The sequence below is a fragment of the Rhinolophus sinicus genome, chromosome 16 (assembly GCF_057876585.1).
Source record: "Rhinolophus sinicus isolate RSI-liver-muscle chromosome 16, RSI-T2T, whole genome shotgun sequence".
Classification (NCBI taxonomy): Eukaryota; Metazoa; Chordata; class Mammalia; order Chiroptera; family Rhinolophidae; genus Rhinolophus; species Rhinolophus sinicus.
The window spans coordinates 156,141,037-156,213,125 of NC_142516.1; the positions used below are offsets into that span (position 1 = coordinate 156,141,037).

Sequence of the window (72,089 nt, forward strand, 5' to 3'; positions counted from 1 at the left end):
TATATATATATATATATATATATATATAGTTATATAGTTATATAGTTATATAGTTATATAGTTATATAGTTATAGTTTTATATATATATATATATATATATATATATATATATATATATATATAGTTATATAGTTATAACACACACACGGAGAAGATTAACTTTTAGGCAGGAAAGACCATACGTAATTATTAAATTGAAGGAAATAATTAAAACAATACATTTTAGGAACAGAATCTATTATTTTCTTTCTTTTGTGGCCCCATATTCTAAAAATATTTGAACACTAATATATATTACATAAAATTAAGTCTACTGAAATATGAGGTCTACAGAATCATACATAAGTTACAACAACGTTATTAACACTGATGGGTATTTTTATGTAACATAAGACTTTAGAAAAAGTGGTAGTAGAACAACCAAACAGAAATGAACTGAGGAGTTTATAAAAATAAGCATGACTGGACAATCTACATCATTTTTGAAATCTGAGAATGGTGCCAACCACAATTCATAACTTTTGAGAAATATTTCTAAAATACAGATCCATTCAATCTATAGTTCATTTATTCAAACAATATTTATTGAAATCTTACTACAACCCACTTATATTAATGACAAAGTGGTGGACAAGACTAAAAAGACTGAAAGACAATGCCATGTGGATGAATTGTACATTCTACAGTGGTACCTCGGTTTTCAAACGTCTCCGTTGATGAACATTTCGGTTTATGAACACTGTAAATTTTATGGCTCTATGGTATAATTAGATAGTAAAATTCATGCTAAATTTGTAGTTTTAGGGGGTTGATTTTAAGGGTCTGGAATGGATTAATCCATTTTGCATTACTTTCTATGGGGAAACTGTGCCTCAGTTTTCGAACGTTTCAAACTCGAACAATCTTCCGGTAAGGGTTTTGTTCGAAAATCGAGGTACCACTGTATTGAAAAAAATAATACACACACAAATACATACATATATATATACACATATAAACATACATTCATATATATAAATATATGCATATATGAAATGTTGGATAGTGTCAAGTGATATAAATAAAGATAAAATAAAGTAAGGACAACTGGAGGGGCATTACATTGATAAGACTTGACTAAAGGGAGGGAGCAACCTTTGTGAAGAACTGATGGACAAATTTGCCAGAGACAACGTTGAGTGAAAAAGCCCTGAGATTGGAATATACCTGGCATTATAATGGCCCATAGGGCTCAAGTGAATGAGAGCGAATGGGCTGTAGGAAATAAAGCCAGTGAAACCTCTAAGCCTTAAGAAAGATTTTGGCTTTTAATTTAGGTGCAGAACCACCCTAATTGAAAGAAATCATCAATGTCTAATTCATTTCACTTCACAAACATTAATATAATGTTGTATAAATAATTTTAGGGAATCATGAAAAATCACAGTGATTTCTGTAATTTGGAGTTGTAAGTGTGGAAGAATAGGCTATAGGGAAGACAGGGATATTTCAAAGTGGATAGCATTCATCACTGTGACCCTACCCAAGAGATCCAACACAACCACACCAAGCACAATTTCTGGATGTGGCAGGAGTTTTCTTACCTGAATTCTCATGTCATGGTAGACACTTTTCACCATCAGAGTGCCATTTAGAAGACAACAGAGACTAATGAGCAACTAAAATGTTTCCACCTAGAACTGTTTTGTGTCAGGTTAGAGTCAGCTGAACTTGAGATAGGAAGAAATTAAGGTCACATCAAAGCAAAAGCCTGCAAATAAGGTGATCTATCTTTGATAAAGATTCTGAATAAAGGAGACTGTTTCATTTTGGGGGATCCTTTTCCTAAAGAGAGAAGGGCACACTCTCAAAATTTCAGAGCAAAGGCACTATAAGATCCACGTAACAAAAATAAATCAGGTATTACAAAATTCCAGATGGAGAAAACTATTACTTGATATAGCAAATTTTCATATATATATATATATATATATATATATATATATATATATATATGATATAGATATAGATATACACACACATTAAATTGTAAATATGTTCATGTACTATGTTTAACAACAATTATAAAACAGTAGTCATAATAATACCAAGGCTTATCTACATATTTGTTAAACATTTATCATGTGCTAATTCAACTAGGACCACAGTATAAAACATGGGAGTGTGGTTTTTCCAAAATAATACAAGCAGAAAAAACATCAATGATTTATCATGATTCTTTGTACCTTCCAAAAACATAGATTCCAAAGACTTTGTATCACTTAAATATAAAGACCAGGTATAATGATAGTAGGAGATAATGAGGCCAGGAATTCTTGCAAACTTTGAGTTTTGGGAGCTCTCACCATAGACTCTGGGTATGAAGCCAATTTATAGGGCACAGAGTCAAATAATACACTTTGGTCACACAATTAGAATAATCCACACTTGCTTTGAACATTTGAGTTATGGTGTTAAACAAAATCCACTTTGTTTTAAAAGATTTAGTGTCCAATTACCTCTTGTTTATAATAGAAAAATTAATGACTGTCATGGTGTTGATGACTTATTTGTGAATGGATTAATTCTAGCATTGTTTCATTTTCTTTATCATCTTCATCAAAATATAGTGGCATATGTTGAAGAAAGCTATGCAATTTGGAAATTTTACTTCATGATATATATGAGTTTCCTGGTAGATATGGAAATGATTACTACAAATCAAAAACTAGGTTTTAATTTCTGTGACTAACCTCAGTTTATGAATGGATTACGGTTGCATTTTGTAAAAAACCTACAATGACGATAATTTTTTTTTTGCTAAAACAATCAAGTGTGGAGACATCATCAAAATGGTGACGTGAGACGAGCCTCTGGAAATCTCCCCTGGAGTTTACAACAAATTGAAAAACGATAGCTCCACAAAGGAATCCCTGCACAGCAGACAGGCAAGACAAAGGGTCTCACGACTGAATTCACCTAAAGGTGGGCAAATTGCGCAAGCAGGGGAGGAGGGAAGGGAGAAGTGTGGAGACCGGGCCCCGCAGGAGCAGGATGCAGACTTAGCTCAGTGCTCCGAACTTGCTGCATCCTGGAACTACCACAGCTGCAGGACAGGGAAGAGTTCGGACTGCTAGGGCTCCGTTTATGGCCCACAGGGCCGAGGGGACAGCATATAACCCGGCTGAACCCAACACTCACTGCAGAGACCTCGGAGCAAACACTGAGGGAACAAGGCTGAAAATGGAGGTTTAAGCTCTCACTGCTGAGCAGAGAATGAAAGCCTTAGGCACTGAGCCAAGCCATTCCCTTCCTACCCTCCCAGAGCTCCCACCGGCCCCACTTGCCCAGTACTAGAAGCGGAACAGTAGCAGTATCAAATCAAAAGAATGGAATGTTTGCAGTTCTGAGAACTGAGGTCTGCAGACACAGATTCATAGCCCAACTAGTTCCAGCAAAGTGGAGGGAGCTGTGGAAGCACACGGGTTGTGGTGGTGGTCACCACCATTGCTCTGGGCCAATTCTCACAGCTCACCCCGCCACTGTCCCCACCTATCTGGACGGATCCCTGCAGGAGTAAACAGAACTGCTGAAACACACAGGCTCTGAATCTGGTGCAGGAAGAGCTTTGGAACTTCAAAAGTTCTCCACATCCTCACACAGACGTGGTGCTCTATGAACCAGGAGAACTGTTAACAGAGGAGAAGCCCGCCTCCAGGGAATCCCCCCATTGTGTGAGAAGCTGGAATAGTGCAAAGAAAACATAACACTACAGTGTGAGAGAAAAAAAGGCTGCAGTTGGAGAGAAATAAAACATTATACCAACACGTACTGGAAAACAAAAGAAAGACTTTCTCCTATCAGGCTGTTGCAGAACCCACTCCTGTAGATGTCTAGGAAGAGAAATAATAATTCATTAATTGCCATGAATAACCAAGGCAATAAAACAGCTGAGAAAGAAAGTGAAAAGTCTCCAGAAAATGAACTTAAAGATATGGAAATATGTGACTTAAATGACAGAGAATTCAAGATTGCAGTTCTGAAAAAACTCAACAAGATTCAAGAAAACACAGAAAGGCAGTTTAATGAACTCAGAAACACAATCAAATAATAACATGAACATTTTTCCAAAGAGATTGAAATTTTGAAAAACAGCCAAATAGAATTTCTGGAGATTAAGAACTCAATAGAAGAAATTAAGAATGAAATAGCCAGCTTAGGTAGTAGAGTTGACCAGATGGAGGAAAGAATCAGTGACAGTGAAGATAGGAAACTGGAAATAACAGGGATGGAAAAAGAAAGAGACTTGAGACTTAAAAGAAATGAAAGAACTCTACAAGAACTTTCTGACTCCATCAGAAAGAGCCATATAAGAATAATGGGTAATACCAGAAGAAGAAGAAACAGGGAAGGGAACAGAGAGTATATTCAGACAAATAGTCGATGAAAACTTCCCAAACATGTGGAAAGAACTGGATCCTCGAATCCAAGAAGCAAATAGAACAAATAATTACCTCAACCCCAACAGGCCTTCTCCAAGGCACATTGTATTGAAGCTGTCAAAAATCAACGACAAAGAAAGAATCCTCAAGGCAGCCAGGGAAAAGATGGTAACGTACAAAGGAAAGCCCATTAGATTATCATCAGATTTCACAGCAGAAACTCTACAACCCAGGAGGGAGTAGAACCAAATATTCAAACTATTGAAAAAGAGAAATTATGAGCCAAGAAGGATATATATCCAGCAAAGATAACCTTTAGATATGATGGAGGACTAAAGACCTTTCCAGACATACAGAAGCTTAGGGACTTTTCTAATGCATGACTTGCACTACAAGAAATAGTAAAGGAGGCTATTCGACCACCATCAAAAGGGACAATTTGTGGCAATCAAAACATAATAAGGAAGAGAGAGTAAAGTCCTGAACCAGAATATGGGAATGGAGGAAGTAGGCATGATGAAGAAAATGGAATACTCTTAATATCACACTTTCTTTTACATAAACTTATGGGTAACCACTCAAAAAAAAAAAAAAAATCCAGAACTGAAATATATACTGTAATAAAAGAAGAAACAAAAGGAAACATCATAGAATACCAACACACAGAAATAATAGACAACAACAAAAAGGCAAAGAAACAATGGAGACACAGTCTTACCAGAAAGTTAAAGATAGAATGATAGGATATCAATAATCACCCTACATGTAAATGGACTGAACTCACCAATAAAAAGGCACAGAGTAGCAGAGTGGATCAAAAACTAAATTCAATAATATGTTGTCTCCAAGAGACGTATCTCAGCTACAAGGACAAACATAACCTCAAAGTGAAAGGGTGGAAATTGACAGTTCAAGCAAATGGTATCCAGAGAAAATCAGGTGTAGCTATACTGATATCAATGAAATAGACTTCAGGGTGAAAAAGGTAATAAGAGACAAAGATGGATATTTCATAATGGTAAAGGGGACTATACGCCAAGAAGACATAACAGTCATCAATATTTATACCCCCAATCAGGGAGCACAAAAATATACCAAGCAACTACTAACAGAACTAAAGGGAGAAATTGACCAAAACACAATTATACTAGGGGACTTAAATACATCATTGACAGCTATGGGTAGATCATCCAAACAGAAAATAAATAATGAAATAGCAGCCCTAAATGACACATTAGATGAAATGGACATAATTGACATTTATAGAGCACTTCATCCTAGAACATCAGACTATACATTTTTTTCTAGTGTACAGGGAACAGTCTCAAGGATAGACCATATATTGGGACATAAATCTAACCTCAGCAAGTTTAAAAAGATTGCAATCATACCAAGCATATTCTCTGATCACAAGGCTTTGAAATTGGATGTCAACTGCAAAAAGAAAGCAAGAAAAACCACAAATACATGGAGATTAAACAACATACTTTTAAAGAAGGATCGGGTCAAAGAAGAAATTAGAGGAGAGATCAAAAGATACATAGAAACAAATGGCAATGAAAATATATCCTACCAAAATTTTGGGGATGAAGCAAAAGCTGTTTTAAGAGGAAAATTTATATCATCACAGGCCCATCTCAAATAAATAACCTCATGTTACACTTTAAAGAACTAGAAAAAAAAGAACAAATGAAACCCAAGGTCAGCAGAAGAAAGGAAATACTAAAAATCAGAGCAGAACTAAATGAAATAGAGAACAAACAGACAATAGAAAAAATTAATGTGACAAAGAGCCGGTTCTTTGAAAAGATTAACAAAATAGACAAACCCTTGGGTAGACTCTTGGCTAAGACCCTTGGCTAAGATAAAAAGAGAGAAGACACTAATTAGCAAAATCAGAAATGAAAAAGGGAAGTTATCACAGATGCCACAGAAATACAAAGGATCGTCCAAGAGTACTATGAAGGACTATATGCCACTGAATTCAATAACCTAGAAGAAATGGGCAAGTTCTTAGAAACAAATAGCCTTCTTAGGCTGAACCATGAAGAATTGGAAAATCTAAACAGATCGATCATGAGTAACGAAATTGAGTCAGTCATCCAAAACCTTCCCAAAAGCAAAAGTCTGGGACCACGTGGCTTTACTAATGAATTCTACCAAACCTTCAAAGAGGATGTAATACCAATCCTGCTCAAACTCTTCCAAAAAATTGAAGAAGAGACAGTACTCCTTAACTCATTTTATGAGGCCAACGTTACCCTGATACCAAAACCTGGTGGGGACAACTAAAAAATAGAGAACTACAGACCAATATCTCTGATGAATACAGATGCAAAAATCCTAAACAAAATTCTAGCAAATCGAATGCAATAATGCATTAAAAAGATTATTCATCACGACCAAGTGGGATTCATCCCAGGGGCACAAGAATGGTTCAACATACGCAAATCCACCAGTGTGATACATCGCATAAACAAAATAAAGGACGAAAATCATATGATTATATCAATTGATGCAGAAAAAGCATTTGACAAGATACAAAATCCATTTATGATTAAAAAACTGAATAAAATACGTATAGAAGGAAAATACCTTAACATAATAAAGGCGATATATGACAAAGCCTCAGCTAATCTAAGAATTAATGGTAAAAAACTGAAGGCCTTTGTGCTACATTCAGGAACACGACAGAGTTCTCCCCTATCACCTTTGCTTTTCAACATAGTGTTGGGAGTCCTTGCCAAAGCAATCAGGCAAGAGAAAGAAATAAAAGGCATCCAAATTGGGAATGAAGAAGTTCAATTGTCACTCTTTGCAGATGACATGGTGCTATATATAGAAAACCTGAAAGACTCCACCTAAAAGCTATTAGATAAAATCAACGAATACAGTAAAGTTGCTGGCTAAAAAATCAATGTACAAAAGTTCCTTGCATACCTATAAACTAACAATGAAATCTCAGAAAAAGAAATTAAACAAACAAACAAACAAACAAAACAGTTCCTTTTGCAATTGCAGCAAAAAGAATAAAATACCTGGGAATAAACTTAACCAAGGATGTGAAAGATCTATATGCTGAAAACTACGAGACATTTTTAAAAGAAATTGAAGAAGACAAAAAGAAATGCAAAGACATTCCGTGGTCATGGATTGGGAGAATCAACATAGTTAAAATGGCCATATTACCCAAAGCAATATACAGATTTAATGCAATCCCCATCAAAATCCCAATGGCATTTTTTAAAGAAATAGAACAAAAAATCATCAGATTTGTTTGGAATCACAAAAGACCCAGAATACCCAAAGCAATCTTAAGAAAAAAGAACAATAATGGAGGTATCACACTCCCTGACTTTAGCTTGTACTTCAGGGCAACAATAATCAAAACAGCATGGTATTGGCAGCAAAACAGACACGTAGACCAATGGAATAAAATTGATAATTAAGAAATAAAACCACATATATATGGACATATAATTTTTGACAAAGAAGCAAAAAACATGCAATGGAGAAAAGACAACCTCTTCAATAAATGGTGCTGGGAGAACTGGAAAGCCACGTGCAAAAGAATGAAACTGGACTGCTAGCTGTCACTATGTACCAAAACTAATTCAAAATGGATCAAAGACTTAAGCATAAGACCTGAAACAGTAAACTTCATAGAAGTAAACATAGGTACTAAACTTATGGACCTTGGTTTCAAAGAGCATTTTATGACTTTGACTCCAAAGGCAAGGGAAGTAAAAGCTAAAAAAATGAATGGGACTATATCAAACTTAAAAGCTTCTGCACAGCAAAATAAACCATCTACAAAATAAAGAGGCAACCAACAGAATGGGAGAAGGTTTTTGCAAATGGTGCCTCCGATAAGGGGCTAATATCCAAAATATAAAAGGAACTCATGCAACTCAACAACAAAAAAACAAACAACCCAATTGAAAAATGGACAGACAACCTGTAGAGACATTTCTCCAAGGAGGACATACAAATGGCAAATAGACACATGAAAAAATGTTCAACATCACTAATCATCAGAGAAATGCTAATAAAAAACACAATGAGATGTCACCTCACCCCAGTCAGAATGGCTATCATCAACAAGACAAATAGTAACAAGTGTTGGAGAGGCGGTGGAGAAAGAGGAACCCTCATACACTGTTGGTGGGAATGCAGACTGGTGCAGCCGCTATGGAAGAAAGTGTGGAGGTTCCGCAAAAAAATTACAAATAGAATTACCGTATGACCCAGCAATCCCTCTCCTGGGTGTCTACCAAAAAAATCTGAAAACATTTATCCATGAAGACACGTGTGCTCCAATGTTCATTACAGCTTTATTTACGGTGGCCAAGACATGGAAACAACCAAATGTCCTTCGATAGATGAATGGATAAAGAAGTTGTGGTATATGTACACAATGGAATGCTATTCGGAGGTAAGAAAAGATGAAATAGGATCATTTGTGACAACATGGATGGATCTTGAGAGAGTAATGCTAAGCGAAATAAGTCCAACAGAAAAAGTAGAGAACCATATGATTTCACTGATATGTGGTATATAAACCCAAAACAGCAAAAAACAAGACAAACAAATGAGAAACAAAAACTCATAGACACAGATAATAGTTTAGTTGTTACCAGAGGGTAAGGGGGGAAGGGAGTGGTAGATGAGGGTAAAGGGGATCAAATATATGGTGATGGAAGGAGAACTGACTCTGGGTGGTGAACACATAATGGGATTTATGGATGATGTAATACAGAATTGTATACCTGAAATCTATGTAACTTTACTAACAATTGTCACCCCAATAAACTTTAATTAAAAAAAAAAAAGAAAACAATGAAGTGTTGTTTTGGAAGTATCCTCAAATATATAAAGCACAGAAAGTTAGGAACTATTTACATTCCAGTGGCCACTTGAGGGGTATGAACAAATAAACCACTCAGGTGGAATAAAGGCATTATTTAAGATTAAATGCTTAACTGCTTTCTTTATTAATTAAAGTTGAGCTCTTTAATATTTCAGATTAACTTGAAACTTTTATTTGATTTCCCAGGTATGTAAACTGTATTTGCAAGAATGGCAACCACAGAACTGACAAAATACGTCTATGCAAAGATTTTGGATTAGACTGAGCTAATTGAAGTTTCTGATATCAAACTGTCTTCTCCCAAACTGATAATTTAATAGATTTCAATCACTTTTTTAAAATTAGATATAGAGTACATTGTTTAACGTAGGTGAGGTTTCTTACTTAAGATGTAAATAATTGCACTACTTTCTGAAAATTAAACTGTGTGTGTGTGTGCATGTACACAATTCTGGATGGCTGTCTCTTAGAACTATAGTAAAAATAAATAAACACATTTACCTCTGTCTTATCTAAATAAACACACAGAAAAACTTTTTTTGGTCAATATGGACATACAGATTTAACAGTCAAGAAGGCAGAATAGATATACTCTGTGCTTGCCTCTTCCCATGACCACAGAAAAATGAAAACTAAACTATAACACAACCATGATTGAGAAGTGCTTGAAGTCTAGCTGAACAGAAGTCTTGTAACTAAGGACATCCAGAAAAGCAACCCTGAGACTGGTAGGAGGGACAGAGGTGTGGAAAAGGCTAGTCCCACACACACGTGTGACCATTAAAAATCAGGAGATATATCATGGCTTTGGATGTTCCCCCCAGAGGAGTGAGGGGCCCCAGCCCCACACCAAGGTGCTCAGCCCAGGGTTCCACTGCCAGAGAGAGTAGTTTCTATAACTTCTGGCTGTGAAAACCAGCGGAGATAGTGACTGAGTGAGACAGAGGGTGTCTGGAGTCCCAGGATCCTCTTAATGTGTCCATTCATGGACTTACATACTGACAAACTCTCTAGCTGTGAGCACTAGTGCTGGGGCAGCAGCTCAAATGGTGTCAGGGACTGAGTTTCCTGGGTCCAGAATAAAGGCTGCAGGGGCAGCTTTCTTCCAGACAGAGTGTTGGCAGAATCTATTTTTCTTATTGTGCCCTTTGTGTGCCCATCTTGCAGACACAGGCAGCCTCATTATCTGAGTGTCCATCAACGTAGCTAACAGCTTTGCTCTCCCCACCCTGGTGATTCCCTGACCTCACCCCACCCAACTTTCAGACCCACCTGAACTGTTTCCAGTGGTTTTTCCATATAAATGACCTGTCTTGGCTCATGCTGCAGACTTTCCTGAAATCTCTCAAAGATTCCCAAAACCAAAACAAGCAACATCTGTCTTCTGTGTGTCCCATACCTCTGGATGAGCAGCCCCATGCCTGGCATTGGCAGCAGCCGACATCAATTAGCAGCTTGGCCTCCCAAGGCACCACCAAGCACAGCACAAGTGGCAGCCATCTGCAGATTGCTTTGTGGCTCATGGCAGGTGGCCCTGGGAAGGGCTCAGGCTATGGCTGAACTTGTCTTAAAACAAGGTCCTTCCCAGGAGGCCACAGTTCTGGCACATCCAGTAATCAGTTTCAGACCCCCAGATAATTACCTGGCCACATGAAGGATGACACACACAAAGGCACTACAGAAGGCAGGCACCAGAGTCCTGCTAAAGTGGATCCTGCACCATAGGGTCAGCCCCTGCACCACAATTCCTCCTCAGTAGTCATGGCTAGTCCTCACAAGTAATCAGCCCAAGAGTTAATCCCTGCCATTGACATGCAAACAGCAACCAAGACTCAACAGAACCCACACAATGGACACACCTGGAGCATCCAGCTCAGGTGACTAGGGAGATTGCACCACTGGAACCCACAGGACACCTACTACATAAAATCACTCTACTAAGACCAGTAGACATAGCAGCCATGCCTAATACGTATTAAGAGAAACAAACACAGGGAGGCAGCCAAAATGGTAAAGAAAAAGCATGTCCCAAACAAAAGAATAGAACAAAGCTTCAGAAAAAGAACTAAACAAAATGGATACAAGCAATTTACCAGACGTAGAGTTCAAAACACTGGTTATAAGGATGATCAATGATCTCATGGAGAAATTCAGCAAGGATATGGGAAACATAAAGATAGAAAATATAAAAATGAACCAATCAGAAATAAAGAATATGATAACTGAAATGAAGAATACATCAGAGGGAATCAACAGTAGATTAGATGGAGCAGAGGATCCAATCAGCAATTAAAAGATAAGGTAGCAGAAAACACCCACTCAGAATAGTGAAAAGAATAAAGAATCCAAAAAAATGATGAGTTTAATGGGCCTCTGGGGCAACATCAAGTATATCAACATTTACATTATAGGGGTATCAGAAGGAGGAGCAAGAGCAAGAAATTGCAAATCTATGAGGTGTGATCTAAAAATATGGTGAATGTTTAAATATAAATAAAATTTATTACAGTAATAAATGTTTCCATCAATCTCCCTCAAAATACTCCCTCTTGCTTCAAACACACTTATCCAATTATTCTTTCCACTTCCTGAAGCAGTTCTGGGTGTAGTGCAAAAGGTGAAGGGATTAAGAAATACAAATTGGTAGTTCAAAATAGTCATGGGGATGTAAAGTAAAGCACAGGGAATATAGTCAATAATATGGTCATAACTATGTAAAATGCCAGGTTGGTACTAGAGTAGTCATCGGGATCACTTTTTAAATTATATAAATGTTTAAGCACTATACTGTATACTTGAAACTAGCATAAAATAATATTGAATGTCAACTGTAATTGAAAAATTTTAGAAAGGGGGAGGAAAGGTGAAGGGGAATAAGAGGGTCAAATTTCCAGGTATAAAACAAATAAGTATTGGGGATATAAAATACAGCTTAGAAAATATAGTCAATCATATTGTGCTAGGGCGGTACAGTGTCAGATGGTTGCTGGACTTATCACATGATCACTTCTTTAGGAGTATAAATGTTGACTAACTATGGTGTACACCTGAAAATTTATGCTAGCTATGTTTTAATAAAAAATATTTAAAAAAATATGTACATATTTAAATATCATCTGAGAAATGACCGATAATATTTAGAAAAATGAATAAATTCTTAAATATTATTCTTTAAATATTCCTTAAATGTATTAATAAATAAAATCATTCTAAAAATATGCTGGAAATATTTCAATATACAGTAAATACTTTCAAATTATACTTCTAGAAACAAACAAAATATTATTAAATAAAGATGTAGTAGACAAGAGAAAAAACAAAGCCTATTAGGGAATACTTATGTATCATTGCATAAGCTATCAAGGCAGTGTAAAACGTAAGAATATAAAATATGGCTTTAATAAGTAACAAATGATTGTTCGGCAGAAGGCCACATATTTTCGTTGAAGTTTCTCTGGTATATAAAATGTTAGGTGAAGTAACATAAAATACACAAATGTATGTGTATATTTAATAAATAAACATCTCTTACCTTTTTGTTTTTCACAGACTAGATTTGCTTTTAACAGCTACCAGTAGTTGTAAAGATAATGCAATTATATTTTCTAATAAATAGAAAACACAATATCATGATTCTATATAACTAATTTATTTATCAGATAAAATTTGGCAAAACTAATCAAGTTAGAAGCTTTACTTTGCTGTCAGCTTTCTGGCAGCCAAGACATTAGTAAAAACCAAAAACTTGAAAAGATGTTTAGTTGTCGTGTTATATATAAAAATGTTTTAACTGTGTTTTTTATGACTTGTTTTGTTTTTTTCTGTAGAGACAAAATCTTGCCTAGCACTGAATTCTTATAAAAAATGTAGCACTTGGGTCACTTTATAAAAGTCATAAAGTAACATAATAAACATTCTCCTCAATTTTATTTCTGTAGTGCTTGCATAAAATAAACTTGGTTTATAATGTAGTCCATTGATTTAAATGCATATTATGTATCCATAAAATATGTATGCATATTATGTTGTTGTAGCCATGACAACAGATTGCTATAGGAAGCTAGAGACTATTAAACCAAATGTAGAGTTTTAGGAGATTTAACTTGATAGAAATATAATAGTTGAATATGTTAAAAAGTCTAAAAATACTTCTTACATCATCTCTATGTCTTATACATAGCTTGGATTTAAACATTATAACAATACAATTTTAATTTTACCTTATACATTTTTATAGGCTAATTATGTTTAGTATGTCATTCTAATAGCAGTATGGATAAAATTAAAAGGAAAAACATAGATGTATACTATATTTCTGACTCTTCATTCTCCCATGCCGAGTCACAGGATCCAGATTTTATGTTTTAGTCATGTCACTTTTAGAATGGACGTGGTTGTCAGTTTATGCATAGTGTGTGTGTTATAATACTATTATTAAATAATTAATTGAGTCTAGACTCACCAAGAAATAAAATGGTTTCAATTTGATCTTAGGGTCAAACTAATTCAGGACTAATATGCTAGTTGCTGATAATTACACCTCTTATTCAATGATCTTACATCTCTTACCCTTTTGTTTTTCACAGACTAGATTTGCTTTTAACAGCTACCAATGTTCTGTAGTAGTTGTAAAGATAATGCAATTATATTGGTTTCAAATATATAATTTGATCCACCATAAAAAAGTGGGAGAGTCCTTCCTACAATAGATTATATTTACAAAGCTATATTAAATAGAGACGTGTCTGAGGTATAAATAGCCATTACTGCAGGCTGACAAATTTATATATGCTTAAGAAATAAATGATCAAGGCTCACAGTTACAATATTTTATTGAAAGCTAAGAATGATGGCATATCTTTGCTTTCGTGGTGAGTCAGCATATCTTCTTTGGGATTTAAACCAAATATTTCTTTTAAAAAAGTAATAAAAATATCTGTGTATCTGTTCAAGAACATATACTAATACACATCTGAAACTTGCAATTAAATTTGACATGGAAAGAGTATATAATACCAAATACAGTCTTAGCCATTAAAGATTCCTACTTACAATACCCTATTTTGAATAGCATTACCACTAGTTGTGGAGTTGGCTAAAAAAATATTTCAATATGTTTCATCTGCTGGACTTAAATATTTTATATATATATATATATATATATATATATATATATATATATATGTAGTCTAATAACATTTACCAAAACTGCAATCCATTTTTAAGAAAATTTATGACTATGTAAATTGAAATGTTATCTAATTCATTTGCAAATTTATCAGTCCTCTTTAATTTATCCAGTTATAGAAATAATAAATATGAATTACTGAGCTATCTGTGTTCAGACCCCTTGGCTAAATACCCCTAATAAATTGATGAGACTTCTCTATAGGAGTTAAGGCAAAAAATAAAATTAAACCCTGTTGAATGTATACTCTCCTATTGTTATCATTTAATGGAATGCACAGCATCAATGAATAATGTCCTTTAATATAAGTGACCTTTCACATTTTTTATTACAAGTGGTCACTTGCAATAGCTGACTCTGGATGAAATATAGACAAGGGCAATATTCCCTACTGCTGTAACACAAATATTCAAACTAGATTTGTAATCTTAATGATTTCATGTAACCATTGAGGATGTCAATTTTATGTCTTCTTTTGATATAATACATCCTCAGACCCAAGTAAGTATATGGAAAGCTCACTATGCTAAATTTTCTCTACTTCCTAGCTTTGTGAGTTTTTGAGGATGTTATTTGTCATTCTCTCTCTCTCTCTCTGTTACCAGTCTGTCAGCTGTTATTTTTCATTGTTGTCAGTGTGCTGTCCAATTATAAACTTCCCCATTCACATTTAATCTACATGGTCTAGAAAACTGGATAGTCAGGTTTGTGAAAATTATTATATATACACTTATATATCTTTATATTAGTCCTGAAGATAGCATATAAGGCCTAAGTTAAAGAATATATAATTTGGAAAATACTCCATAAAGCATCATATACAGAGTGTTATGCATAAAAATGCTAAACAGCTCGTAGGCACTCTAAAGTTTGACATGTTCTTACTACATTAAATAAAGAAATACAAAGAAATTTAAATGCTAATATCTGGGCTTTTATTCATTTATTCTTTTGTTCATTTGTCTACTAATTGCTTTTAGGAAAACATCTTCAAACCTAAGTAAATGGAAAATGAATGCAAAATTCTACAGTGTTTCTCCTTGATGGAAACTTTACTAAGATTATGCCTCTATCAGTATCATCTTTAAATAAATTTATCTTTTTCTAAGATTATGTAATATAGCAGAGATAGGGATAAAAATGTGCTAAGTTCTCAGGAAAGCTTTATATATCAGAAAAAAAATATAAAATGAAAGGACCTTAATTTTATGAATGTTAGACCTTCAACATTCTACTGGCAGGAAAATAGGCTGAGAAAACTACTCAGGTATAAATATGTGATATGTTCTATGATTTAAACAATAAATAAATAAATAAATAAATAAATAAATAAATAAAATTAAAATAAAATAAAATAAAATAAAAAGGATATCTCAGAGATCTAAACCATCAGCTTAGAGGGTAGAACAGAAAGCCACAGTGTATTATTGCCAGACCTTGAATCCAAATCAAGACCTAGCTGGCAATTTCCTGGTTGGATTTCGGAACTGTCTTGGACCAATAACTTTGTTTTATTATCTTTTTCCTGCTTTTTGAATCAAAAGGCATACATCAATTAATCTATTCCTGCCCCACCATGGTATGTGGGGTGGGTGGAGTATCTAACTTTAATTTTATGAGTCGAAAGATAGTGACATGTTGTGTCCCCAGAGTTGACTTAATATATTACATTTAGGAGTATTATGTTAACCTAGACCTGACTTAGAGCAGATGCTGTAATGGCATGAGGCTTTTGGGGACCTTGGGGTGGGGGTGGATGTCACTTGCATATCGTAGGGGCATGAAGAATCACTGGGATCCAGATGATTCACTACATTAGGCATACCATAAGATGAACCCTAATGAGTCACATCCGTCTATAATTCCCTTCCATTGAGCACAGACAAACCCTTCTTCTAGCCAGTAGATTATGGGAAAAGGTCAAGGGTTTGGGTAGACATAATTAAGATCTGAAATTAGTTGCTCTTGAGTGAATCAAAGGGGAGATTAATATGGGTGAGCTTCAGTTAATCAAGAGAAAGCCTTTAAATGAGGGACGGGGCCTCTACCTGAGGTGAAAAACTCTCTTTCCTGCTGACCCAAAAGAAGCAAGTCACCATGGGTTCTACAGTTGAAACTAAATCTATTCTGCCAACAACCAGCAAGATCTTGGAAGCAGATATTTCCCCAGTTGATCCTCTGATGCCTTCCAACTGATATCTTGATTATAGCCTGTAAGACCCCAAACAGATGACCCACCTATATTGTGCTGACACCTGGCCCACAGCAATTATGAAATAATGACTCTTGTTTCAAACCAACACATGTGTGCTAATTTGTTAGGTAAATATAGAAAATTAATGCAGTGACAATGATTTTTTTTTCTTCTTCTGAGCATTTCTATTTCATATTTCATAGCTCCATTTTTTTATGCTGAAACATTCTATCTTTTCTTCATATTTTAATTTTTTTCTACTGGAACTTTTAACATATTAAGTAAGCATAGTTATTTTACATTACCTATCTGATAGTTCCAGCCTGGATCATGTTTAACTTTAGTTCTGTTGAGTTTTCTTTTTTTTCTTACAACATGTTATTTTTGTTGTTGGTTTTTATATGACTCATATAAATGAGTCATATAATTCAGATGAATTACTGAAATTTTTGCCTAGAGAAGGAGAACAGTAGAGATGGAAGTAAATAATTTTCATGCTTGTAGATGAGGGTGCTACTTCTAGTGTGTTTTGGGGGAGGTTAGATAATATCATTGAAAATTGATCTGGGTTTTGATTTTATTTTATTTTAGCTTAGATTATTTACTTATTTATTATTATTATTATTATTTTACAATAGATGGCATTTTATTATTGTTATTCTTAACAATGTAATCAAGGAGCGAAGTCTCACATTCATACTAAAAATTCCAACTGGACTTAAAGGAATTAAGTCTTTATTTGTAATGGGAAGTCCCAGCATCTTGTTCCTGTCCAGTGCATGTACATGCACTCGTACACACACACTCACACTCACACTGAGGGCATGCCAGGTCACCTTCTTCAGGGGTGAATTTATTTCAGGGGGTTCCTGGACCAACTGTCCTGTAGAACTGAGGAAAACTAACTTAGAGTGCGAAAACTAAGTCGGTCTACCTTACATAAAGTAGAAGCTTGATTTCTAGACCCGCACCCACCCCCCCTAAGGTATTTGGGACTTGAGGTTCAGGCCCCCTCCTCAGCTCCACAGACAGTTAAGTATTAACAGCGTTCTTCTTGGGGGTGGGAAGGAACAGTCCACTGTTTCAAACCATTCTATTTCAGTCACAAAAGGAAGAGGCGGGCTAGGTAATTCTATGTCGTATTATTTATGAAATAATTACATTTTATATAATGTGTCCAAGGAGCTCTAGTCTCTCAGGAAATCTGTCTGGGACAGCCTTTGAGCCTCTTCTTCACACAGGCATAACTTAACTATACAGCTAATTCCTAGTCAAAGCATTTATACTTAACCACCTCAAGGTGGTTATACTGAATCAAGCTTGAAGGACATTAAAAGGAAATTTAGCTTAAATACAAAAATAATTTTTTATTTTGTTAAAAAATGTTTAAATAGATGTATTATTTTTCTTTTAATTTAGACATACTCATTTATACTTCTCCCAAAGAGAATGAGTATGGCAGCAAGGCTCTTGGGCCTGGGCTATGTAGTTTTGGAACAAAGGAAGAAATGGGGAAGAGTTGGAGGTTGGAGGCCCTGCTGGGTGTGTGTGTGGGGAGAGAGAGAGAGAGAGAAGGAGAGAGGGAGGGAGGGAGGGAGGGAGGAAGGGAAAGAGAGAGGCAGGGAGGGGGAAGGAAGGAAACCAAAACTGAATTTTAAACTGTGGTTCATTAATTAATGTTAATGTAGATTTTCTAACATATACTAGGGGTGGTCTAGCCTCCTGCGAGGCCAGGTAGGTGAGAGAAAAAGCAGAGGGAAGAGGTCTTTGCTTCCCCTTGGCCCTATCCTCCTGGGCTTCCAGCCCTTAAAGTCAAAATACCATTTCTGTAGCTGTTATACTTTCCACATTCAATTAGCTAAGTCCCAGAAACTCAAAACACTTAAGTTTGGTACTACCAACATGCCGTCATCCATACAATTCAATTCTTCCTCCAAACTTGATTCAAAGACCAATAGATATCAGACATCAAAGAGCATCAGACAAAGTAACACAAATCAAGGCTTTAAACATACAATCCTGGGGAGGCAGGCCAGTGGGTGGGCGAGGAGGCAGCTGAAGGCAGCAGTGGCCATCCTGCCTGCTCCAAGAGTTTCCTCTCCCCAGAGCAAGTGATCACCCATAGATCTGCCAGGCTAACAGTCCCGAACATTTTAGGGCCCAAACTGACAGAAAGGGTTGGGGATAAAACACTGACTCAGACTTGGCATGAGAAAGTAGAACATCAGGAGTAGTACCCATTGGAGTCTCCAAAGCAAAGATCGATTCAAGATCATTTGAAAAGGAATATATCCTGTAGGGAACCAGTAAGGGACAAATAAACAAGAACGGGGGAAACAGTCATCTAAAGGGACCAGAGGAGAATCACTTTTTATAGCCAAGACATGTAAAGTAAAGCTTTAAGGATAAGCCATTTCCCCCAATCCCATCAGATGCATACCAGAGAGGCAAGGGAGCCAGCTCTACCTGCTGCCTTCCAACAACGATGGCTCTGGGAGGTGGGGGTGGAAGAGGCAGGAAGGGAGGCTGCCTGACTAAGCTTCTACACTAAACAAGTCAGGGAAGTAAATGCACGGCATGCACAGATGTTTCTTTAGTTCTCTCCAGCTTTGCCAATGGAACTGTTCCAAGAAAGGTACAGGCTTCTCTCCTGCCACATCCTGCTTCCTCCTCCCCCAAGAGGCCTGAGGCTTCTGCTTCTGCAATGAGGGAGAAATGCCCCCCAAGGCTGCTACCACCTCCTTTGTGGCTGAAGCCAGAGGTCTGGGGGAAGTTTGCTTTATGGAACTAGACAGGTCAGAGACTCTTCCTAGCAGGTGCCGAGGTCCAGATTTGGACAAGGGGTCGGGGGAATGGAGGCAGGGACAAAGGTTGTTTCTTTCGAATGTGCTGCCTTCAGGCCTGCAGTCACTGTGGAGCCCCTGGGGGGGGTAGATCCTGCACCAGTGTAAAATGAAGAGGCCACCGATCTGAAAGATCTGACTCCAAAAAAGCCTTGGGTAGGTGCAGGGGCTGCCCCAGCGGAGAGGCTGCTGCCTGATATGCCCACCCCAGGGGCAAGTGTGTTCCAACCACAGGTGGGTGTGGAGGTGCCTCCAAACACAGGCTTGCTCTCAGACTTGCTACCACATTGAAAGGCCTGCCCTGGCTGGACATGCTCAAGGTGTTCTGAGTCAAGCCTCCCCCAAAGAGGGCTATGCTGCCAGTGGTCCTGCTCCGTCCCCTGGCAAAGACCTAGAGGTTAAGTTGATGCCTGTGGTAGTCACGCTCATCCCAAAGGCTCTGCAGCCAGTTGGGTCTGCCAAGCTCCTAAACGTGAAGGACAACTACATTGTACTGCCAAGCATTGAGCTACTGGTCCCACAGCTGGTGGTCTGGGCTGTAGCTCCAAAGCCAGAGGTAGTGGCTTTACCAAAGGAGAAAACTGCTGTGGTACTGCCAAAGGCTTGGTGGGTTCTGGCAGGAGTGCCAAAAGCAGAGGCTGTGAGTTCCAAACCACCAAAAGCTGACAGTGCTGGCAAAGGCTGGCTGGGATGAGATTGGTGCTGGAGTTGCTATTGGGCTGGGGCTACAGAGTTTCCAAAAATGAAAGAGCAGCCAAAGCTGGGGGTGACAGCTGGTTTGGTAGCCCCTTGCTGCCTCCCAAATGCAGGCTGGGGGTTGGCTCCTACATATGATGGGAGAGGAGCCTTGACGTTTGAGCCAAAGGGAATGTTGAATGCCTCGGTGGTAGTGCTACTGATGAAAGTATAAGCTGGCTGGTGGTGACGGGGGTTGAGGCTGTAAAGGTGCTGCTGCAACAACTAAGGCCAGTGGTGCTGCTGCCGGTGACTGTCTGAATGGCACCAGGTAGAGACTGGCCAAAGGTGGTGACTATTGTTGAAGCAGACATGTCAAGGGGCTTACCAAATTGGAATACGGATACCATGGCTGGGGTAAAGCTGAGACTAGAGTCAGGCGGAGTCCCAAGGAGGGAAGGCTGGGTGGTGGAAGTGGTGGTGCTAGTCACACTGCCCATGGTGCTGTTCACGTTGCTCACACCAAAGCTGAAGGTAGAATTCAAAGCTTAGTCTGTGGAATTGCTGGGTGTGAATATGGAAGCCACTGCTGAGGTGGCATTGGCCTGGCCAGTGAAGAGAGGGGTGCCTGCAGTGGTGGCTGGAGTAGTTGTTTAATGAAGGAGAAGTGAGTTGACAAAGGCACAGATGTAGGTGGCCCCATACTGCCAAAAATAGGCTTGAAAGTGCTGATAGTCGTGGGGAGGGCAGAGCTGGAAGATGCTGTGGTTATAACCTTGGAAGGGATACATGGCAAGAGGCCATCATTGTCACTTGTAAGTGGGGCCATGAAAATGGGCTTGAATAGGATATGCTAAAGAAACAGCAAGAGCTGCAGAGGAAGAAGGGTGAGCATGGGAGGTGCTCAACATTCCAAACAGAATACTTTGATTGAGAGTGAGGGAAAGGGCTGGGGATTTGGCAGATGACTCAGCCTGAAGGGCCAGAGGTGGAAGAAGGAGTCAGCCCTAAGAATGTGGCTGTGGATTTGGAGTCTGAGGAGGTGCCTGGAAGGGACGGTGACTGTAAAGAGCCAAGAAGGCCCAGATGGTGGGTGTCTTAGGAGGTGAATGTGTCACTGCAGTTGCCACTCCAGCAGATTCTGGAGAATTCTGCACCTTATTCAAGCTTTCTAGGAGTGAGTTAGTGCTTGGGGCTGGGAGGGAGTTTGGGGAGGAAGCAGTCCCAGAAGTAAGATGGATAAAAGTAAAAGAAGGCTGAGTGCTAAGTGGGTTCTCAGTGACGGAATTGAGGCAGCATAAGTCCTCTCTTCCAAGACCTTGGTAAACCATTATAATGAAGCTTTCTTTTCCAAGTCTAGGTCTTCAGCAGTGATTGAATAAGCAACCTGGGGAAGTGGAGGCAAGGTCAGCTGGTCCTCTCGATTGGAGGGCAGCAGCTGTATATTCTGCTCATGCTGCCCACTGCCAGGAGTAGATGGGGGAAGTCCACGAGTTCTGTTTTTTCCATGTGGTTTGTGTCTATTTTTTCTCCCTGGGATTCCTGTTGGTTACTAATGGAATTGAAGAACTAGAATGAAGTTTCTTTTCTCTTAGTTTCTTTGCTGGCTTCTTTGGTGTCTGGAGGCAGGATGAGGCTGGGCTGGAAAAGGGTGATGAATTGAGTCCACTTCTCTTCCATAGCTGAGAGAAACGTCAAGTGGAGCTATAAGAACTGGTGACGACATTGAGGGTGGACTAGGGATGCTACCTGTGTACATGCTCTTCATGGAGCTCATAGAAGAGGTGCGAGATCTCTTACTCAAACGGTCATCTGAGCTCTGGGAATTGAGATCTCTGTTCAGAGACCCAGACTGAGGCATAAAAGAAGCAGGGACTCCATTGGCCATCAGGGGCTCAAATGATGACTGTCCACTCCCACTGCTATCATGGAGCCTTCCTTTTTTTTTTTTTTTTTTTTTCCTGGCCAACAGGGAATGTCTGGTCCTTCCTCCACTGTTCTTTCCTTCCTCTCTGAGGGCACTCGGTTCAGTCTCCTTTGCACATGGCTCTGGAGCACTGCTTGATGGTGAGGCCACTGTTGAGCTGATTAACTGCTCTGCTATTGGAGAACGAGTCTATTTGCTGTCGGGAGGAACAGTTCTCACTGTCACTGGGCTACACACCATTTTGGAACTAGTAGGAGCAGATAGCAAGTACCGTCTTCTTGTGACAACGATTCCAGCAATCTGTGGGAAGTACCCCCGGAAAGGAATTATTGGGCCTGCTGGACTGGATACTGTCTTAGAGGTGTCATTGCAAATCTATCTGATAAAGTCCCACAACCCCTGTGAAGGCCTCCGGGAGGATGGCAGAAGAGCAGTGGGGAGAGAAGAGGAAAGAAGTGAACGCGATGAGCCGAGTGAGCCGGCGGCGCTGTGCAGCTGTGAGGCCAGGCTTCTCCACAGGTTCCTGGCCTCTGGAATGGGACAGGTTGCAGCGTGACAGGTTGCTGCGCGGTGGGCTTTCCCAGGTCCCTGCCCATGAGGAACAGTTCTGGGGGGCCAGGTCCTTTCAGCAGGGCCGGTGGCTCTAGGAGGTTTCCATTTACTGCTGATGTGGCCGAAGGTGAGACGCACAGTGTTCGCTGCCTGCTGCCTTGGGCATCAAGCAGAACACGAGTCTGAGAAGCTATGGGCAGAGGAGCACCGCCCCTCCGCAGCCCCAGCCCTGGCCCCGGGGTCCGTGACACTGGCTGTGGGCCACCACCCTCACCTCCTCCAGGCGCCGGAGCCGTACCAAGAAGACTTCTAGATTTTGTTTTCTGTGTGATTACTGTCAGTGCAGTACTGAATTCAAGACCCCTAACGTCATCCTTGTGATTGGGTTGGATGCTGAGAGGCTGGAGAGTTTTCTTGAGTGTAATTTCCAAAATTCAGCTTTCTGCCTTTCTTCTAAGCCTGAACTTTAAATAGGTATGTACTCCATCCCTTTAGGGGTAGACTGCTGTTGCGTACCTACGTTTATAAGAGCTTGATGATAGAATGAAGATTGTTGATCTGGTTGAACCTCAATCTTAGGCAGGCCTGTATCCCTGAGCTTGAATGGTGGATTATTTAAGTGACTCTACTCTCCATGGCTGCTGTGACTTTTGCCCTCTAGATCTGGTGCGTGGTATGCAGTGGAATGGTGTGTCCCTGCCTCAAAATATATTTCTAATGGTATGAGCCAGGGATGGATTTCTTCACTCCTGAGGTAGAGGGTAGGGTGTGTGTGTGTGTGTGTGTGTGTTTGTTTGTTTGTTTGTTTGTTTGTTTTTCCCCTTCTCCCAGACCCAGTGGGTCTTCACTTGTGCCCTAGAGGTGTCAGAGCATTTTCTTAGTAGCTTTGTTCTATTAATCATTGCTTTTTGTGGCTTTCTTGAAGTTATGACCACTTTGTTCCACCACAGATGGGATGAAAAATAGAGCTAATTGGAAAACAATTTTCCAGATTCTTATAAACTTATCCTAAAACTTCACAGATGACCCAGTAATTCTAATCTTAAGTATTCACTCAGTAGAAATTAAACCTTATATCAAGACAAAAATCTGTGCTTGAATGTTTACAGCACTATAATTCATAATCACTCAAAATTTTAAACAACTCTAATGCTCTTCAACTGGAAAATGGAAAAGCAAATATGCTGTATCTATGTAATAAAATATTATTTAGAAATACAAAGAAAAATTATTGATGCACAAAATTACATAGATGAATCTTAATCACAAGCTCAGTGAAAGAAGCCAAATTTATAATATAACATATTGCATAATCCCGTTTATATTGCTCTGGAAAGTACAAAACTATAGGGACAGAGAATAGATCATTGGTTGAAAAATGCTGGATGTTGGGAACAGAGTTGACAATACAAGTGTAAGGGAAAATTTAGGGGATGATGAAAATGTGCTATATCTTTATTTGTTAGGTTACATGACAATCCTTGTCAAAATTGATAGAACTCTACCCAAAAAGAATAAATTTGTCTATAGGTAAATTATACCTCAATAAAACATTAGTTAAAGGGAAAGGTTGCAAATACTTTACTCATGTGTTTAGAAAAAGTTCAAAATACCATATAAAGACAAATAAAAGTAGAAATAAAACGGGCACTATATAAATTAACTACTTGAAAAAATACACATGGAATCAAAAAGTCATCTAGAACCAAGCAGAGTTTTTGGAAATGCTAATGAAATAGACAAATGTCTGGCAAGATTATTTAAAGAGGAGAATAAATATCAACAAAGTCAAAATACATGCTTTACAGCACCAGTAGAAATTTAAAAAATAAGATTGTTATGAAAAATCATATGCCAATTCCCTTGTAAGGTTATACAATGTGAATAAAAATGAACAGTTTCCAAACAAATGAAATGCCCTTTCCTTGGATAATCTTGTCTTGAGTACAGAGAGAACCAGTGGTTTCTTTCTTTCTAACCAACAGAATATGGCAAAGCTGATGGGATAGCATTTCCATGATAAGGTTATGTGATATGCAAAGGTAAAGGGATTTGTAAAGATATAATTAATACCTCATCAGTTGATTTCAAGCAAATTAAAAAAGGAGGTTATTTTGTCTAGGTCTGATCTAATCAGGTGAGCCCTTTAAAAGTGGGTCAGAGATCTGAGACTCGCTGTAGCTAACTCTGGTACTGGGTTTGAAGAAGCAAAGTGTTGTGAATTCTGCAGCTATAAGATAATCAATTCTCCCAACAACCCAATGGAGCTTAGAAGTGAATGTTTCTTTAGTTAACTCTCCTGATCAGAAAGCAGTCTGACCTATACTTTGATTGCAACCTTATGAAACTTTGAACACAAAACCCAGCTAGATGATGTCTGGTCTTCTGACCTACAGAAATTGTGAGATAATAAATGGTTGTTTTGAGCTACTCTGTGTCTGATAAATTGCTATGCAGCATAAAACCTAGTATCAGTTTTGGTATCAGGACTATTCTCATTTCTCCAAGTATCCATTTCCCATCAATGCAGATTTATAATTAATTAATTGAAAGTAACTAGCTGTATCTTATTTTTATTTTTTTATGGGGATCTCATTACATTTCTGCTAAATACTATTATCCCTTCTCTTTTATGCTCTGCTCTCCTATAGGATATTATTATGCAAAAGCATCCCTCATTCTATAAAGCCAACTCAGGCATTAAACCTTTTAATATACAGGGAGGTCAGGTCAAAAGCAATCATTTACCAAGAGTTCGCTAAATATAACACAAAGATCAATGTAATTACATCAGTGTAAAACATATCTACCCACAAAAAAGCAACACCAGACACAGATAACTTCATAGGTGATTTCAAATCAATATAAAAAATCAGTGTCCCTTTATACATAGTATTCTAAAAAACACAACCAAAGTAAGGAAAGTACTCCAACTTATTTATAAAGCAAAATTTAACTATGATGTTTAAAATGGAGTGAAGACATTATAAAAAAGGAAAATTGTAAATCAATCTAAATTATGTCTGTGTATCTAAAATGTAAGGAACTCGAAAATTTAAAACACATGCATTTCTACTATGTAAAAAAGTAAGTTATGTAATTGAAGAACGCCAGATACAAAATTCCTGAGTATACATATTGTTTACCTATATGTTGTTCAAAACCTATTTGTTATGCTAATATTCAAATGCATCAAAACACTGGAAAAAGGGATATTTTTGGGGAAGCTGAATCTGACAGATCCCATGCCCTCCATCTAGGAATACTTTATCTCTGCTTCATTCTTGCCTGTAACTTCTGAATCATTAGTAAATTTAGTATCAGTAAGATCTATGTATTCTTTAGTAATGCAAGAAAATTAGCACAAATTTATCAGATGAGACAACACAAATTGTATTATTTTGTAGTTCTGTATGTCAGAACCTGATGTGGATCTAATTGGGCTGAAACCAAGCTGTTGACAGGCTGTGTACCTTTTTGAAGGCTCTAGGGGAGAACCAATGTGTTTGCTCATTCAGGTAGTTGGTAGAATTCAATTCCTTGCAGCTATAAGTTTGAGGTCCCATTTTCTTTCTGTATTTCAGCTGAGTGAGAGTTGTTCCCACCTTCTAGGTATAACTCACATTTTCAAAGCCAGCAATAAACTCCATCCTTTTTTACTCTCTCCTGACTCTTTTTCTGTTGTCACACCTTTTGACCTGTCCTTTGATTTCTTCTTCCATTTCTAAGGGCCCATGTGATTACCTTGTTCTGATCCAGTTAATTCAGAATAATTTCCCTATTGTAAAAATCTATAACCTAATTTTATTTGCAATGTTATTTTTCTATATAATATAACATGCGCATAGACTCCAAGAATTAGGGCCTGGACATCTTTAGGATCTATTATTCTGTAACAATTTACAATCCAATGGAGGCTGCCTTGCTAATTAATTACACTGTATGACCACAGCAAAGGGATCTTATATGACAATATGCTAACTTGGATTTCCATATCGTGTATAATCTAACCTTCTACTGCTTTCCTGACTTCATCTCAGATATTTTTTTCCTCATACCCTCTTCCTCCAAAACAACAAATACATTTGTAATTCAGGGTCTTTACACTTGCTTTTTCTTCTACTGCAAACATTTTCTCCATTTTTGCACAATAATATCCCCATGGGATTATCTATCCATAATATTTAAATTAACCACTTTCCCCATTCACTCTCTATCATATTACCCTCATTTATTGTCTTCACATTTATGACTTTCGAAAATTAACTGTTAAAATGAGACTTCATATGGCAAATAACATGATTTCAGGAGAAAAAACCCACCAACAACTACAATGCATACAATTCTTATTTGAATTGAATAAACAAGAGGTTAGTTGGTACTCTTACAGAAAATGAAATAGGAGAGGTTTTCATGGAACAATCAATCCATGTGAGAAAACAAAATTCGATATAAAATGTGTTAGACTGGCAATCTATTGTAATAAACGTGTCATAAAATAGCAATGCTAATGGAGTTATGTTAGAAGAAACAGGCAAAATAAGTCAGATAGAAAAAATCGAGAAACATATGATTTCACTCGTGGGATATAAAACTGAAAGCAAAAAACTATCAAGACAAGCAAAGTAGCAAAAATTCATAGACACAGACAACAATTTAGTGGTTACCAGAGGGTAAAGGGGTGGTGGAGCGAGGTAAAAGAGGGTAAAGGGGGTCAAATACATGGTGACAGAGGAGATTTGACTTTGGGTGGTGAACACACAATGCAATACAGGTATATATAATGTACTATAGAATTGTACACTTGAAACCTATGTAATTTTATTAACCAATGTCACCCCAATAAATTTAATAACAAAAAAGAAGAGACAGGTGATTAACCAGATGTCTGCTTTTAAAGATGTAGCTGGATTAGCAGGTCCATATATTCTCTCATGCAGTGTTACCATATGCGCAGAGCAATGTAAACTTCCTACTGACACTCCTTTTTAATTTTAACTGCTTGGTATTATCATTTAACTAAATTAATTAGACATGTAAAGTTCTATCTTTATAGAATATGATTTCCAACTTAAAAAAATTCCTTCCTATTGCTATTCAAACGATATATTATCAATTTATTAATTGATAGTTATGCACTATTTTATATTCTAGAAAATAATACAACTGAAGGTTATCAACATTCATAAATGTAATTTTATAATCCGTATTATCCCTTCATTTAAATATTAAAATTAATATGTCTAATGTTTTCATTTTTACACTGAATAAGAAAAATTGTTACCTTATAATTTAAATGTCAATTCAAATTTCCATAAAATGATTCTGAATGTTTTATGCATATTTTAAATGAACCAAGCTGTATCTAGTAACCATTCTTAAGGACAATTAAGAATGTAATAATTAACCATTATCTACTACAATCTAAATTTAAAAAATAATCTTTGGTGCTATTGTTTGAATTCACACTCATATATTTAATCAACAAAAGACTGGGCCATTTTTAACACTTGATTAAATGGATTCTCATCATGATTTATTTTGGATGATTTCATTCTAAATGTAACTTCCTAGGGTTTTAGATTTTTGATTTAATTTTGGTGAATGATCTGAAAAATGATATTGGAAATAGATTTTAATACTGAAATTTAACAAAATGTTTCTTTAAAATAAACATTTTAACATGGAGAGCTCTGTTATGTAAATGTTTGATATTTATTTAAAAATAAATTAAATAAAATGTACAAATATTCCAGAATAGGTAGGACAAATATATGGGACAAATAGCATCTGACAACTAATTGGGAAAAGTGTTCTTACGCACCCATTAGATGTTCTCATTTAGTTTGTAAGGCTGAAAAACTTCAAGCATTTAAAAGTGTTGTTGGTTGTTACATTTTCAAGTTATAGTCACTGAAATTCCAGAAGATTCTCAATTGACATAATCTGATATCTTAAAATACAAGAAAATAGCCAAAATTAAAATCACTGCCAGCATCACAAAACTTTTTTTTGGTAGTTTGGGGCATTCAGTATATGGTTTTGTTCTTTGAAGTACCTTCCTATTTCCTTGTCCTCCACACTGAGAAGCACAGAAGCTCCTGCTACATTCTCCATGTATTTGCCCCAGACAACTGTCTTGTATTAATTAGTCAGTTGATCCATTATGCCCTGCTTATATTTTGTCTTTCATACCCTGCCTCTCTATTTTTGTATTTAAAACATTTTCAATTTCAATTTAAAGTGGTATACATATGTATATGTGCATAATCTGAATATACAAAAAATGTTTCTCTAAAGGAGTTCTAAGACTAAGCTTGAGAACAGATACACTGCTGCATGTATCTTGTTTGTGAGTCTTACAAAATTTATAAGTTGTGTTTTATGCTTTACATCAGTTTAGGTGTCAGGAATGATGTATGTAGTAATTTGTAGAGTAGTAGACCAAACATTGATGAGCTGACAGGTGTTAGATATATGCTATCCTTTTAAAGATGCTGTATTGCATCTGATTAAATTCACATTTCTGCTTTAGCAGGGTATCAGTCTGTACACACAGGATGAATATATATATATATATATATATATATATATATATATATATATATATATATGTAATGAGAATCTAAGTCTGTGTACCCTGAGGGTGTCATTGAAGAGCTGGAGTAAGATTGGTTTTAAAAATTAATTCATAAAAATCTGAGCTAGATAGGAAGGAGTGTGTGTGTGGGGGGGTGTGAAAATGGGGAAGAGATTAAGATGTATAAACTGCAAGATATAAAATCAGTGACAGGGATGTAAAGTACAGCATAGGGAATATAGTCAATAATATTATTATAACTATATATAGTGCTAGGTGGGTACTAGACTTATTAGGGTGATCACTTTGTAAGTTATATAAATGTCTAATCACTATTTGTACACTTGAAACTAATATAATATTGTATGGGCAACTATATAAAAAAAGAAATACATTTCCGAGGCATCTGAGCAAAAACATAAAAAAAGTAAAAAATAAAAAAAAGTTTGAGCCTCTAAACAGCAGCGCCATAGTTACAAAGTTTAATGGTGGGATATGTAAACCAGAACATAGTATTTATTATGTTTCATGCTTGCAATCAAAATCACTGGTATATTATTTACTGCAAGAATTCTCTGTGAGTAAAGAAGGATGGGGGAGGTACTCAAAGCAACTTCAATTTATTATGGAACAATATCCTCCCCTGATGCCTTCCATTGGTGCTCTCAGCACAGAACCCCCTTTTCCTTTCAAGGTATGAGGTACAAACTATTTACTCAAGTAAATAAAATACTTTTATCCCCCACAGCCCAGGGTTCAGGAACTTTCTCTCATAATTGTATACAACTTTAATTATGCTGAGAACTCCTTCACATCTTGTAATTGAGATTGGACTTGTAATCTGCTCACTAGTATCTCCCATATGGATACATTCAATCTTGCCGTTTTTTTAGTTAGATGTGGTCATTGATTTACCAGATGGTCAGACAGAACACACATAATGAAATTAAAATTATGAACTTAGTATAAACAGTGAATACATTTTTAAACACTTTTTTGAATTTTGCCTGATCAGTTAGGTATAGATTCCTTGGTGACTGATTAAAATTAATATATTTATTTTCTATTATATTACATTATTAATATTTATTGCTTTTTAAAGATGTAAGCCTTATTTAATTATGGAGTTATTTTCTTTTATGGATTCATGGATTTTCATGAAGTTTGTCTTCAAATTGGTGGTGAGCATGTGAATAAAACATATTTTAGTTGGTCTTTTAATAAGCATATGTATATACAGAGTGCCAAAAATGTGTACATATTTTAAGAAAGAAAAAACGTGTACTAAAATTGTAATACTCAATATATATTGATAACAAAAAATGAATACAAGTCACATTTGACTTCTGCAATTACAACAGGTGCTCAAAGTGGTTACCATCAGTGTCCAGATATTTCTGATTATGGTGAACTACTGCTTGAGCAACGTTGATCAGTCTCCACTTGTATACATAACTATATAACTATATATTTAGTTATAACTAACTAACTAAATATATGTATATATATAAAACTAATTAACTATATATGTATATATATATATAGTTAATTATATGTGTGTGTGTATATATGTGTGTGTGTATATATATGTGTGTGTGTGTGTGTGTATATATATATATATATATATATATATATATATATTTTTTTTTTTTTTTTTTTTTTTAATGAGTTAGAAAAAACAATTGCCTATCTTCAAATTCAGATAAATCTGTCTGGAGTTCTCACTAGCTTTATCATTATTATTTAACTTCCAGGCTCAACTTTTAACCTATGTCCTAAATTTCTACAAAATTTGCCTAGAAAGCCAATATATAGGAAAGAAATCAGCATTTCGTATAGTTTAGACTCATCAGAAGGCCCAAGTATGCGGAAGAGCCTGCTTGACTCAGAGAAGCAAACCAATAATATTCTAACCCTGTAATACATTCAGCCAGTGGTCAATTTCCAAAGCACAGCCAAAATAATGTAAAGAAAATTCACAAGTAAAGATTTATGTGTCTTTAGAGGGAGACTGTCCTCCAATGCCAAGCATTGTGAGATATTTTTACAAGGTGAGGAGATATCAAAGTCACCTCTTGATTACCCACAGCCTCACTCGTACACAGAGAAGCAGACAAAGTCAAGGTGTGGGAGAAAAGAGGAAGCAAAGGATGAGTTTACTTACCATTGCTCTAGTAAGGCCTGCAATTCACTTTTGTTATTATCTATTATTTTTTTAAAAGTCATCTTTTGTCCTACTATGAGAGTATTCAGAGAGAAATTCTGTCACATAAATTTACCATAAAGTTTTAAATAAATAAGTAGATATGTAGAAGTCTTTTTATAAATGAGAAGATGAGAATGAGGGGAAAGGCAGAGAGAGATGAAGAATAAGAAAGGAAGAAAAAAATTAGTCATAAAGAAAGTGAATTATGGAAAAGTAAAGTTGGACTGGACTTCATTTGGATTAATCTTGAGATATATATGTGTCTCAAGAGTATATTTTTGAAGTGACAACATGAATTCACATAAATTGATACATGCATTTAAACATTATTTTGCTAAAGAAAAATGGGCAAAAACGGCAGTGAGGAATGGACATCATAATATAGAGGAAAAAAAATGTTGAACTTAAAGAGACAATTATTTCTTTTTAATGATACTATTCCTAACAAATGTATTACTTGTAACTTCTTACCATAACCGAGGTACTTATCATATTATGATATTCATTCTATTTTTATTGTTTATATACATTTTGAACATATATAATAGATATTAATAGATAGATGATTGATAGATAGATAGATAGATGATAGATAATTCTGATCATGACTGACAGTATCTTCTCCTGCAATGCTCCTTTTTCTCATTCACAGCATGAGTTTTTTGCTCATATTCAGTCACTTCGTCTGTGACACCAGCACAACTGCATGGGATGGTGGAAGTTCTCACCTCTCCTCAGTAGGGAGTTATTTTATATTGATTCCCACTGTGCTACACTGTGTCCTCAGTACTTTTCTCCAGGCTCAGTGCTGGTTATCAGCCTCACTTCATCTTTCTGTGGTTGTGTACTGTTACCCATTCTTTCCCCACACCAAGCCTAGATCAACTATTTCAAGAGAATCTTTGATACCAGTGGATTGAGTACCATAGAAAGGAATGATGAGGTAGTCCTCTACATTCATTCATTAATAGAATATAGCATAACTCACAAAAACTTTGGCATTTTTAGAATATCCTCAAGGGAATATAATGAAAGCAAAATAAACTTGGTTTATCATTTTATCCCTGACTATTTTCAATTCTGTCAGTTTTACTCCTTATTTTGTTTGACATTTGGCTTTTTCTAAAACATTTTTAAGAAATAGAGGATAAGACTAGGAAAAGTGTAATTGGTGTTTCCTTAGAGTTGCTGCATGCTAGACTTCTGTATTAACCTTTCTTCAACTTCTGTAGCACACGCTTGCTACTCTATTTGGTCTTGATATTTGGGCAGCCTGCCTGTTATGTATACAATATGTGTGTGAGTGTGGAAAATTAGTGTCTCTCTCAAGCAAAGGATATTTCACTCATCTCCCTCCTTCTTTACAAGATAAATTTATTAATATTCTCGGCACTGCGCACTCAGCTTCTATTTATATTACATTATTTGTTGTGTGATCTTGGACAACGATTTAATTCCTTATTTTCTCAAATTTATCATTTTCAAAATTTATGAAATACTAATAATGATAATAGTAAAAATACCTAATGGTAAAATGCAGATTGGAGTAATAATGTATGTTAATAATTTAACTTAAAATTTTAACACATGGTTAGTGATCCAGAAAGGATACTTCTTGTCCTATTGCATCCTTTTCTTTTGACTACAGTAGCAATATGTCCCTCCTGCCTTCTAAACTCCATCTTTTAGTCATTCTTCCTCCTTACACATCCTAGCTTTCAATTAGAAAACCTCTTGAAATAACATTCTACATTGTATTTCTTTAACACTGAATATACCTCATAAACATTTTCAAGATGGTTTCAACACACACAACTCTTCAGAAAAATCTACCTATGAAGTTCACCTGGTAAGTTCAAATCAAACTACAAAATCTTTGAAGCACTTAATAAGGTTTTTAACTAACACTTATAGAAAAACTGTCATTTCTGATTTAATCCTTAATCCAGATAAAAGTACCTAATGAGAGAGAAAGCCAGGAGGGCCACTTCCTCTCAGAGATAGGAGAAGGTTGAGCTCCTTAGCCTATGTAATGAGATTTCATGAGATATCACGTAAAAAACTATGACATATATTGACTGTCTGAGGATGTGTTTACATAAAAAATGAAACTCTCCTGCCCCCCACAAACAAAGTAAAATACAATACAAACACACAGGAAAAACAAAACAAACAAACAAACAAACAAAAAAATGCCGGACAGAGGAAAGAAAACCACATAGGCTGATCTGCTGGCTTGTTGACTGAAGCTGTTCTTCCCCATGTTACCAGAGGGCAGAAGTCTTGATTTACAAATAAAATAATTTCTTTAGCATTACAGAGTACATGATCTATACAAAGGCAATTTCAAAAACTAAACATGGAGAAGTGAGGAAAGAGACAAAGATGGTGAAAGTAATTCAAGTCAAGATAAACTTACAAACAGAAAAAAATAAACAGAAAAATAAAAACAAAATAAAAATAAATAAAAAGTGAATAAAAATTAAATAAATCTACCTTGAGATGGATTTATTCCAGATTAAATAAAAATAATTGAAAAACATACAAAATGAGCATTAATAATTGCATGTAGCATATTTAAGAATATCAAGGGAGAAGAAATGCCCCATTTCAAAATTATGAAAAAAGGGCAGCATAAGTTTTCCTTCCTGACTGCATGCCTCATATATTTCAAGCTCCAGTATCAGACACAATGACAACAGTCTTAAAAACAGATTTTGTCTCCCTTCACGTGGTTCTGTTTTTCTGCTTGAACATAAACTGTTAGAGAATTTGCTACCAAAAATGTTTCCAGAAAACAGATCATGATGAATAAGTTCTGTGAATTGATCCTTAGGTATCTGGAGTTGTTTTTCTAATCTAACTAGATTTAAAGGTGTTCTTGATCCTATTTCTCATACTAAAGAGGCATGAGTGGCAATATATTTATGCAGATAATCACATAGTAATCAACTGATAAAATAATTTGTTTCCTATCTCTGCAATTTGTGCTCTGGTGACGCAGAGTTATTAATTCCAAATCAGAGATGCCTCCACAAGGGTGCATGGCAATGGTTCCTTTCACATAAAAGTGGTGTTACCATACACAGAAAGAATAGGGCCCAGGGGAGAGAGGGGAGAGGAAGGAAGGAGGAGGTGAGGGGAGACAAAGGAGAGAGGAGATGAGATTGTTCTTAAGAAAAGATGCAGCTGCCACACCAGCCAGAACTAGATTTTGGCCAAGAACAGACCCAGTATGTCATCTTGACCGTCAAGGTGAACTTTAGCTAATTGCAATGGATTATAACACTATTAGCATTGCGGGCCAGGGAACATTTCCACTTCCTGACACCGTGACAGTTCCAACAAGGGCCAAATAAGGACAAGAGAATCTCACCTCCAGATGGGAAGGACCTGCCTAGGAATGCTTAGAATACCATCCCTAAATTATAAATATTTTGCACCTCATTTGAGGGTAATAAATTTCTAAGCCCCTTTGTTTTTCTGTGCAGTTGCTCTTCTCCTGGCCTGCCCACTCCCACTATTTTGGGAAGTGTACTAAAGTCTTTTCTTTTAATAAATCCACTGCTTGTTTGGCTTTGCTTTGTTGGCTTATTTGGTGCATCCTTGAATTATTTCCTGTGATGGTACCAAGAACCTGTTTTCTGGCAACAATTGAGATTGCCACATAAACACTTTGGGTTCCTCATGTCAGTGAGTCAACTGGAAAAGAAGAGGTTATTGTACTGGTGAATGATTTTGAGAATGAGAGAGAATGGGGTTGCTACTATATAGCTGCTCTATCTAGGAATGTGTCTGGAATGTAGGAAATCTAGGGGGTGTTACTCAGTATCCTTGTCTTGTGATAGAAATCAGTGGAAAATTATAATGACTCAAGTAGGCAGAGTGTAGGTTTGGGTCATCCAGATGGCAAAAAACAAAACAAAACAAAACAAAACTGCCATTAGTGGAGGTGTTATCCTCATAGAATGGAAAGTGAGAGAAGGTAGTTATAAATACCAGCTATAACTATGAGAATAGTTGCAGAAACAAAAAAACACAATATGATTAGTATTTCCTTCTTATTTTAATATGGATACATTTGATTGCGGATGTATTTGTTATGACTTTGTTAAATTAACATTTGTTAAGTAGAGCCCTGGGGTATTGGAATAACAAAAGGCCAAGGATTAACAAAAGAGAAATTGAAATGGAGAAGTTTATTGCTCACAGGTCCTGGAAGAAATACATAACAAGTTGAGGGGTCACAAGGGAAGGTCAGTGAGCATGCAAGCAGAACATGAAACAAGACCTGGGGCAAACACCTTTGGGTACAGGGTTTTGGGGTCCCAGGCTAGAGCCAGACAGACCAATTCAAACTAAAAAGAGTGGAGCTTTGGTAAGCTCCAGGGGGTCTTATCAAATGGACCTGTGAGAGGTAGGCCCTTGGAGGTGGGGAAGATTGCTGGTTACAGGGCTGTTGGGAAAATCATCAGGAATTTACATTTGCTTGTGACTCTGCAGACTGCTGTTTCAGGCATGTACTTGCATGAAAAGGCTAAAATCAGTTTAAGGTCCCAAAGGGCACTGGGCCAAAAAAAAAAAAAAAAAAAAGAAAAAAAAAAAAAAGGATACTGAGGCAGCAATACTACAGGAATAGCTTACCTAAACTCATGGCAGTAAGTATGTATAAGAATTTCCCCCTTATTTTTCTCTTATCAACTACAATAAAGTGTGTTTATAGTAGTTAATTTTATTATCTCAGTATTCAATTTATAGAGTAGTGAGATTCAGGTAGAGACATAATAAACATCAACTAATGGTGGAAAAAAGCCTTAGTATATTCTTTTGGAAAAAGTAAGCTTTTTCAGTGGCATGTAGGACCATTGTATCAGGTCTAGTGGCACATGACTCCATTATTATTTTATTTAGAAGCTACATGTAGTTTTCGAAGTCCTATTTGCATGCTGGGTTTATGAGTTGTACTGTGGTGGTCTTATTATACATCCATGTGGCTCTGCTAAATTACATTTCCTAAAATTTCCTTCCTGATATATTCTTGTTAGGGAAGGCCACAAGAGATATTTGATGTGCAATTTGGAAGGTGAAAGTGAAGCAGCATCCATATTGCTTTCATAATCACAGGCCTGTGAAGAAGCACCAGGTGCTCTTTCAGCTCACACATCTTGATGCTTCTCTGCTGACTCACCTCACTGGCATAGGGCGGCAGCTTGCCAAAAACTGTTTCATCTTCCCCAACTCTTGAACTAGACGCATATTTAGGCCCATAATGAAGTCTGCCAACTTTTTCTGCAGGACACCAACATCATCAAATTTGGAGATGGTGAGAGACTAACAGTTAGTTTCCAGTTTATTGGCTATTTGTTGCAATTTGTCCTTGCTCTCCCTGCTTTATATCCATCGTCCTTTCTTGACTGCCTCCCCTTCATACTTGAAGATTCAGCATCAAATGAAAAGATAAAAGAAAGACTTATAGTCTTTTCACCCATCTGCAACAGTTACACGCAGTCAAATTTCTGCAAAACTGCATATAAAAGTTCTGCTTCTCTGATAGAATACTGACCGATACACAGGGCTACCAAATATTAAACTTTATCATAAAACTTTTATACCATAAATATGAATATGCTGGAACATGAATAGACAATGGAACGCAGTAGAAAATTGAGATACGGACCCATTTTTTAGGGAAATTTAACAAGGGCTAAAAATTATTCTCAAATTAAAGGAAAAACTATGAACTAAAATATATATGATGTTGAAATAACTGGACTATTTGAGAAAGTCGATAAAAATGTATCCATAATTCACACTGGATATAAGGCTAAATCCACAATGGATTAGCAATCAAAATTCTAAAAAAGAAAACTATAAAAATACTGAAAAAAGCAAAGCCTACAAGCACTAACTAGGTGACTTCAATCATAATATTGCAAAAATAGAAAAAATCCTTCTTAATTCTGCACTAAAAAAGTACAGAACCTATGAAAGACTGCACATATTTATGGATAAATGTTTTCAGATCTTTTGGACAGATACCCAAGAGAGGGATTGCTGGGTCATATGGTAATTCTATTCCTAATTTTTTGAGAAACTTCCACACTCACTGCTTTCCATAGAGGCTGCACCAATCTGTATTCCCACCAGCAATGTATGAGGGTTCCTTTTTCTCCACAGCCTCTCCAACACTTGTTACTATTTGTCTTGTTGATGATAGCCATTCTAACTGGGGTGAGGTGATATCTCATTGTGGTTTTAATTTGCATGTCTCTGATGATTAGTGATGTTGAGCACTTTTTTCATATGTCTATTGGCCATTTGTATGTCCTTTTTGGAGAACTGTCTATTTAGGTCCTCTGCCCATTTTTTAACTGGATTGTTTCTTTAGTTGTTGAGTTATATGTGTTCCTTATATTTTGGATGTTAGCCCCCCATCGGAGGTGCTGTTTGCAAACATATATTCCATTCAGTTGATTGCCTGTTTATTTTGTCAATGGTTTCTTATGCTGTGAAGAAGCTTTTTAGTTTGATATAGTACCATTCATTTATTTTAGCTTTTACTTCCCTTGACTTTGAGGTCAAATTCATAAAATGCTCTTTGAACCCAAGGTCCATAAGTTTAATACCTATGCTTTCTTCTATGCAGTTTATTGTGTCAGATCTTATGCTTAACTCTTTGATCCATTTTGAATTTTGGTACATGAAGATAGATAGCAGTCTAGTTTCATTCTTTTGCATGTTTTTGTGGAAGGCTTTCCACTTCTCTCAGCACCATTTATTGAAGAGGCTGTCTTTTCTCCATTGCATGTTTTTGGCTTCTTTGTCAAAAATTATTTGTCCATATTTATGTGGGTTTATTTTTGGGTTCTCAGTTTTATTCCATTGGTCTGTGTGTCTGTTTTTCTGCCAATACCATGCTGTTTCTATTATTGTTGCCCTGTAGTACAAGCTGAAGTCAGGGAGTGTGATACCTCCAACATTGTTCTTTTTCCTTAGGATTGCTTTGGCTATTTGGGGTCTTTTGTGGTTCCACACAAATCTGATGATTTTTTGTTCTTTTTTTTTTTTTAAATGTCATTGGGATTTTGATGGGATTACATTAAATTGGTATATTGCTTTGGGTAATGTGGCCATTTTAACTATATTGATTCTTCCGATCCATGAACATGGAATATCTTTCCATTTCTTTGTGTCTTCTTCAATTTCTTTTAAAAATATCTAAAGAAGCTGTGGCATATATATGCAATGGAATACTATTCTGCCATAAGAAAAGATGAAACAGTGCCATTTGCGACAACATTGATGGATTTTGAGATTATAATGCCAAGCAAAATCAGTCAAACAGAAAAGGTAGAGAACCATATGATTTTTTACTGATATGTGGTATATAAAACTGAAAACAACAAAAAACAAGAAAAACAAATGTAGAAACAAAACTCATAGACACAAACAACAGTTTAGTGGTTACCAGAGGGTAAGGAGGGTGGGTGAGTGGTAGAAGAGGGTAAAGGGGATCAAATATATGGTGATGGGAAAAAAAAAAAAAAAAAAAAAAAAAAAAATCTGACTCTGGGAGATGAACATACAATGTGATATATAGATGATGTGTTACAGAATTAAGCACCTTAAATCTATGTAACTTTACTAACAATTGTCACCCCAATAAACTTAATTTTTAAAAACGACTGCATAAATAAATTCAACTACTTATTATCAACCATTTATTTTGTGTGAATGTGAGCAATTACAACTTCCACATATAAAATATGGTTAATATGATTATGACTAATATAAATTACGTTATACATATGACAAGCATTATTGCATGTCAAATGTATCTGAGCATAAAGCATGCCCAGAGAATGAATGAAAAAATGTGTTACTGTTATCATGGTTGTTATTATTATTGGTAGTAGTAATGATAGTGGCATTAGGATTAGCAGGGATACAAGTACCAGTGATAGATAACACTGTTGGAGTTTTAAGACAATTTTAGCCTGAGGCGAATTAAGTACTAAAACCATGAATATGTGCATGGTGAAAACATGGCTTGAAAACATGACTGTGAAATATATAAACATTTCTGGGTTAAAATACAACTGCTGTCTGATTCATCTGGATGGGCTGTCAAACAAAATTCAAATGATTTAAAAGAAACTGATAACATTTTGAAAGACACATTGAGTAGTTTTTTAATGAAAGGTGGTTAATTAAAGTCACTATTAAGGGAAGATCCAAAATTTTACAAACATTATTAAAAATTCTCTAATAGTAGCTTAGGCACTAATTAAAACGCAAGCGATATAAAAATCATTTTTTGTATTTAACTTCCCTAACTCTTTAAAAGAAGCCTAGCTTATTTTCCTCTTCTAATTACAAGTGTCATACACCCATAACAGAAAAAGTTAATATGTTCTGCTGCTTTCTTGCTAGTTTAAAGACATTCTTACAAATTTGAAATCATTGTACTTCCCTCAACAATCTTTAATGAAGATATATTGCTGCTCATCTCACATGAAGCTGTCATCTATGTCATAAAATTGTATCAAAGATTGATACATGAGGCGCTGTGATTAAAGATGCTTGTACAGCTGCAGTTTATTTCTCTTAAACATACCTATTATTACAGGAAAAAGTAAACATGCTTTACTTGATAAAGTCATTTACAAATTAGGTAAAATTTAGTTAAGAGCAGTAAACAAATAAGGAAAAACGGCACTTTAAAATCAAAGTCTGGGTACATAAACATTGTGATGCTGATATAAAACACAGGCTATAGGACTGCATTTATGGTCATTTTAGTTTAGCTGAAAAATGTTTTGCTTGGATTTTTGTGGTTCTCCTTTTTTTTTTTTTTTTTCAGGAAAAAGGATGCAATATAATTTCTTAGGGCATGCACTATTATTAGTGTTTATTCTTTGGGGATATAAGTTCCACCAAATATCAAATATTTCTGTGCAGCATAGACAACTAATATAGGAGTGGTAGGTTCAGGTCTTTGTTGTGCCAGGAAGGATCTGAATTCCTGTACTGGGACACTTTTTCTATCTTTTTTTGTTTTGTTTTGTTTTAATAAAATAAGCCTTGTCTGTGGGTAATGTGCAGGCAGCTGGGCACTCGGTTGTCTAGAACTGGTGCACCAGCTATTTATGGTACTGATCTGGGAAAGCCAGTTACCCTGTGTCTGGGGACCTTGAGAACCATGAGAAGCTGTCACAGAATTTTCTCATTCTGGCAGGTAATTGAGATTAAGTGCAATCCTCCCTCTTAGTGATGGAGAAAGCAAATGTCAAGTAGATCATTGTCCAGGAAAATCTGGGTGAGTGCCTGAGTGATTTTCAGATAATCTTACTTCCTACATCTCTCTCCCCCCATTGTCTATTCCAATCAATTGTGACCCACTCAATTGTGAGCCCTTCGCAAAACAGAGCACTTCGTTCCCTTATGCAGTATTCTTTGTTGTACTGGCCAAGTCCTATGCTTCCATTACTCCTGAGATCTTTGTGCACATCAAGAAGCAGTAGTTCTTCCAAAGCAAGTAAGCAAGAATGGAGGTGGTCTGGTGTGTGTAACAGCCTACAGAGAGGGGTTGTGCATAATCTCTCCAATAAAGGTGTATCATAGTTACTATGACTTTACAGAACAGAAAATTGGTTATCACTTACTACTCCAACCACAATGGAGATAATATTTTTGTCTTCCTAAATCATCGTTTGCACACTGATAGAAAGATATCATTAACTTTTGTCTTCAAGGTATCACCACTTTCTTATGGTGAAGATCTATCTCAGTTGTCACCACTCAAAAACAAGAATATTAACATTTAACTAGAGTTTGAGGTGAATAACAGAACAGTAAGCAAAAAGTTACAAATTGAATTATATTGATTATGAATTAAATAACCAGTTGGAGAAGAAAGTAGTTAATGCATCTTACAACTTATTTTGAAATTTAAAAACATGCCTATTGTGTTGTAATACCATATGATATTTCCATTTTTCATAGTTAATTTGTACATTTGTTTTATGAATGAAAAAAAATGTTCAATTAAAAATGTCATATTTAATGCATCACTGAATACTTTAGAGTCCTTAAAATATTCTTATTTTACTATAGCTTTCCAAATGCACATCTCATTGTCCACACGATATGATTTATTTTTCCTATACCTTAATAAGCAGAAGCTGTATGAATTAGTATTTATATATAATCATCTAAAGTAAGAAATGGAGGCATTCCTGATCTGTAACATCTAAATATCTCCAGATGTTTTGTATCAGATTAAAACCATTATATAATGCCTTGCTAAGTATAATCACTTCTCCTGGAAAATATTTTCTCCAGCATCAAAAATATAAACAAAACAGAAAACTAAAACAGTTACAAGTCATCATTTTAATTCATATAACTTCAACTAAAAATATTGAGTTACCTCTTTCATTTATATAAATTAAAACAAATATAATTTAATTAACTTAGTAAATATAGTTTATACATGCTTTTTCGACATAAATTACTTTATTAAATTTCATGTCTATAATTTACAATTTCCTTTATTTTAATTTATCTGTTTTAAATTTTTATAATGTTTCCCAATACATCCTAGATCCTTTTATATGTATATATATTTATCATATCTAATATGTGGCTCAAAAGTACTTCTTCTTGTTGGTTTATTTTAGGATACATAATCTGCATTATATTGTCTCCTTTAAGTTAAAGATATATAGATTTTATGGAAACAGCACTTATGCAATTACAATTTTAGGAAAATACAGAAAATGATGGTAAATTGGTGAAAACATTTAGTATTTCTCTAGGTCATGTGAACATGAGGTGTACATTACCTAATATGTACAGAATTGGCAGTTTTTGAGGGCAGTCTTTCCTATTTGTTCTGAATCCAGGAGGGCTATTCTTCTGGTCTTCCCCCTGGTTTGTCTTATTAAACTGTCTGGCTCACATTTTAGTCTGTTGCTCATATAGAGCTCCTGGCCTCTTAATTGTTTAACACCAAAGTTTCCACTGTTTTTGACAGCATTCTTATGTTGGAACTTACCTACACTCTGTCCAAATAAAGTCAGATCCCTTGGGGAAAGCTTCAGGGACCTTTTGTTGTGATGGCCAGCCTTTCCACCTGGGAAAAAATCTCTGAGCCACAACTTCACAGCTCGGTGCAATAACAGGGGCCCACTTCTTTCAGAGTGACATCCATGTTTTGTGGGCAATGAGCTGGTCAGGAGCAGTGGTCTCTGTTCAAGCCTTGCTTGTCTAGGTGTAGAACTTCTACCCTGCAAGTGAGCTGAAGAAAGGGTGATTTGGGTCCCAGTTTCTTGGTCTGCTATATCTGGTGTAAAGTTTCCATGCTATGAGTGGGGACTGGATGGAGGAAAGCAGACCCTGAACAATCAGCTACTCTTGCCTGTAATTTAACACAGAGTTGGAGAGATTAGAAATGCTGGTGCCCTGTCTCCCTTGAGCAGACACTAGTGTCCTTAACTCCTTCCCTTCGTGAAAAGAAGGAGTCTCTTCTTGGTCACTGACTTAGAATGTATCTTCCATCACTGTGGAGACAGAGTCCCAGAGAGCAGTTTCCAGGCTCTCAGCCTCACGTGGGGAGGTGCTGGCTCGGGTAGTGAATGACCATCGACTGATTGGTTGGCCATCAGCTGTAACAGGGTAGCCAATTGGCTACTGATGTAACTGTGGGGCTGGGTTGATGAGTTGATCGGTTGGCAGAAAAGCGGACAGCAGGTCGCACGTCATGTGAATCCAGCCTCCAGTGAGACTATAGTGGTATGACTCCCCTACCTATGGCTCCGTGGGTGTTCCTTTTTGGCCTAGCCATACCCTGCATTCTTATGTGTGCCAGAGGCCCCGCAGGCCACCCCACACAACAAATGGTGCAGCTAACAGCGTACAGTGGGGGCCAAAACCTACCGAAGCATGGTAGAGCAGTTTGTGTATGTAAAAGTTCAGTTTCAGAAGGCCCGAGAGGAGGTGCGCCTGGAATGGGAGGCGCGGTCTGCCTGGGAAACTTGAGACTCCAGATGATATACCTCCTTCCTGGCCATAGAAGGCGTCACCTTCGTTTTAGTAATGTGCTGCTGCTGTAGGCTCCGAGGGTTGTAGACATCTTGCACTGAGGCCTTCACCCAGTCGGATGCCTGGCATGGTGAGCAAAATTCCGGCCAGGTAGGAATGGAATCTGACACTGGGCAGAAGGACATGTGGCCCCCACACAGTGTGTGGTGCCTGGTGGCCACTGTTCTCAGGAGTTGCACCCACAAGGAGGGGTGGGAGGATATGGATGGCTCTCCAGCCAGCATGGAGAGAGCCCTGCAGGCTCTGGCTGAGCGGTTGCCAGAGGAGGCGAAGGCTACAGCCGGCAGCGTGGGCTAGATGTTCCTCATGGCCTTGAGTCTCAACACAGATAATGCACCTAATGAAATAGCCCAGGTGCCAGACCAGGTGTCTCGGTTGGAGGCACTGGAATCCTACGTCCGCATGTTAGAAGAGGGGCCCCAAGGTGGAGACTCTGAGGCCAAGATGGAAGAAGTGAGTGGAGACAATGTAGCTCCCAACAACCCATCTTGAAGCAAAGGGTAAAACATGAGCTACTTTTGGGCCCTGGGGGCGTTGCTGCAGGCAATCCAGTTATGACTGAGTTCACAGCCTACACCCCTTACACCCCCACTGAGTTGCAGGAGCTAGGGAGGCAGTACAGACAGTGCCCTGGAGAGCCAGTCCTGGCTTGGCTACTACCTTTATGGGATGAGGGAGCAGACAACATTCTCTGCTCCCCAGACGAGATGGAAAAGCCAGGCTTCGTGACAGTGCATCTGTCCCTGCGACAAAGGTTATAGAACTGCCATACGTTGGTCCACGACCAGGGCGAACATTCTCTAATGGAGTGGCTCACTGTTGCGGTAAGCACAGTATGGGGACAGGCTGGCGAGCTGCCAGACACTGTGAGTCAATGGCAATCATATACGGAACTTACTCAAATCATCCGTGAAATGGGTATGAGACATGCTATTTTCAACTCTAATATGCAGGGGCCGGATGACAAGCTTTTTACAGCCAGTGTGAGATATCTGGTTTTGGATACTGCACCTGCTAGTGCTTTTGGATCCTTGGTTGCCATTCTTATGCCCTATGTTGGGTGGCGGATCCATGAAGTTACAACTGCCATGGCCAGTTGTATGGCCATGGCCAGGAGTATATTCTAGGGGTAGACGTGCTACATGGCCTCAGCTTACAGACGTTAGCAGGAGAGTTCTGTCTCCGGATCCGGGTGGTGAAAGCAGTGACACGCAGGCATGCTCACCACCCTCCTCAAGTGTTGCCACAGCCCTGGCACATGGTTACAGTGGGACAGTACCGCCTGCCAGGAGGGCAGGAAGAGATTGATTGTACAATATTGGAATTGGAGAAGGCACATATTGTGAGGCCAACGCACAGTCCCTTTAACTCCCCAGTATGGCCTGTCAAGAAGCCATATGGGACCTGACCAATGACTGTGGACTATAGGGAGTTAAATAAGGTGACACCACTTTTGCACGCGGCAGTACCTTCAATTCACAATTTGGTGGATCGTCTGTCTGCCTGGAAACATGTCACTATGTAGGGGACTTGACCAATGCTTTTTTCTATGCTTGTCGCATAAATTGAGGCGAGACCCTGGAGGGGTGGAGTGTGGGGACAGAGTCCCAGAGAGCACTTTCCAGGCTATCAGACTCATGTGGGGAGGTGCTGCTTGGGTAGAGAATGACCATCGACTGTGATTGGTTGGTCATCAGCTGTAACCAGTTAGCCAATTGGCTACTGATGTAACTGCGGGGCTTTGTTGATTGGTTGGTTGGTTGGCAGAGAGAGAAGTGAATGGCGGACTGCATATCATGTGGCTACTACTGCATGTGTCTCGCCTGGCTGCCAGAGAGAATATAGTGGTATGACTCTCTTATCTATGGCTCCATGGGTGTTCCTTTTTGGCCTAGTCATGTCCTGCGTTCTTATGTGGGGAGCGGGACCAGAGGCAGCCCCGCATAACAATCACACAGGGGTCATGACTCTCAGTTCTACTAGATTTAGTAGATTTTCTTTAATACATGCTTCTTCATTTGTTGTATGACCTTGGGTCCTTTTACAGAGACTTAAAAATGTTTGCTTAAGACTTCCAGTACTATGTTGAATCGTAGTGGTGACAGTGGGCATCCTTGTCTTATTTCTGATCTTAGAGGGAAAACTTTCAGCTTTTTATCTTTCAGTATGATGTTAGCTGTGGGCTTGTCATATATACCCTCCTTCATCAAGTTGAAGTAAATTCTTTCTATACCCACTTTTTTGAGAGTTCTTATTATAAATGGATATTGAATTTTATCAAATGTTTTTAGTGCATCTATTGAGATAGTTACATAATTTTTTTCTTTGGTTTTGTTGATGTGATGAATCACATTAATTGTTTTGCAGATATTGAACCACTTTTGAATCTTTGGTATAAATACTATTTGACCATGGTGTAGAATCTTTTCAATGTATTGTTGAATTCAGTTTGCTAGTATTTTGTTGAGAATTTTGGCATCTAAGTTCATCAAGGATATCAGCCTGTAATTATCTTTCTTTGTAGTGTCTTTGTCTGGTTTTGATGTCAAGGTAATGTTGGCCTCATTTGGAAGTGTTATTTCCTCTTCAATTTTTTTTGGAATAGTTTGAGAAGGGTAGGTACTAATCTTTTTTTAAATGTTTTGTAGAATTCACTTGTTAAGCTTCTGGTCCTGGGCTTTTGTTTGTTGGGGGCATTTTGATTACTGTTTCAATTTTTCATTGCTAGTAATTGGTCTGTTCAGATTCTCTGTTTCTTTCTGTTTTAGTCATGGGACGTTGTATGTTTCTAAATATTTATGCATTTCTTGTAGATTTTTGAAGTCTTAGCCATAGTAATTGTACAAGAAAATGAAATAAAAGGCATCCAAATCAGAAAAGAAGAATTAAAATTGTCACTATTTGCCAATGAACATGATACTAAAGAATCCACTGCAAATTAATAGAATTAATAAAACAATTCACTAAAGTAGCAGGATACAGAAGCCTGCTATGTTACTTATACACTACTAACAAATAATCAGAAGGAGAAATGAATGAAACAATCCCATTCACACTTTCATCAAATAGAATAAAATGCTTGGGAATAAACTTAAACAAAGAGGTGAAAGAACTGTACTCTGAAAACTATAAGACATTGAAGGAATAAATTGAAGAGGACACAAATAAATGGAAGGATATTTCATGCTCATACATTGAAGGAGTAATATTTTTTAAATGAGCATACTACCCAAAGCAATTTACAGATTCAATACAATTTCTATCAAAATACCAATGCCATTCTTCTCTGAACTAGAACAAATATTCCTAAAATTTATATGAAAACACAAAGACCTCGATCACCAAGCAATATTGAGAAAGAAGAAGAAAGTTTCAAGTATCACTTTCTCCATCTCAAAATCTATTACAAAGCTATAATAATAAAAATAGCATGACACTGTTACAAAAAAAGACACATAAATCAATGGGACAGAATAGAGAGCTGATAAATAAATCCCAGTTTATAGGGTAAACTAATCTATGACAAAATAGATAAAAATATACACTGGAATAATGACAGTCTCTTCACCAAGTGGCAGACACATACTAAATAAATAAATAAATAAATAAATAAATAAATAAATAAATAAATAAATAAAACTGGACCACTCTCTTACACCATAAAAAAACAAAACAACAACAACAACAACAAAAAAAAAAAAACACGCAACTCAAAATGGGTTAAATGTAAGGCCTGAAACCACACAATTCCTAGAAGAAAGCATAGGAAGTAAACTATTTGACATTAGTCTGAGTAATATCTTTTCAGATATGTCCCCTTGAGCAAGGGAAACAAAAGAAAAAGTGAACAAATAAGACTATATGAAACTAAAAAGTGTCTGCACAGCAAAAGAAGCCTTCAATAAAACAAAAAAGCGACCTCCCTAATAAGATAACATATTTGTAAATTATATATTGATAAGGGATTTATATAAAAAAATATGTGAGAAACTCATATATTTCAACAAAATAATAAACAATATGATTGAAAATTGGGCAGAGAACATGGAAAGACATTTCTCCAAAGAAGACATACAGGGTGCCAATAGACATATGGAAAGATGCTCAACATTGTGAATCATCAGGGAAATGCAAATCAAAACCACAATGAGATACAACATCACACCAGTCTGAATTGCTATTATCAAAAAGTCAACAAACAACATGTGTTGGTGAGGATGTGGCGAATAGGGAACACATGTACATTGTTGGTGGGCCTGCAAACTAATGCAGCCCTCATGGAAACAATATGAAGATTTCTCAGAAAACTGAAAACAGATATATCATATGACCCATCAATTCTGCTTCTGGGTATTTATACAAAGGAAATGAAAACACTACTTAGAAATGATATGTGTACCACTATGTTCATTGCAACATTATTCATAACAGTCAAGATATGGAAGTAACCTAGGTGTCCATAGATAGATGAACAGATATATATATATCTCACATCTTCTTTATATACATATATACATATATATGTATATACATATATGTATATACATGTATATGTAGGTATATATACATATACGTATATGTATATGTATGTATATATGTATATATGTGTATATATGTGTGTGTGTATATATATATATATGTATACATACACACACACACACACACACACACACAGAGGGTGCCCAAAAAATGTATACACAGTTTAAGAAAGAAAAAGACTCTATCAAAATTGCAATATTCAATATATATACTGATAACAAAAGATAAATACAAGTCATATTTGATTTCTGCAATTATAAGAGGGGCTCAAAGTGGTTACCATCAGTGTAGTATACACACACATATACAAACGCACAATGGAATGTTACACAGCAATAAAACAAATGAAATCTTGCCACTTGCAACAACATGGATAGATCTAGAGGGTACTGTGTTACATGAAATTAGTCTGGCAGAGAAAGACAAATACTGTATGGTTTCACCTATATGTAGAATCTAAAAACAAAACAAAAACAGACTCATAGAAACTGAGACCAAAGGAACGGTTACCAGAAGGGAGGAGGTAGGATGATGGGTGAAAAGAAAAAGAAGAATATAGTCAATGATACTGTGATAAGTTTCTAAGGTAGCAGAAGATTACTAGAATTAGCAACGTGGTCACATTGTAAAGTATAAAAATGCAGATCACTATATTGTATACCTGAAAGTAATATAACCACTATAAAACTGTAAACCAAGTATTAAGGTTGGATGCGCTGCTTCCTCTATTAAAGATCCCTGCCTTTCCACTGAATGACACTCTGCAGCAGCAGTCATCATATTTTGTGATCACAATGGAAAGGCTCCATGTTACACATCACATCTGGTGTGGCAATTCCTGTCAAATAAAAATATTGCAGTGTGTCCTCATCTACCTTGTTCACCGACTCTGGCACCATGCAACTTCTGGCTCTTCCCCAGCCAAAATGACCATGAAAGGTAAACATTTTGAATTGATTCAGGACATTGAGGCAGTCATAACAGCACAACTAAAGACACTCATAAAAGAGAACTTCCAGAACTGCTTCAGAAAGTGGCAAGAACAATGGGACAAGTGTGTTTGAAGTAATGGGAGTATTTTGAGGGGGATTAATGGCAGTGTGTCTTTTACCGTAATACATTTTTAAAATGTAAACATTCACCATATTGTTTGGTCACACCTGGTGTACCTAAATTAAAAAAAAAAAAATTAAAGGTTGATTGTTTGTTTATTTTTCTAATTTTCAACAGTTATGGCTATTTCATTGGTGTGGGAGTCCACAGAGTTCTCCAAGACACAATTCTAGAGATCACCTGTCCCCAAGGTTTTCTGGAAAACATGTTTTAAGGAAGCTTCAAAAATGAGGTAAAATAAAGAAGATGGAAGTACACTGTACACAGAGTAAAGACCAAAAGCCAAGTTTCAAATGAGATTGTAAATACACGGCTTATTTAAAGAACAGCAGATATACCAGTTTTGTAGCAACATTAGCTATGAGTAAATAAGAGAAAGAAGAGACCTCAATAGTTTCTGCTGAGGAGTATAGAGAGATGTTTATTTAATTTTGTATACAATGTAGTACTATTGATCACTTTAACATAGATTAACATTTTACCAGGCAAGATATTGATAGCTCCCATAAAAGATAGAAGAATGGATACTATATTATATTTAAATATTAACATATATACAAACACATATACAAATATACTTATATACATATACATATACATATACATATATATATTTATTATATATATACATATATATAATTCTGAATTCTATGCATACATAACGTCTATAAGAAATCACTTTATTGAAAGTAGGTTGAGAATTTCAGTATTGTTTAAAGCTTGAAATGAAGAGTGTTATGAACTCAAATCTCAGAGAGCTCATCTTCATGATGTGAATAAAATTCCCTAGTAAACAATATTCTTCTTTTAATTCTTTTTCTGACTCTCAGGTCTCATTCAACACGTATGTGTGTAGGGGGTCACTTGCGTAGAAATACCACTGTGGGCATTTAATCCAAAAGCAGAAAAGTCCGTGTCTGCACTATTAATCTATTCAAATCAGTGCCTTCCAGTTCTCATTAGGGAAGCCTCTAATAAATTAAAGTCCAAATGGACCTGTAAGAGTAGATGTCTGCGTTACAGCATAGCCTCAGTCTGTGAACTGATATTGAATGAAAAACTGCGGAGGGTACATGTCCAGGCTTCAATAAATTACAGAGGAATGGAACATTGCCATGAACATTTTTTTCTGCATAGAAAAACATCATTAACAGTTAGATACACCTAAATGTATGAAGCATGTAGTTGAAATCTAACACTACGATTGAGAGTGATGCAAATATTCTCAAAAATAATTATTTATTCTGTTCATACCCTTTTTGACTTGGACCTCTTGTGTGAGGAGTGATGCCATTTCTACTGACAAAAATTTAGCAACTTCATGGAGCAAAGGTAAAAAGATCAAATAGAATGCCAGACTGTTTGTTGAGCTGTCACTGTTGTCTTTCCCTAACTTGGCTGCTGACAGCCAAAATTGAAATCGTGCTGAGTTTCCTCAGCACCTGATGTTCTTCAGATACTGCATGTCAAAGGCAGAGACGTTGTGACAGGTTAGGAGATCATGGCAAGGGACCTAGAAGGATACAGTAACGTCGGAGGTCAGGGTCTCTTGACTATTGCAAGGAAAAGTGAGAAAACAGTGCTCAAGTGTACTCTTCTCCCCTCTGGTATAAAGCGAGGTCTAAGAATCTCTCCAAATGACTGCATCATTATGGTGCACCTAATGTAGGAGACCATTAGGTAAGTGTAGGAGAAAAACACTTTCAAAGCATGAGAGGACTTAGATTTCTAATATGTTAGGGAATGCTGAGGAGTTATTTCATTGTAAACTGACTGCAAAATAAAATAATAAAATAAAATAAAATAAAATAAAATAAAATAAAATAAAATAAAATAAAATAACCATAGGGTCATCTTCATAGACCACGAGTGATTCTAGATGTCTGAGATATGGATTAGATATATGATCTTTTCATTGATGTTTCCTCAGATTGCACATTAATTCATATAATATTTTTGTTTATTTTTAAAAAAGATTACAATTTTTGGAAAATTTTTGTGGTAACTTTATTTAATTTTGATTAAAAATGTATCTGAAAATAAAATACACTAAGAAAGGGTAGTGGGGTCTGATTATGTGCTCACTGGGAAGATGGAAAATCTCAGACAGCAATTGAAAGACTCGTTAGCTAATATATTATACTTTATCAGTACCTGACTGACACAAGGTGGCACCAAGTAGAAACATACCTTTTTAACACAGTTATAGAATGAAGATAGGAAGGGGCAGAACTGAAAAGAATGTGACAGAAGCTAAAATAAAAAAATGTACCACTAATCCCATGTTCCTGTATATTTTTAAGCCAGAAAATATAAAATCTTTTGATCAGAAAAGAAGAATAACTTAGCTAAGATCAGTGACTGATGTGGAATTGGAAATATCCTTTAATACTCAAATTTCTCTGTCCAGATTGTTCAGTATATTTTTACTGATTCTTTATATGTAATATTTTGTTTATATGTATATTCTTATTGTAAATGTTTTTAAGGTCAGATTGAAATTTTATTAGCAAGAATTGCTTTTCCTCCCTATTTTAGAACATAAAAAGTAAACATATCTAATACCTAACTCTTCTACCATTTATATACGTATGTAGTTTAAATTCTCTAGACTCTATTTTGATTTAAATTCATATAAATTTTTATCCACCATCACTTTCATTGCTGATCCAAACAAATTTTAGAATATCTTTTCAATAGAATAATACATTAACTATTAAAAAAGGGAAAGATTCATAATTCACCTCAGGTTTTATAAGACACCCAATTAAATTATTTAATGTAATTATTATATACAGATAAGTCAAGATTTACAATAAAAGTGATTCTTGTCTTTTGAAGGTCACCTTTTCTAAAATGTTCTAAGCAAATCAATGCAACAAGAGTATTATGGAAAAATAAATATTTTCATATAGAATAATATTAAAAAAATAAAACATATGATTAAAATGAAACTTACAAATTGGAAATTTCGAAGCCTCTCATTTTAGTAACTAACCTACTACCCTCACTGGATACAAATAAAGTTCAAGTTGTTAGGCTCTTATTCTCCATTAATCCTTTTATTAAGTTCTTACAGACTCCTAATCTTACTCTCCAGCAATTGTCCCAAACATTCATTGTGCTTGATAATCCTGGAATCTGATGTAGGCAAATTTCAGTCCTCAGGACAAATTTGACCAACCAATTGTTTTTATTTTTATATGGCCCCTAAGCTAAGAATTATGTTTTTACATTTTAAAACAGCTAAAATAAGAAAAAAAAAATACCATATGTGGCCTACAAAACATTATCAAGTCCTTGACCAAAAAATTTTCAACCCTTGTTTTAGACTACTATTTGTCACTTGATTTTCTGTCTCGTGAGGAACAATCAAGAATAATAGTCTTGAACTCTCTCAATACATACCCTGTATCCTCAAATTTCTTCAGTTACTATGTTAATTTTGTTTTCCAATTTTAGGGTATTTTTATAGCCTGCATAATGTATAATAACTATATATATGCATCTATTACATGAATAATCTATATTGGCAGTATATAGAGAGGGTGCCAAAAATGTATACATAGTTTGAGAAAAGAAAAAACTGTATTAATTGTAATAATCAATATACACCAATAACAAAAGATGAATACAAGTCACGTCTGACTTCTGCAATTACAAAAGGTGCTCAAAGTGGTTACCATCTGATTATGATGAATCACTGCTTGAGCATAAATAACATGTCTTAAAATGTGTATACATTTTTTGGCAACCCGTGTGTGTGTGCACGTGCGTACGTATTTACGTAAAAATATACATATATAATTTTAAGTAAATATGTTTTTATGGGACTGTGTGGTCAATTTCTTTTCTTTTTTTTAAAAATAAGGACATGATCATGTATGGTTTGAAGACCAAAGTTGCACAGATTATTTAGAAAATTTACAAGGAGAGTAATCTTTTAAAATTATTCAATATCTACATATGATTTCTGGTGTTCCTTACACAATAATGGTAATTTGGGACATTATAGATTAGTGAGCTCCTTATCCCACTCTCCCCTGAAGCTTTGACAATATAAGTCCTTCCTGTGTTGGTGTGTAAGGACGTATTTGGTTTTGCCAAATCAAACTCTGGGATAGCCTCTTCCTAGTCTGTCATTTTTTTTCTTAGAATCTGAATTTTTTTCTGTCTTTATTTAGAAAAAGAAAGCAGCCTAATATATGCCCAACTGTAATTTTTCTACTTAATATTTTTTCAAATATGGTGGCCAGTCTTCACTTCTAGAATTGGGTCCTTTGTAAATTTGGTAATATAAAAAATGAAACTATAATTTTTGATTAGCCTTTCTGAACCATCTGATATGCTTCCTGTGTAGGAACGCCTACTTACCAAAGTTAGGAAAATTCATAATAATAGCCAAAATTTACTTACAGGACATTATACTTTAGACATTGTGCTAGGTTCTTTGTAAACACTACCTCTAATCCTCAAATAATGAAAGTTTGACATTATTTGCTCTATTATATAATGGGCATACAAATTCATGTAATTAATAGATATAATACCCAGACCTTTTATCCTCGAAAGGTCATATAATTTCTTCCCCCTCCCCCAGCTTAATTGAGATACAACTGAAATATTAACATAGTATAAATATTAGGTGTAAAATATGTTGATCCGATCCACATACATTGCAAAATGATTACTACCATATCATTAGTTAACACCTCCATTATGTCGTATAATTACTATTTATTTTTGTGTTAAGAACACTTAAGATCTACTGTCTCAGAATCTTTTATGTATACACTATAGTATTGTTAACAATACACACCATGCTGTATATTAGGTCCTCAGAACTTATTCATCTTATATCTAGAAGTTTGTACCTTTTGATAACCAATCTCCCTGTTTCTCCTATCCCCTTGCTTCTGGCAACCACCATTCTGCTCTCTGTTTCTATGAGTTTGGCTATTTTTTTTTTTTTAAGATTTCACATATAAGTGAGCTCATACAGTATGAGGTCTGACAATTAGTTTGCGAACGTTCCACCATGCATTTTCATTGGCAGCACTGTACAAATAGCTCGTAAGATTTCATAACCTTGGTGTCACAGCTGTGTTCATGTCGACATGTGGCAGTGTCTTGCTGAGTGATGTTTATTATTTTTTCGTGTTTTTGTGTTCCATAGCTAGAATGCCTGAGCTTTAATTGGAGCAACGATCAAATATTAAATTTCTTGTTAAACTTGGCAAGAGTGGAAGTGAAATCAGGGACATGTTAGTCCAAGTTTATGGGGATTATGCTGTGAAGAAATGGCAGTGTACAAATAGATTAAACGTTTTTCTGAGGGGAGAGAATGTGTCACTAATGAAGAGAGGTCAGGGAGGCCAGTAACAAGCAGAAGTGATGAAAACATTGCAAAAATCCATCGACTTGTATGTCAAAATCACCAGGTGTCTGTGAAAAGCATAGCAGATCAAGTAAACAATGATAGAAAAACAGTTAGGAAAATCTTAACTGAAAATCTTGGCATGAGAAAGGTATGTGCAAAAAATGGTCCCAAAGGATCTCTTGCATAAAGAACATGCACCAGCTCACATGACACTGTCTCTGAGGGAATTTTCAGCCAGTAAATAACTGTGTTGGAACACCCTCCCTATTCACCTGATATGGCTTCCAATGACTTATTTCTTTACCCGAACATAAAGGAAAGATTGAAAGGAAAACATTTTGATGACATTCAGGACATCATGGGTAATATGACGAGTTCTGATGGCCATTCCAGAAAAAGAGTTCCGAAATTTGAAGGATAGACTAAGTACTGGTGATGGTGCACAGCTTCCCAAGGGGAGTGCTTTGAAGGTGACCGTAGTGATATTCAGCAATGAGGTATGTTGCACTTTTTCTAGGATGAGTTCGCAAATGTCATTGCCAGACCTCATATTTTTCTTTCTCTGACTTACTTCATTTAGTATAATGCCCTCAACTTCCATCCATGTTGTCGCAAATGTCAGAATTTCCTTCTTTCTCATGGTTAGATAGTATTCCAATGTGTGTGAGTGAGTGTGTGTGTGTGTGTGTGTGTGTGTGTGTGTAAAATAATCTTTGCCCATTCATCCATAGAGGGGCATTTAGGTTGTTTTCATATCTTAGTTGTTATGAATAATGCTTTCAAGAGCATGTGAGAGCAGAGGTCATGATTTCATTTCTTTGGATATAGGCCCAGAATTGGGATTGTTGAATCATATGATAATTTCATTTTTAATTTTTTGAGAGACCTCATACTATTTTCCATAGTATCAATCTGCATTCTCATCAATAGTGCACAAGAATTCCCTTTTCTCCACATCCTAACAGAAGTGAGGTGATAGCTCATTGTCACTTTGATTTACATTTCCCAGATGATCAGTGATGTTGAGCATCTTTCCAAATGCCTGGTGGCAATTTGGATGTCTTCCCCAGAAAATGTCTATTCAATTCCTCTGCTCAGGTTACAGGTTTTAAAATAAAATTGCACATTTTTTTTTTTTTTGTTATTGACCTGTATATAAAATCCTTAAATATTTTGTATATCAAGCCCTTATTATACAGACCATTACTTTCTATTGATCAATGTTATTAGTCAGTATTATTACCTCTACCATCCCACTACACAAATATTCCTTTCTTCCTTTCATCTTTTTCTATTTTATTATTATTTTCATTCACCTTCCCACCCTTCATCACTCCATGCAATAAATATTCACAAAGCATCTGTTACCACACATTCCAATACGATAGCTACCAGTAACATGTATCTACTGAGCACTTTAAGTGTGGCTAGTCCATAACTTGCAGTTTCAAAAATGTAATGTACACATTTCATTTCCAGAATTTAATGTAAAATACAGAATGTGAAATATAACATTAATATTTTTAAAATACTAATGTCCAAATCAATATTTTTTGAGTAGATGTAACAGTTTTTCTTCCGTCCCTTCTTTCTTTCCTCCATTCTTTCCAACTTTTAAAGAAATCAACTGGTAAGGCACTGTAAGGAATAATACAGAGAGATCCTATGTACACTTGATCCAGATCCTCATAATGGTAACATCTCAATAAACTATAGTACAATATCACAATAAGGATATTGACTTTGATATATTTAAGATACTGTAGCACCATCATGATTTTTCCCTTTTGTAGCCACGCCTACTTCTCAGTCCTCAGGCCTCCTACTTAACTTCTGACAACTATTAGTTTGTTTGTATTTCTATAATTTGTCATTTCAAGAGCATTATATTAATGACATTATAAATTATGTAACCTTTTTGGGATTGGCTTTTTTAACTTAGCATAATTCTCTGGAGATTCTTCCAGGTTGTTTAAGGTATCAATAGCTCATTCTTTTTTATTATTAAGCAGTACCCCATACTATGGATATATCAGTTTATCTACCAATTCAATCACTCAAATAAATTTGAGTTACTTTCAAGGTTTGCTGTTACTGTAAAACTGCTATAAACATTTGTGAGTAGGCTTTTGTGTGAACATAAGCCTTCATTTCACTGGGAAAAATTCCCAGGAGTACAGTTGCAATGCTATATGGTATGTGCATATTAAGTTTAACAAACAAACTAACAAATTCTATTAAACTGTTTTTGGAGAGATTGAACTTTACATTCCCTACACCGAGATATGAGTGATCCTTGTTTTAGCACATGCTCAACAGCTATTAGAATTGCCATTATTTTTAATTTTTGCCATACAGATAGTTATACAGTACTGTCTCATTTTGGTTCTAATTCGCATTTCCCAAATGGTTAATGATGTAGAACATTTTTCCCATGCGAATTTTCCATCTGTTTATCCTACTCATTAAGATATTTGTCTTTTGCTTATTTTCAAATTGAATTGTTTTTTCACTATTGGGTTTTGAGGATTCTTTATATATTTTAGATGCAAGGCTGTTGATGGATGTGTGGCTTGCAAATATGTTCCACTACTCTGTAGCTTCTCTTTTTATCTTCTTAATAGCATCTTATGAAAAGCAAAATTTTAAATTTTGATACAGTCCAATTTGTCAATTTTCCTTTTTATGGATAGTGTTTTTGGTATCAAGTCTGAACTCTTCGCATACCCCTAGATTTTGTCCTACATTAGCTTTTAAAACTTCTATAATGCTACATTTTGTATTTAAGTTCATGATCCAGTTTGAGTTAATTTTTGTACAAGGTGTGAGACTTAAACTTAGGTCAAGATTTATCAATTTGTTAATGGATTGAGAGATTTTTGGCTCTGGATTTGTTTGGTGCATATTGCTATGTCTTTTTTGTGGCTTGTCCCTTTTATCATTATATAATGTCTCTTTTTGTCTCTGGTAATTTTATTTGTTCTGAAGTCTACATTGTCTGATATAATATAGCCACTATTGTCCTTTAATATTTCTTGTGAAATATATTTTTCCATGCTTTTACTTTCAGACTGCTTAGATTACTATATTTGAAGTGAGTTTCTTGTAGATAACTATAGTTGCATCATGATTCTTAATCTCCTCTGCCAATTTCTGTCTTTTAATTGTTCTATTTAATGATCTGTTAGAGTTGAAGTCTACAATTTTATTTTTCTATTTTCTGTTTGTTCTCCACATATATATATATATATATAATGTTTCTGTTTTCATTTTCCTGCCTTCCTGTGTGCTACTCAAACATATCTAGGATTTCATTTTACTTACCTATAATGTTTTCTGTGGTTAGTCTAGGTATTGATGTATATAACTTACCTATTGGTATTATCATTTTATCAGTGTGAGTAAAGTATAGAAATGTTTTCTCACTTTACATCTCTTCACTCCCCTCTCCCATTTTAGAATATAATTGTCTTAAATATTTCCTATACATATATTTAGAACTGCATCACACAGTGTTAAAATTTTACTTCAACTGTCAAACATAATTTAGAACCTCAAGAGAAGAAAATCCTATTGTAGTTAATCACATTTTTGCTTTAGTTCTTTGTTCCATTCTGACATTCTAATATACCTTTAAAAAATAAAAGATGACTACAATACTTTCTTTTTAGAGAACTTCTTCCTTAAGTCATTATTTTAGGGTACATCTGCTGATGACAAATTCTTCATCTGCAGATATATAGATTTCTGCTTCATTTCTGGAGTACATTTTTGCTGAGTTTAAGATTTTGAGTGAACAGTTCTTATTTTTCATCCATTAAAAATATGTTTGTTCCTATTCCTTCTGGTTCTCATGATTTCTAATGAGGAATCTACTGCCATTCAAGTTGTTTTTCCCTTATAGTTAAGGTATCATTTTGCTCCAGCTGGTTTTCCAGACTTTTTCTTGGTCCTTAGATTTTAAGTTTGACTAACGTGTGTCTTGACATAATTTTGTTAGTTTTTCATGTTTGGGATTCTCTTTGCTTCTTGAATCTGTAGGTTTTTATTGTTTCCAAATTCAAGGAGTTTTCAGCCATAATTTCTTCAAGTACTTTTTAAACGTCCTCTTTTTCTTCGCTCTCTGGGACTCTAATAACATGAATGTTAGATCTTTTGTTATATTTTCATAAGTTCCTGAGTCTCTGCTCATTTGTTTTCATTCTCTTTTCACCCAGTTGTTCATATTGGAAAATTTATTTTGTTCTATTTTTCACATTCGCCAATTTTGTTTTCTTCTGTGCCCTCCAGTTTCCTGTTTATCCCATTCACAGAGGTTTTCAAAACTTATTATTATTATTATTGTGATAATTATATTTTTCAGTTTGAAAACTTCTGTTTGGGACTTTGTTATAGCCTCTGTTTATTTGATGATACTTTTTAATTTTAGCTGTTTCACATATGTACATAATTGCTTACTGAAGCATTTTTTTGTTTTGTTCTGTCCTCGTCTGTTTGTGTCTGAATTGCTGATTTCTTCAAACCACAAGAAGCCAGCTGAGCTGTATTAGTTAAAAAGAAAGCTCAGGAAATTTACCACTGTGTTGTGCTTTGGGTCCCAAGGTTGCTAGCGAGTTCTCTCTTTTCAGAGTTATCTTATGTTTGATGTATACATAGTGGCCAGAGGTTTTAGTTGTACCTAGCAAAAATAATAGGGACAAGTATGTCTATGCCTTCTTTGAGAAAGTAGAAGTCTCTCAGTGTAGTAGGTTTTTGAAACCTAGAGTTAGGCACAGGACATAACATGCAAGACATCATATTTCATGATAAAATATTTGGCTTTAATATGAATGTAATTAGAGATGTTCAGAAATGTTCCCGTTATACTATCTGGAATGATGTGATATATGGTGGAGCCATTTGTGGAAATGAGCTTTAAGGAACATTAACTATGTAGGGAAATCAAGTGTTTAATAGTGAATATGTATAATATACATATGATCCCTTTATGGATTTGGAGTTTAGAAAGGTTTATCTGAATTGAAAATAATTCATATATTACGTTATGGAAACCACTAACACATGAAAAAGGATGGAATTTATTAGGTGTAAGTTGAAGAGATGGGGAATATGGGCCCAGGAAATTGCCTTGGGAAAAATAAGAATATAAAAGTTGGGCAATGCAGCAGAATTCAGCAAAAGACACTGATGAGAAGCAACAGAGTTGGGGATAGGGGATGAATATCATTGCATATTAAAGGCCAAAAGAAGGTCAATTACAAAAAAAATGAGAAATAGAGGTTTCAAGTATGAATATTGAAATAGGACCACTAGATTTGGCAACATGGGAAGTATTTATCGTTTTAGAAATAAATGTTTTTGTTTGATTGTCTTCAACAAATAAGTGGGCATGATTGGGGGTGACCTGGAGACTGAGGGGCAAATGATGAAGTCTATGTATGTGATATCTCTCCAAATTATTATGTGAGAAGGAGAGCCCAAAATAGGATAGCAGTTAGAATAAAGGAAGGTGAGATTTCAAGGCACTTTAGAATGTGTAAAATGTGTGTTTGTTGATAGAAATGAGAGAGTAGAGAAACAAAGGCTAAAGGGCACAAGAGAAAGTGTTAACTGAAACTGTTAAACATATGACAAGGTAGGAGAAATCGAATTTCAAGCACTAGAAATAGAAGCCTTCGGCAAGAGAGAACTTTTTCCTGCTTTAATGGGAAAGAATTAGAAGATAACATAATGTTGGATATTTAATGATGATGAAATATACAATTTTCTAATCGCCATACTTTATTTTCTAAGTGAGCAATGGGAAAGTTCATTTCCTGAAAGGAATAGCAGAGGAGGAAGTATATTAGGTCTGATGAAAATAAAAAAGTTGTGAAAGGGGCCTACAGATAAATGAAGATGAGGTTATTAAATAAATATATAGTAAGATAAGTTGAGGGCCTATTTTTACCTTACAGATTTTAGGGAAAATTATCGACTATGATATATCAATCTTGTAGTTAGAGCGTTGTATATATTTTTAAACTTATTTGTATCATGTGACTTTCTTGTATGTCCTGACTCTTTCTTGCTTAAGTAATTCTGGCCGTGTAAAGGGGTATCAGAAAATATTAAATGAATTCCTTAATTAAACATTCAAACGTAGTTACATTTTTATACATTTGGAACAGATACATGTAAGAAGCAAAATATATGAATGTAGATTTAAAAAAAAAAAACTTGGCTAGAGATTATTATAACATCTGATTCATGGTTCATAAACAGTATCAATAGAAAAATAAATACAATATGCTACTTTGAACTATAAATCTATTTAATAGTCCTCTAAATATCAGTTTATAAATCTTTTTGTGCATAAAAATCATACTGCCATAAACAGTTTCTTCTTATTCAGAGAGTAGCAATATGTACTAAAATAAAAATAATAATTTGGCTTCAATTTAGAAAGTTTGTTGTTTTAAGATTTTGCTTGACCACCTACAACATGTGTTTGTAAATCCCTGTATACAGCTTTGTGTTTTTCATGAAGCTTTCTATTCCAGTAAGAACAGCTGGTGAAATTAAGGTTACTGTCCTAAATTTCAATTAGAAGCCATTGGTGTAAAGCTATTTTCAGGATCATTTACTTGGCTCTGAAATAAATTACTTTTAGTTGTTACAAATGTAATCTTACTTCACTAATGTTTGAATCACAGATGGATATCATCACAAAGTTCTGAAAAGTCAGTTTATATTGGTGGAATAAATGTATACATACTATAGATTTAAAAAAAAAATGGTCCATATAATTTTAGACATCTGGGACTTTGGTGATATTATCTGTTAAATACAGATTGTTTTTTTTTTCCTTTTATAATTGTTTATTTATTCACTTTTATTCACAGTGAGAGGTTTGCTTTTCTTTCATTTTTATTTTAAGACAGGATTTCATTGAGATTTATACAGGACTTTAAAATTTTATAAAACCTAAGGTCATCTGGTCTAACCCCATCATTTTACAAGTCAAGTCATCAGAGATGTAATAATCAGAGAACACAAATAGCATGTGCCAAGTGGTAACACTACAAAGTGACAGACCCACATTATTAAATCCTTGACATTTGCCTTTTCCAATATAGTATTTCTCCTTTTATTATTTTCTAATGTGACTATACTGAGTGGTTGTACATTCTTATAGCAGAAGAGACTACAAGAAAAGAGAACAGATTTCCTGTTCTCAAATTAAATGCCATGTGTTAGAGTTTTGAGGGTTCAGCAGATAATGTCTTCCTTCATCTCCCCCATTCATGTTTGAAATTGAATGATAAAAAGAAAGAATAGTTGGAAACGAAAACAGAACTTTATGATAATAAAAATATTAGGAATGAAAATATTTGGAAAATGTGTCTTAGGTCTGTGGAAATCTTCAAATTAAAATTATACCCCCGGTCACTAGCTAATACACTTTGGTGATTATAACCTGTGAAAATTAGAGCATGGAACAGCAGAATTGTTTGCAGCAGACAAATTCCAAAGAGAATCAGAAGGGTTTGAAGGTTAGTTCTATATTTATCTTACCAAACTCATCCATCAGATAATTTATTTCCTCCCTACTGAAAATCAGGGACAAGGCACAGCAATGCCAGAGATAATATTATAATGGAAGTATCCATGCAAAAGTGAGGAGCAGAAAACAACTATCCCATAAAAACACATGAGATAGTGTGAAAAAAAAAAATGGTGTTATTAATTGAGCCTATTTAAATTCAACACTATTGCAGTAAGTATGGCTGTGGCTATGGTTAAATATTTTGGAAGTAACACTTCTATACCTCTAGATTCCATAAAACTGTTAAGCTGGAAAATTGAAAGTTCAAAAATCATATAAAAAAATTTCATTAATCTCCCATGTTTGCCAAACATAGAATTTATTTTACACATTACAGAAATTAGGCCATGGTTAAAATCTGGCAATATTAACTAATAATTTATTAAGTAACAAAAATCAGCTCTTTTTAAAATAAAAATTATAACTAAAAGCTAATATTGTTATTTTAAGTTGGAAATATTATAAATAATTATATCATGGACTGATTTTACATTATAAGATTAAATTTTAGAATAAAATTATACTTTATAACCTAATTAATATAAAGCCCAAAAGGTTCTTTTAATCATTGACCAGTTCTTTAATCAATGATTGATTATTTAACTCAAAATAACTCTCTAGCTTTCTAAGAATAATTAAAAATCTGCTACCAGAATTCAGTATGTTTTCTGAACTTCTAGATATGTTTGCATTATGTAGATAACACTGAAGGGAATCATTACTCAATTCATGCATTTCATTAATCTTTAGATTTTTCTTTCTCTTGATGTAATTTATGAATTTCATAGCTTTCCAAAGATAATTTTGGAGTTATGTTCATGAATAGTTTTTCTTGTAAAATTAATATATTATGTACTGAATATTTGTGTCTCCCACACCCTCCCCACAAATTCATACACCCCAAAAATCTGAAGACATTTATCTGTAAAGATATATGTGCTCCAATGTTCACTGCAGCTTTATTTAAGTTAGCCAAGTCATGGAAACAACAGTTTAGTGGTTACCAGAGATTAAGGGGGGAGGGGGGTGGTAAATGAGGGTAAATGAGATCAAATGTATGGTGATGGAAGGAGAACTGACTCTGTATGGTGAACATTGTGATATATAGATGATGTATTACAGAATTGTATACCTGAAATCTATGTAACTTTACTAACCATTGTCACCCCAATAAACTTTAATTAAATATATATATTTAATTTTGTATATATATATATGTATATATATACAAAAAACAAACAAACAAAAAAAAACTAAAACCTATCCCTCAATGTGGCGGTAGTAGAAGGTGAGGCCTTTGGGAGGTGATTGAAATAGATGAAGTCATGAGTTTGGAGCCCTCCTGAGTGACATTAGTGCTCTTGTAAAACTACACTTATAAGAGAGCTTGCTTCCCCTCTCTCGGCTTCCACCATGTGTGGGCACAAAGAAAAGTCCTACAGTCTACAGCCTGCAAGAGGGCTCTCACTAGCACCTGACCATGTGGCACTCTGATTTAAACCTCCAGCCTCCTGAACTGTGAAAAATAAATTTTAGTTATTTATAAGCCACCCAGTCTATGGTACTTTGTTATAGCAGCCCAAAGTAAGACAATGACTAGAGGTTAAATAAGATATTGGATTAATAGAGGCATTTATAATTTAATCCCACATATCATTTAGAACTTTTACAAAACATTATTATTATGAACATCTCTTCCATTTCCCATATTCAATTAATAACAAACTTCTACTAATGCCTAATGCATTTTCTCCTTCTATTTCTCACAGTCTTGGTCCAGGCCATCATCTTCTAGGTCAATCCAATATGGACAACAGAACTTTCTACCCTATATTGTTTGCACTCCTCATCCTACCAGGCTTTTGTCTATAATATTTCTCAAATTTTACTTTAAGTTATGTTCACACTTGAAAATCTTCAAAGACGTTAATTTGAATAGTAGCCCCAGCAACAATCAAATTGATTCAAATAATTCACTACAGCTCATGCATGTACTTTTTATCTGGGAGATGTGATGTTTGAGATTATGCTCCCAAGTTCATTCAAGTGAATGTCACATACATTAAAATTATTTGGGTTATAAATTAGAGATAAGGATCATAATGAAATCAATATAGGAACTTTAAATTAAGCATATCCCACTATATCCTAATAATACTGAAGATGCCAGAAAATGTACTCACAACAACTAAATTATACTAGAAACTAAAATAAGAAACTAGGATGGGGGTGATGTCATAGGAATGGCGGCAGCGAGGCACACTTTCTGAGTTTTTCTCCGGATCTTATCACAAACGGGACATCTATAACTCATCAAAGTTCTCTCTGCTCATCAAGCAGAACAACTAAGAGACTCGTGCAAGGATTACTTGAAGGTGGGCAAATTGGGAGAGCAGGGAAGAGGAAGGGAGCAGAGTGGAGATGCGGCCCACATCTGCAACTGTGGAAATGCAGCCGGCATCCGCAACTGTAGAGATGCAGGGGATACTAGGACGGAACAGAGAACACAAAAGCCAGGAGGTGGGCTCTTTCCCTGCGTCCCACAGCTGATCTCTCCCGCCTAGGGGGCAGCATATCCAGCATTTCAGGCAATAACCTTAGTGAGACCTCCAGTTGGGCCCTAGGCCAGACAAAGGACACAAACTCCATATCTGGGCCCCTCCCCACACTCTTCCAATCCTACGCCTCCCTTCCAGAGACTTAAACTGGCCCCTGAACTGAGGAGTAGTGTCAGATTACAGAGGAGCCTTAGTGCTCAGGCTCTGGGAAGACTGGCGTGCAACTCTGACCCAGGGAAGAGGCTGGGAAGAGTGTGACTTTTGCTGGGCTAGGAGAGAAGAGACTCCTCCACCCCCAGTCACCACCCTTTCTGGCCTGCCTAGGGTGCAGCAATTACAACAACAGAGGCACTCCTAGGGATCAGCAGTAAGCTGCAGAGGCAGCTCTGGGCTTTCAGCAGCTCAGAAACCTCCCGCCCGCCACACACACACACACACACACACACACACACGGAAGAAGTGCCCTAAGACTCAGGAGAACTGGACACAGGGCTGGCGGTGATACTCTCAGTGCACATATGTGCAGGCCAGAGCAGAAACTGCACTGACTTTGTAGAAACTACCATCCAGACCCCTCAACCCTACGCATCTAAATCTGCAGTTCCAACATCACTCTGAGCACCAGGTGACCGGCTCTGCCTGCACAATACACAGAAGACTCTTTGGTACAGCAGAGGACAACCTGGGGATTACTTGGTGGGCTTAAGGCAAGACTGGCACTGCTTTTTGTTTTGTTTTGTCTTTATATCTTTGATATCTTTGCCTGTGTTGAGTGGGTGTTGTTGGTTGTTTTTACATATGAAGGTATTTTATTTTTCTTTGTTGTTGTTGTTGTGCTTGGTGATTTGCTTTGTTCTGAAATTGCCCTACCAGGGCCCAGCTTAAGAAGCACAATATTCAACATACCCAGAGGCCAACTCCAGACCAAACCAGAGTACTACTGGGTTTGACCTACAAGTGACACACACAGAGGGAATTCTCTACAGGCACAAGAATCCATAGAGGCCAAACCACATTTAAGTGGTCAATCCTCATGCAGCAGAACACCCTGCGGTGGGCAGAGCCAAGTCTCACAACTAAACAGCCTAGGAGTTAACCCCACCTACTCACAAGCGAAAAGCAATTAAATATCTTCTTTAACAGGACAATATACACAATACAAGAGTTACCTTTGGAGCACACGCAGAGGAGAAGAAGGAAGTAGTGCAAGTCAAATATAAAGGACACATACTACATAAGATAACCCAGCAAGAACTAAGAGCTCTAGGGGATATACCTAATACATCGAAGCAAACACAGAGAGTCAGCCAGAATGGGGAAACACAGAAACATGTGCCAAATAAAAGAACAGAAGAAAACTACAGAAATGGAACCAAATGAAACAGAGGTAACCAACCTATCAGAGACAGAGTTCATAACACTGATGATAAGAATGTTTAAGGAGCTTAGAGATGACATAAAGAAGGATGTAGAAATCATAATGAACAACCAGTTAGAACTAAAGAATGCAAATACCTAAATAAGGAACTCACTTGAAGGAATTAACAGCAGGTTAGATGAAGCAGAGGATTGAATCAGCAACTTAGAATACAAGTTAGCAGAGATCTCCCAAACAGAACAACAGAAAGAAAAAAGAATAAAAAACAATGAAGATGGTTTAAGAGACCTCTGGGATAACATCAAGCACAACATGTGCATCATAAGAATACCAGAAGGTGAAGAGAGGAAGCAAGGGATTGAGAACATATTTGAAGTAATAATGTCCGAAAATTTCCCTAACCTGATGAAGGAAACCAACATACAAGCCCAGGAAGTGCAGAGAGTTCCAACCAGGATAAACCAAAACAGGTCCACACCAAGACACATTATAGTTAAAATGGCAAAGGCGAAAGACAAAGAGAGAGTCCTAAAAGCAGCAAGAGAAAGACAAAGGGTTACATACAAGGGAACTCCCATAAGACTATCAAATGACTTTTCTACAGAAACATTGAAGGCCAGGAGGGAGTGGTAGGAGATACTCAGAGTGATGGAAAACAAAGGCCTACAACCTAGATTTCTTTATCCAGCAAGACTCTCATTTAAAGTTGATGGAGAGATAAAGAGCTTCCCAGAAAAGAATAAGCTAAAGGAATTTATTACCACCAAGCCAGCATTGCAAGAAATACTAAAAGGAATTCTGTAAATAGAAGAAAGATGAAAACAATCTAACTACAAATTTAAAAATGGCAATAACTATGTACCTATCAATAATCACTTTAAATGTAAATGGATTAAATGCTCCAATCAAGAAACATAGGGTGGCTGTGTGGATAAGACAGCAAGACCCTCGTATATGCTGTATACAAGAGACTCACCTCAGATCAAAAGACACACAGAGACTGAAAGTGAAGGGTTGGAGTAAGATATTTCATGCAAATGGAAATGAGAAAAAAGCTGGAGTTGCAGTACTTAAATCTGACAAAATAGACTTTAAAATGAAGACCATATTAAAATACAAAGATGGACATTATATAATAATAAAGGGATCGATCCGACAAGAGGACATAACCCTAGTAAACATCTGTGCACCCAACATAGGAGCATCTAAATATATAAAACAGATAATGACTGACATAAACACAGAGCTCAACAGGAACACTATCATAGGAGGGGACTTCAACACACCCCTGACAACAAGGGACAGGTCTTCCAGACAGAAAATTAATATGGAAACAACAGCCTTAAATGACACATTGGACCACTTGGATTTAATCAATATTTTCAGAGCATTTCACCCCAAAGCTGCAGAATACACGTTCTTCTCAAGCGCCAATGGAACATTTTCCAAGATAGACCACATGTTATCCCACAAAACAAGACTTGATAAATTTAAGAAAATTTAAATCATACCAATTGTTTTTGACCACAGTGCTATGAAATTTGAAATGAACTACAGGAAAAAAACTGGAAGACACACCAATTCATGGAGGCTGAATAACATGTTACTAAATAATGAATGGGTCAACCAGGAGATCAAGGAAGAAAACAAAAGATATCTTGAGACAAACGAAAATGAAAACACGAAGACCCAAAATTTATGGGATGCCGCAAAAGCAATCCTAAGAGGGAAATTTATAGCATTGCAGGCCTACCTAAAGAAACAAGAAACATCACTAATCAATAGTTTTTCTTCACACTTCAGGGATCTGGAAAAAGAACAGCAAAATAAGCCCAAAGGGAATACAAGGAAGGAGATAATAAAGATCAGTGTGGAAATAAATGAAATAGAAACCAGAAAAACAATACAAAAGACCAATGAATCCAAGAGTTGGTTCTCAGAGAAGATAAACAAAATTGACAAACCTTTAGCCAGACTCATTAAAAAAAAAGAGAGAGACGACCCAAATTAATAAAATCAGAAATGAAAGAGGAGAAGTGACAACAGACACTGTAGAAATACAAAAAAAATTAAGAAATTACTATAAGCAACTATATGCCAACAAATTTGACAATCTGGAAGAAATGGACAATTTTCTAGAGGCATACAACCTTCCAAGGCTAACTCAAGAAGAAACAGAAAACCTGAATAGACTGATTACCACCAGGGAAATTCAATCAGTAATCAACTATCTCCCAACAAACAAAAGCCCTGGACCAGATGGCTTTACAGGTGAATTTTACAAAACATTCAAAAAAGAATTATCACCGATTCTCCTCAAGCTCTTCCAAAAAATCCAGAAGGAGGGAAGACTCCCAAACACTTTTTACGAAGCCACTATCACCCTGATCCCCAAATCAGACACCACAAAAAAAAAAGAAAACTACAGGCCGATATCTCTAATGAATATAGATGCAAAAATCCTCAACAAAATATTAGTGAACAGAATTCAGCAATACATTAAAAAGATCATACACCATGATCAAGTGGGATTCATCCCTGGTATGCAAGCATGGTTCAACATCTGCAAATCAATTAATGTGATACACCACATTAACAAAATGAAAAATTAAAATCACATGAACATATCAATAGATGCCGAAAAAGCATTTGATAAAATTCAGCAACCATTTATTATAAAAACCCTTAAGAAAGTGGGAATAGAGGGATCATATCTCAACATAATAAAGGTCATATATGATCAACCCACAGCTAACATTATACTCAATGCGGAAAAGCTAAAACAACTCCCCTTACGATCAAGAACAAGGCAAGGTTGACCACTTTCTCCACTTCTATTCAACATAGTGCTGGAAGTTTTAGCCACAGGAATCAGACAAGAAAAATAAATAAAAGGCATCCAAATCGGTAAGGAGGAAGTAAAACTGTCACTGTATGCAGATGACATGATACTATATAGAGAGAACCTTAAAGACTGCACCAAGAACATATTAGAGCTGATAGATGAATTTAATAAAGTAGCAGGATACAAAATTAATATTCAGAAATGAGTTGCATTTGTATATACCAATAACAAAACATCAGAAGGAGAAATTAAAAAAAAAAAAAATCCCATTTACAATTGCTCCAAAGACTATAAAATACCTGGGAATAAATTTAACCAAAGAAGTAAAAGATCTGTACTCAGAAAATTATAAGACACTGAAGAAAGAAATGAAAGAAGATACAAATAGATGGAAACACATACCATGTTCATGGATAGGAAGAATTAATAGTTAAAATGTCCATACTGCCTAAGGCAATATACATATTCAATGCAATTCCTATCAAACTACCAACGACATTTTTCATAGAAATAGAACATATAATCCTAAGATTTATATGGGACCATAAAAGACCCCGGATAGCCTCAGCAATCTTGAGAAATAAGAACAAAGTGGGAGATATAACAATACCTGACATCAAATTATACTACAAGGCTACAGTAATCAAAACAGCATGGTACTGGCATAAAAACAGACACATAGATCAATGGAACAGAATAGAGAGTCCAGAAATAAATCCATGCCTATATGGCCATTTAATCTATGACAATGGAAGTAAGAATTTACAGTGGGTTAAAGACTGTCTATTCAATAAATGGTTCTGGGAAACCTGAACAGACACATGCAGAAAATGAAGCTGGACCACCTCCTTACACCATATACAAAAATAAATTCAAAATGGCTTAAAGACTTAAATGTAACATCTGAAACCATAAAATTCTTAGAAGAAAATATAGGAAGAAACTTCAAAGACATTACCCGGAGTAAAATTTTTACTGATACATCCCCTCATGTGAGGGAAGTAAGAGAAAAAATAAACATGTGGGATTACATCAAACTAAAAAGTTTTTTCACAGCAAAGGAAACAATAAAACAAAAAGGGATCCTACTGAATGGGAAAAGATATTTGCCAATGATATATCTGATAAGAGGTTAATATCACAAATTTATAAAAAACTCACTCAACTCAACTCCAAAAAAAACAAACAAGCCAACTAAAAAATGGGCAGAGGACATGAAGAGGCATTTTTCTAAAAAGGACATACAGATGGCAAACAGACATATGAAGAAATGCTCAACCTCACTAACCATCAGAGAAATGCAAATGAAAACCACAATGAGATATCACCTCACCCCAGTCAAAATGGGTATCATCAATAAATCAACAAACAACAAGTGCTGGGGCGGATGTGGAGAAAAGGGAACCCTTGTGCACTGTTGGTGGGATTGCAGATTGGTGCAGCCACTATGGAAAACAGTATGGAGGTATCACAAAAATCTGAAAATGGAACTGCCTTATGATCCAGCAATTCCACTCCTAGGTATCTATCCGAGAAATCCAAAACTCTAATTCAAAAATCTTTATGCACTCCTATGCTTATTGCAGCACTATACACAATAGCCAAGACATGGAAACAACTGAAATGCCCATCGGTAGATGACTGGATTAAGAAACTGTGGTACATTTATACAATGGAGTGTTATGCAGCCATAAAAAAGAAAGAAATTTTACCATTTGCAGCAACATGGATGGACCTAGAGTACATTATGTTAAGTGAAATAAGTCAGGCAGAGAAAGACAAATACCATATGATTTCACTTATATGTGGAATCTAAAGAAAAGAATAAGTGAATGAACTAATCAGAAACAGTTTTGGAGACATAGAGGAAAAACTGAGGGTTGCTAGATGGGCGGGGGGTTGGGATAAGGGGAAGGTGAGGGTATTAGAAAACAGTCAGTAACCACAAGATGGCCATGGGGTTTTGAAAATTAATTTGGGGAATGTAATCAATAATGTTGTAAAGATTTTGTAGGGTATCCAATGGACACTTGTCCCATTTGGGAGACCACCTCAGGGATGATGTAGATGCCTGATCACTGCACTGTACACCTGAAGCTGAACAATAATGAATGCCAACTATAAATATATATATATATATATATATATATATATATATATATATATATATATATATATATATGTATATACTTACAAGAAGCAGAGTACACAATTAGGAATAGAGACAGTGGAAATGTAATGGCTCTGTGCGATGTCAGAGGGATAGTGGATGGGGGGAGGGGTGTTCACACAGTGTGAGGGATATAAATGATAAACATCTAAGTATTACTTTGTCTTGTGTACCTGAAACTAATACAAAAAAAAAAAAAAGAGAGAGAAAAAAAGAACTAGGAGAAAATTCCAGTACCCTCAACATGTATTAAACAGGATTAAGAGAGATCAAAGCAAAACAAAATAAAGGAAATAAAATTATCTTGTTTTGGCTAATGCTAGAGTAAGTTCACAACTCAAAAACTCAGAACAAGAAAAAGTGAGAAAGACATGTCATATCTTTCCTACTCAATCTCTCTACTCAGACGTAGGTCCTGTATCAGAAAATTAGATGCTAGTCCTTCTGAAACACCCAAAGGAGATAAAGTGAAGGAATGAGGGAGGCAGTCATTTTAGCTGAGATTTCTATCCTGGAAGATGAAGTCTCCATGAAAACAGAGGTAGTATAAGAAAGCAAAAACTTTCAGCAGAGCATACTATACTTTTTTTGTTTGTTTGTTTTTGTTTTGTTTTGTTCATGTTCTTCATCAGTTCAAATAGCTTGATAACAATGCAGTGAGAGTCTTATAAGCCATTAAGTTTTTTGGTGAGGAAGTACACTGGGTAAAGACCTCTGGAAAGTAGAGCTTTAATGCAAGTTTTAGGTACCAATCTGACATTTGGCTCAACTGGAACTGTTAAATACAAAACCACATAAAGTGTTAGGGCAGAGTAATCCATTCAGACAAGTCATTATAAAAACTTTGAGGTTGGACCAATAGACGACAATGAAAAATGTTGGTTAAGGAGACAAATCAAACATGAGACATATGATTGTTGAAGTCAACACGTTTCAAAGGAAAAGCAAATAAAGGA

The 72,089-nt window shown here is 35.9% G+C and overlaps 1 pseudogene; it reads right to left on the reverse strand.

Moving 5' to 3' along the window:
• Positions 1-19,470: 19,470 nt before the first annotated feature.
• LOC109458895 (nuclear envelope pore membrane protein POM 121C-like) lies at positions 19,471-43,687 on the reverse strand (annotated as a pseudogene).
• Between the last annotated feature and the right edge of the window lie 28,402 nt (positions 43,688-72,089).